This window comes from Nesoenas mayeri, assembly GCF_963082525.1.
Source record: "Nesoenas mayeri genome assembly, chromosome: W".
Lineage (NCBI taxonomy): Eukaryota > Metazoa > Chordata > Aves > Columbiformes > Columbidae > Nesoenas > Nesoenas mayeri.
In genome coordinates this window covers 10716423-10788511 of record NC_137553.1, presented here as the reverse complement: position 1 = coordinate 10788511, position 72089 = coordinate 10716423, and the positions used below count along the sequence as shown (strand labels likewise).

The 72089-nt window shown below is 42.4% G+C and overlaps 1 protein-coding gene across 1 annotated transcript; it reads left to right on the top strand.

Annotated features, from left to right (window-relative positions):
* Positions 1-30142: 30142 nt before the first annotated feature.
* On the top strand, positions 30143-62017 carry LOC308051443 (zinc finger protein 131-like). Its single transcript, XM_080361875.1, is given in 8 exon segments — positions 30143-30236; positions 34238-34376; positions 35848-35949; positions 37131-37275; positions 44997-45682; positions 49531-49661; positions 61037-61668; positions 61670-62017. Coding segments are annotated over 7 exon segments (1845 nt in total). The 5' UTR covers positions 30143-30236; positions 34238-34252; the 3' UTR covers positions 61695-62017.
* Positions 62018-72089: the final 10072 nt, after the last annotated feature.

Here is a 72089-nt window from a genome sequence, read left to right as displayed (position 1 = left end):
CCCCTTGCTACCATTGTTTTAGGCCAGTCTCCACCTTGATTTCGCAACCCAGGCTCGTACTGCGCAGGCTCGAAAGATTCACACTTTCTTTTGCCAACGCTTATGTGTCCAGCATTCAGGGGTCTTTCTCTGGTCCATTGGGTGACCTCAGGACCCTTGGCGAGCTTCTGGGCATGCTCCTTTTCATTGCCCATTGTTTGAGGGAGCAGGTGGGGGACACGTGTGACTGAGGCTGCAGGTGAGAACACATTCTTCTGGACAGCAGCTATTGTCCCTAGGTCAAAGAGACCTTCATAACAATAGCTTTCAGGAGGCTGGGGCTCGTTTGACTGAAGCAGCAGGCAAAGTCCACACAGCAGCCATTGTTAGTAGCAGCCCCCCCGAATCAGAGAAATAGTGCAACACAATGCTTTCTGCTGGAAAAGGTCCATTTCACACTGCAATGAAGTGCACTTAGGGCAAAGAATCATGGAGTACTAACTCCACAACTAAACACCATAATTGTGTCCATATAACACTGTGGCTGAGATACAAGGCTTATTAGTTTGGGGGAGCAAAACTCATCTCCCTACGCTGCATTAGATATGCAGCCTAATATCTCCATTTGGTATACGGTGTTGTATGGCTGCCCAATCCTGCACTATGCCTTCCCTGGGGTACCTCTGAACCTTTCCCTGGTACTGCCCATCTCCCAGTTTTCACTATTTTTTTTGTTAAAGATGGTGAAAACCATTGCTTTGGTTGCTGTGTTGCCTGTCATACTTGGACCAGCCTCTGCCACGGGTGCCCAGAGAATACACTCAGCATCCCAGTGACTCCAGCTGACTAGTGACAAACAGTTGCTCTACAGTCTAACTCCCTCTTATAGCTCCAGACTCACATAGGCAGTGCAATCACACAGATTAGTGTGTCAACAGGTTTGTCACACATTTCTTTAGTATGACAATCACAAGCATTACTCTGTGTACACTGACTGAACAGCATACACTAAGTCCATCAACCCAGCAGCCTGGTTCCAAGCTCCCCTTCCCATACTTTAAATGAGTTTTCTGTATGCTGCCATGAATTTTTATTGAGGGATTTACGACACAGACTCCTGGTGCGGGTGAACCAAGAGATCCTTTATTTAAGCAAGGCACTTACATGTGTAGCTAGTAGCTGTTGTACACACATTTAACTTTCTGTTTTAATTGGCTCATGCTAGCTGTTCACATGCTCAAAGTTATCTTGCGATTGGTCTACTTAATCTTGCATGCGCTCTGGCAGTTTGGCTAACACATTGTAAATATCTTTTCTTGTACAAAAACATTCTGTTTTCTCATTCTATTTTGGTCAAGGTCATTCCAGTAACTCAAGGTGACTGTTAGAAATTCCACAACTCCCCCTTTTTGTTTTTCAACTAGCCATAGACCTTTCATAGATTTTTCTGCTGTACATTGTACACATTGTAAGATACAAGAGACAAGCATTAATATTACTAATATGACCATCAATAGAACTAGACCATTTTTTATTAAATCCTTAATCCATTCTGTAATACCCCAACCATTCAATCATTTGTCTAAACCCCAATCTTCATAAGTTAATTTCTTGGTCATATCATCTAACCTTCTAATTGCTTTGTGAATTGATTCAGAATGATCAGACAAGTTCATACAACACATCTTGTCAAAATCTTCACAACCATGTCCTTGCGCTAACACCAAAAAATCTATGGCAGCAGGATTTTGAAGCGTAGCATGTCTAATTGAATCAACATCTGCTAAAAGCCCAGACAATGCTAAGAAGGTGACGTTGTTAGTCTGTTTTGCTAACCAACATCCTAATTTGTTAAGCATATTTAAAGTGTTTGCTGCTGCAACTCCGGGCGCAAAAATGGAGGCCAATACAGTTTTACTCGTTCCCCAAAATTCTATATTATCCTTACAATCTTTGTCAAAGGTGTGAATACTTCTTTTTCCTCTTTTATGCATTAAAATGGTTGATGTGTTTGGGGATAATAAGGTTAAGCTCCCTAAAGAACAGGGCCCTCCTTTTATGTGGGAAGGAATCCCTTGGCAGGCTCTATCGTCACAAATTAAAAATATTCCCGGGGGCAATTTCAAAGGGGTGTTGGTGGCCTTATGTAGGAGCGAGATAATGACTCAGCAAAACAAGTCGATTCAATGTGAATCACGCTAAGCCATTTATTACAGAAACAAGCCTCCTTATATAGGCAACTATATTCTAATCACGCGTCCACGCTCCAAGCATGGATTCGCTAAATGAGTATCATGGGCTGTCCGTGCGCTGGAGTCTCACTGATGATACGTCCAATGATTCATGCCATGCCAGGACCCCGGAGATTGTGGAACAGCAGCCTTATATTCCTCCCAAGTGGCCAGCCCCTGCTTCCATGACCTGTAAACTCTCCTCTTCTGCTTGAGCATACCCAACAGATCCCTATTCAACCACACAGGCCTCCTGGCTCCCTTCCTTGACCATACCATAAAGAATTTCAAAAGGACTTAAATTTTCCTTGGCCTGAGTTTTGACTCTAATTCTGAGTAGCACTAGAGATAATGCCTGATTCCACTTTAAATTTGTTTCTTGATAAATTTTGCTTAATTGCTGTTTGATCACATGATTCATTTTCTCTACCTGCCCACTTGATTGAGGCCTGTAGGGAGTATGCAATTGCGAATCAGTCCCTAATGCTTCACTGACTTGCTGCACTACTTGTGCAACAAAATGTGGCCCTCTATCAAAGGACATTACAGCAGGCAGCCCAAATCGGAGTATGATTTCATTTAACAAGGCTTTAGTTACTTCTCTGGCTTTACTAGTTCAGCAGAGGGATGCTTCTGCCCAACCTGAGAAAGTGTGGGTTAGTATCAACAAATATCGATACCCCCCTTTTCTAGGGAGTTCAGAGAAATCTATTTGCCAGTGTTGTGCCAATACATTTCCTTTTCCAATTGTTCCTATCTGTACTCTATTCACAGTATTAGGATCATTTTTCAGACATATCTGACATTGCTGGGTCACTTGTTTCACAGAAGTATGCGGCGATTAGGGACGACACATACCAGGATGCAGACAGAGATTCAGGCAGAGGCAGAGATCATGTTCTGGAAAAAAGGCACAGAGCCTGGCCAAGCAGAGAGCTGACCTAGGCCACCTCCTTTATTCACCACTGACAATTTATAGGATTTACAGGTACAGGCCTGGACTAAGATGTTTACAAAAGGTGTTTTTCCACTAATTGTTATTAAGAATACACTAAACTCATGTGATGTTTGTCTCACTTGTTTTTCCACTCATTCACAGACCAGGCCCAAGGACATTCACACATCCCATGCACTTGGGGGTGGTTATCCAGCCCGAGATACCATTCTTGTGAGTCTGGGCTATAACTTTTTACAATTATGAGAAACGTACTTCAAAATAATCTATCCAAGGCCCATTATATATTATTATGTTAGTATTATGTCTTTCACCGTCCAGATGATCATGTTAGTATTGATCTTCCTTTATCATCCTGGTGGCTGGAACCGCACATCTTGCTTTCCCACATTTTACTTTCCAACATTTCCCCCTTTTTTGTTTTAAACATCAGGTTCTCAAGAGCTCAGTAAGGACCCTGGCTTTGTTCTTCTTTGCATTCTGTATCATTCTCCAGATGATTTGGAGGACTACAAAAAAAAACATCACACAAGAATATACAATTCCCACAAAAACCCATATATACAGACTGAGAGCTGAAAATGAAGTTTTAGGTTCTAATCAATTTATGCTATTAGATAATGTTAGCCATTTTGTCTTACAGTCCTAACTCTTACAACTATGTAATTATTTTGCAGGGTGCTGGCTAAATCCTAAATCAGGCCTTGCACATTAGCTAAGGCTGTTATTTTACTTCATATCACTCATAAACACTATAATTCAATTTCAATGGTATTACACATATTTAGCACTCTGATAACAGAAAATACAGGTTCAGATATCAGCTAAGGAGATTATATAAATACAATATCATAAGAATAATGAGGATCCACAAGGTGCATGTAGTCATGCACAAGAAACAAAACTAGAGGCCTTTTACTTCAGGGTACTCACAAGAAACAGTCACTCACTCAAATAAAGAAGTGAGGTGTCATTAATCCCAGGAAGTTTCCATAGATGGTGTTCCTGTCTAAGGAAAGGACTCCAGTTCACAGACCCGCAGCTCCGAGAAGACCACTCAAAGGGGGTCTTCAGTAGGAACCCCGTTTCATTGTTTGCCCAGATGTGGCTGTGGGCATTACAACATGGTCCAGAAGCTTCTCAGCTAGTCTGGGCACCTCCTTTGTGACGGACTCTGTCAATTGACCGAGGGTCCCATGTTGGAGTGAGATAAGGACTCAGCAAAACAAGTCGATTCAATGTGAATCACGCTAAAGCCATTTATTACAGAAACAAGTCTCCTTATATATGCAACTATATTCTAATCACACGTCCACGCTCCAAGCACGGATTCGCTAAATGAGTATCGTGGGCTGTCCGTGCACTGGAGTCTCACTGATGATACGTGCGATGATTCATGCCATGCCAGGACCCCGGTGATTGTGGAACGCCCCTCTTTCTCACAGCAGATTCTGTTCTCAGCTCCTCGAAGCGGCCTTGAGATTCCTTTGAGCCTGACTAATTCAACAACAGATCTTTATCTATTAAAACCCCTCCACACTTCCCCCTTTCTTTTCCTGAATTAGTCAGGCCCCTTAAACCGCACGGTGCATCATTTTTGAAATATACTGCAACATAGAACACGTGATTAACAACATAATTACAATTACATATAATGCAGTTAAACCTTACTTAATAAGATCAAACTACTACCTGCCTATTCTTAAAACCTTAATTCTACTACGACAACCTTATTAACACACTATTTTAATAGATTCAAAATAACCAGACAAGTTAATACAATATATTCTCTTAAATTCCTAAAAGATTTATAACTGCACAGTTTATAGGGTAACATACTTAATATCATCAGCATATACTAATAATTGAATTAATATCTTAAAAGTTATCTTAACCTATTTAAAAGATCAATAGCTTAACCTTAATATCCCTTCTAAAACTTTATCAGTTGCTGAACTTAGATTACTATGGTAGGGATATCTCATAATTTTACCTTACCAATGCATTAACTATCTAATCATAATATCACCCTTTTGGATCTCCTGCTGATTGTTCAAATTGCCATTCTCCACAGAAGGTACACCACCTGCTTGCTAATAGGCTTCTAGACCACCAGGTCTGCGAGCATCTGTAACACTGAATTAGGATCCATGGTTTACATCTGAAACAGTCCTCACAACTTATCTCCCTCCTGTCCATCTGCATCGGTTGAATCTTTGTTGAATCCACTTCAATCCTTGGCCTGTAATGACACAAACATAACCTTTTCCCCAGGTTATCAATTGATGTGGCCTTTTCCAATGACTAGTGATTTGACCATAACTAAAGTAGGTTCTTTCTGATTTAGCATGGTTTTGGGTCATACTTGCAAAGTATTTCATCACATACAATGCTTTTGACAATTGGTTTTGTGGTGCTTCCCCTACTTCCCCCCTTTTTTAAAAAAAAAAAAAAACAACCAACCAACCAAACAAACAAAAAGAGTTCAGAACCAGACACATGTGTTAGATCTTGACTACGTGCTCAAAGTCACAAATCAAATTTAGAGGTTCCTCCTTAAAAAGCTCTAAGTAATTTAAAGCTGTGCCAAGTTCTGCTAATTGGGTTGAACCTTCAATAATTTTTACAGAATGATGCCAATTGTTATCTTCACACCAAACCACTACAGCTTTATGAGACTGCCCAGAACCATCGACAAAAACTTTGCAAGTATGTAGGATCAGACCAAATACAAGTATGGCCTATGACCTGATGTTAAAGACTTGCAGGTTCTGCAGCAATTTACATTTAGGCGTGTCAAAAGCTGTGCTGTTAAGAAAAACAGCTAGTGCAATTTATAGAGACATAGATTACAAATAAAAAAAAAATCAGAATTAAATTTCACAAATGGTACATATATGACAAAAGGATCATGGCCTATTAAGACTTAAATTCATTCCCTGCATTTTCTTGATCAGAGTGACAATTGGTATATAACAGTCAGTATATCAGTTTGCTAGCATTCTCATCATACTGTCCCACAATAGCCACAGGTTGTGTCTATGTTGTAGCTATAGACAAATCTGCAAGTCCAATCCAATGCAGCCAGCCTGTAACGTTGTCATAAATTCATTCCTCAAAGTTTCTAACTCCATTTTGCCTGTCATATTTATTGGATATTGTTTTCCCTTACCGGATCGAAGTCCTGTTTCAGATCTATCAGTGTAGTGTTTGCTTTATCGAAACATTGGCTGTTAATACTAGTGGAAATACAGCATTTGAAATTTCCTTGGAGATTTCTCACTTGCAGCAAGCAGATCTGCACCATCCCAGCAGCTTCTTGTAGGCCATGCAACTAAACAGAATTCTCAGAAAACATTATTTGAGCTTACAATTTACTTAACAAATCTTAACCTAAGAGAGGTATAGGACTTTCTGGCAAGTACAAGAATTCATGTATTAAAACTTTGTTCCAGATTTGGCATTCTATTGGTCTCAAAAATGGCCTTTCTTTCGTTCTCTCCCATGACCTCAAAAACTAGCATGGTGAATTTACTAAGAAGTCTCTTACAACTAATTACCACAGAATAAGTCTATCAACAAATTTTTGGTTTAATTTTCCAGTTTCATTAGAACTATGGTGTAGAGCGAGATAAGGACTCAGCAAAACAAGTCGATTCAATGTGAATCACGCTAAGGCATTTATTACAGAAACAAGTCTCCTTATATACGTAACTATATTCTAATCACGCATCCACGCTCCAAGCATGGATTCGTTAAATGAGTATCGTGGGCTGTCCGTGCGCTGGAGTCTCACTGATGATACGTCCGATGATTCATGCCACGCCAGGACCCCGGTGATTGAGGAACGCCCCTCTTTCTCACAGCAGACTCTGTTCTCGAAGTGGCCTTGAGATACCTTTGAGCCTGACTAATTCAGCAACAGGTCTTAATCTATCAAAACCCATCCACACTATGGGTCTGCTAAGGATGCCTTTAAACTTCACCCTCGGACTGCTCCATTCAGTATTACATCGCTGCAGTGGGGGGAGAGATAACCCCTCCTTTCACTGCTTTAAAAGCGGGCAGCCATGTTTTTCCTTTTTTTTTTTTTTTGTTTGGTTGTTTGGTTGTTTGGTTTTTTTTCTCTTCTTACTGCAGTTCAGATATAACCAAGGTCACGCAGCTGGCATAATGGCTGATACGAAGTGGGAGGCTCTGGGAAACTTCTCAGTTACAATGAGCTGCACACAGGCCTGAGATGTTTTGGTCTTTTGTTTTCCCATTTCATTCTAGCCATAATACACTTTATATGCAATTTCAAGTAGCTCAGCAATAGTTACATTCCTTAGCTCTATTTACCTTTTACAATTTAGAGATGTCAAAAAACAGTATAAACCAGTATAATAAACATCAATCCATTATTCTGTTTTCCTAGATCCAAATCAGTTAATATTCTAGCAACTTTTAAATACAACCTCTTCCAAATTCACATCTATCATAGCATTTTAACAATTTAAATGTTTTTCTAACAATATAAGCAATTACTCTAATGTGTAAGGATGCATCCTAAGGGGGAGCAAGGTGGAATTTTAGCAGTGGAACCGGTTCCTATTTTGTAATTATCTCCCCAAACAAGATTCTTTTGGTACCAAATATGAATATGCAAACTATAATACTGAGCTCAGATTTGAAAACCAAATACCCAGTTCAAATATGCAGATGGATCACAGTCACACTAATTTAAGACAATATCTCAATTTTTGCATTGCAACTTTGGGCCACTTACTGCTCAGCCAGGTGGAGGTACCTCTGGGTCTCCCTGACAAAAAAAGTCAGTGCGTGCTGGAGCCCCATCGGCGCTGCCGCAGCGAGCTGAACTGGGCAAGGCCCCTTTTTGTTTTGTTTTGTTTTGTTTTGTTTTTTTTAGTGTGTCATCTGGTGCGCTACAGCTGTTATTCCAAAACCAGGATTCTTTACATGGTGTGCATACGGAAAAGCCAAATCCAGCATATCGAGAGGAGACACAGCCTTTCACAGAGTTGCGCAAGTCTGAATGCTGGAATAAAGCTAGCATGCTGAAGAGAAAAATAACAGCCACTACACGCAAAATTTTACGATCACATTCACGCAGTAAAGAACTAAATTACTCATGATCTTCTGATTTACCACAAAATGCACATTTTGAGTCAACGAATTCTCATGATTTAACAGACTTTGAACTTATCGTACCATATAGCACAGACCTACCAAAATTGCAACATACTTAAACAGATACCCACAAAGAAAACAGGTTAATAAGGAAAGCATCTTGCAGACTTTAACAAGTTTTCTGTGACCTGTGTGTTATCAGTTAATTCTCTCTCAGCTTGTTGAAGTTCAAAGCACCCCGCCTGTAAAACTGTCTGAAATGATGTAATGATCTCTTGTAGGGATTTATTTTGTCCTGATCTTCTGGCCTCAAAAACAACATTAATCGCAACAAGATGTTATACTTCAAGATTCTATTCCCCGGAGACTATTCCCAATCATTTAAGTTATACCGCAGCCACCATTAATTACAATATTTTACAAGATCTTCCTTCCTTATAATTCCGAGTGCTTTCCTAAGTTTTAAAACACCTCCCAATACTGATTTTTTAGGAACACAACTGAAAACAATTATTCCTGACCCCATCTTGCAAGTAAAAACCTTGAGAAGAGGGAGGGAGGGGGAGAGGGAAGGCACAAGCGGGGAGAAGGTTTTACGGCGCACTTAAAAACAACTAGTAAAACAATTAACTCACATTCCTGACAAGATGCTTGATTTTCAGAGAGGCAATACACAGGAGCACATAATATGTACTGGAAAACTTGCAAATAACATGTTGATAGCAAACATTAGCATTCTCTACTGCTAATCTCAACACTAGCGCTTCCTTAGCTTCTAAGTATTCGACCTGCTTACTGATGGCGTCTTGAAGATGGTCAATAAATTGCATGTAATTCTCATCGGGACCCTGATTAATAGTTGCAAATGATGTGGCTGCTTTGTTGATTTCAGACACCTCTCTCATAGCTCGATATGAAAGATCTGTTGACTGCCTCAGGATTTCAGAAACTTATCGTGTCTGTAGTTGTGGTGTGTCAATTTGTGTCTCTTCCAGGAGTTGTGGGATACCTGCCCCTTTCGACGAATCCCCATTGTTCTGTCCAAATGATCTATAGCTGTTACATTTCACATAGTTCTTTTACCCAGTTTTTATCTGGAGACTCCTTCTTCTCTTTTGTAGGAGTTAGAGGGGTAGAAGGCGGTAAAGGCAGACACGAATCAGTAAAAGGGCTGATATTACACTTATTTACGATTTTAGCGTTCTCAGCTTCCAACAGTTCTTTTAACAAATTATCTGACTCCAGTTCCTTGGACTGCTTGGTCTCTTTAGGGTCGTGTGATGGTATCGGAGGCCATCTGCTGAGTGATTTTACTCCCCCCGCCCCAGACTGCTGTATCAGTGCCGCCAGCACAACAGGGGATGGAGTGGGGAGGGGGTCAAAAGACACGATCCGGTAAACTTCACAGTCATTTTTAGGTTTGTTATCAGGCTGCAACGCTGGAGAAATTCTGGCAATAGTAGCCCGCCCAGCCTTAAATTCTTTTAAGGTGGTAATTATAAGCTTCCATGTAGTCACTAGTGATTTAGTTTCTTTACCATCTCCATTACTGACCCTATTCCATAATTTCTGCCCTTTATCGTCCCAAAGTTAACGTTTAAAAGCCTTCTCGTTTTCTCCCGGGTAGCCATTAATTCTATACCGAATTAATAGTCTACATATGTTACTTTCATCTTATTTAAGTCCTCTCATAGAGAGAATAGGCAGGAGGAGTTTAACTATGGCTTCTTCCTCGAGGATATATTTTGCCCCATACCTTCACTCTTCCCTCCTCCCGCTCCCAGCCGCTCACCATTTATGGTGACTTCTTCAGCAAAATTAATGCGGAACGTCCGTACACCTCCGCTCGGTTCTCAGTCCATCTGATCCGCCTCCGGCTGGGCCGCTCCAGCCTTTTCCCCAACTTCAGTGGTACGCCGTTCAGAGTATCACGTCAGGGTCACCATTTGTTGGAGCGAGATAAGGACTCAGCAAAACAAGTCGATTCAATGTGAATCACGCTAAAGCCATTTATTACAGAAACAAGTCTCCTTATATATGTAACTATATTCTAATCACGCGTCCACGCTCCAAGCACGGATTCGCTAAATGAGTATTGTGGGCTGTCCGTGCACTGGAGTCTCACTGATGATACGTCCGATGATTCACGCCACGCCAGGACCCTGGTGGTTGTGGAACGCCCCTCTTTCTCACAGCAGATTCTGTTCTCAGCTCCTCGAAGCGGCCTTGAGATTCCTTTGAGCCTGACTAATTCAGCAACAGATCTTTATCTATCAAAACCCCTCCACAGTCCCACCCCTCCTGACCCATCAGTTGGTAGAGGTGAAGCTGATTGACAACACCTTGGTACCATTCTAGGTGTATATATGTGGGGACAGGCACAGTGGGGCACAGAAGGTGCTAAAGAGCTGTCAACCTCCTCATTGAAAGCTCCAGATTTCAGGGGAATGTGTACTGCCTCACAATCCAGCCTGTGACCACAGTCATCTGACAAACTATTTTGGAGTTGTGCTACAGTCACCTCTTGCCTCCAAAGTCAAAAGGGGGCATTCTGTTGGTGAGTTTGAATGCCCACTGTGGATCATCATACCTTATGTGTCACTTTCTTGTTGCAAATCATTACAAATCAACCTACAATAGAATAATGCAAATTACAACAATTACGGTTATTAACAAATATTGGAGAAAGCTGGTTAGCCATACTAATAAGGAAAACAAATGCATTGAAAGTTTTTTCACCAGTTTGTCCCCAGTCCAAATAATGTAAATCTGTGTCATTCTGATATGCTAGTGCCTCTTCCTTTGGTCTCTTCTGTTTCTTTGTTGCCCTCTGCTGCAGAGACAGACACTGTATCTCTGGCATTAGGTCCTGTGTTGCGTTTGTCCAGCTCATAGTCAGGTTTAACATATTTTGCAGAAAGCCACTTCAGTCCTGTTGGTATAAGAACACACACATATCCCCTTGCCCAAGTGATTAACTCTACAGGCCCTTGCCATTGACTGTTGTGCAGGGGATCCTGATACAAAACTTTTGGTCTCTGAGATAGTGAATCTGGAACACGGAAGTGTTTTTCCACTGCTTTGATAGAGGAGGGAGGCATAGTACGATTCAAAAATTTTAAAGCATATATTGCATTGTCTAATTGTTCCTGAGGTGTCATATTCTCCCTTTTTTGTTTTAATAACATCCGTTTCAACATGGAATGTGCTCGTTCAATAATAGCCTGTCCAGTGGGAGAATGTGGAATATCTGTGACATGCAAAACACCCCATTGCTGTAAAAAATATTGCGTGCATCTTCCTTTATCATCCAGGTGGCTGGAACTGCACATCTTGCTTTCCCACATTTTACTTTCCAACAGTAGTATACAAATTTACTCCCACAATTCTTTTAATCAAATCTTGGTATAGAGCATCAGCTCCCCAATGAGTTTTGTTGTGTTCTCCTAATACCACTCCCCATAACACATTGCAAGGCACCACTACTCTCCTATCAGCAGTGACAGCTTGTTTGGACCCTGGTTCTAGTTTAGCTTGTAAATCTTGTATTAATTTCTTATCCTCTTTAGTGTAGTTTACTGATGTTGGTTCAAGGAGACAGCCATCCGGGATCAGAGACATCGCTTTCGTATCTATCTCTGTCCTTTTGGCAGCTTGTCTTGCAGTATAATCTGCCAATTTATTTCTAATTTCCTGATCAGTATTTCCCTTTTGATGCCCTTTGCAATGCACGACAGCAACTTTTTCTGGTAACAGCACAGCTTCCAACAATTGGAGTATCTCTCGCACATGTTTAATCTGTTTTCCTTGTGCTGTTAATAAACCTGACTTAAATGGCAGGGAGGTGTGGGAGCACAGCCCCCCATAAAAATGATGCCGCAGCAGGAAAAAGCAGATGGGGCAAGGGCAGATCACGTGTACTCACTCTTCAAAAGAGTTAACAGCATTTTCAGAGATCTCTCAGCAGAAGAGTGGGGAAGGAATACCAACATGGAATTTGCCAACTTGGGATAGTAGAGCTGTGTCTATCCATTATTAGCAGATGAAAAAGATTTATTAAGCCCTATAGGCAATGACGATCAGATAAAACAATATGTTCAGCTGCAAACACTCAGAGGTCCTGACGGGCAAGATATAATTGCACCTATGCTATATGAATGTTTGTGTGCAGCAGTTTTAACAGCATATGCTGAACCTGTTGAATTTGCATTGTTCCTTAGAAATAGGTGCACAATGGAGGAGGGTATTGACAGTGCGGCAGATGGGAGTGGCATATGCATAGATTGGGGGATCCGATCTGGACAGGTTAGCAGTGACAAGAAGTATTAAAATGCAGTTTCTGAGAGGAGCTCCTGCCTCACTACTAGTCGTGATTCTGCCAGCAGTGACAAATGCTACAGATAATGCAGGCACTCTAGCAAATGCCTTGAGGGGAATTTGGGACTTAATTTTAGAACCCTCTGTTTGGGTGGTGCATAAAGGAAAGCCAGCAAAACCGGAAGAAGTTACAGCACAAGTGATGTGAACACAAATGTGGAATGATTTTGTACAAGCTGGTATCCCACGATTAGAAATAGGTGGGATCATACCATCAGAAATGTTTTGCCGCTTGCAAAAGGTAATGCTTATGCAAAAAAGCCAATCGGCACTAGCTCCGCTGCCAACACTGCACCCACCTGCCACCCCGCCTGCCACTTCAATGAAAGACCAGTTTGCCCTTACCTGGCAACAAAAGCAATATACTTGCTGAGTACTGTCTCAGAGATACAAACACAGTCCCTCCGTTTGCCACCAAATGATAGTAGCTGATATAGCACTATAGTTAGGTACTGTTACTGTTCACCATTGTATTGATTATATGCTGATTACGGCAGTGTCACAACAACAAACTGAAGCAGCTGCTGAATTTTTGAAGGTGCAATTACGGATCAAGGCCAGGCAATTAATCTGACTAAAATGCAGTGTCCTAGTGCTACTGTATTATTTTTAGAAATAGTTTGGCACAGACAGCTTAGAGAAATACCAGATAAGGTACAGCACACAGTCCAGCAGTTTTCTGTATTAGCTGCAGTGAAACAATTGCATGACTTTTGGGATTTTTAGGGTATCCCTACATCTTCTGTGAAGGAGGATTCCCCTTGTGAAGGGTTAATAGCAGAGTACAATGAAGTTGATTCATTTGAGTCTCAAAACAGTAAGGAAGCAGATGATACGACCTCTGCCGAGCTGCATGCTCAAGCTCTAAGCGTGCATATAGCTTGTGGACATGGATCAGTTTATACTGCACATGCATGGGACATGAATCACAGAATATTAGGGATTGGAAGGGACCTCGAAAGATCATCTAGTCCAATCCCCCTGCCGGAGCAGGAACACCTAGATGAGGCTACACAGGAAGGCGTTCAGGAAGGACTTGAATGCCTCCAGAGTTAGAGACTCCACAACCCCCCTGGGCAGCCTGTTCCAGTGTTCTGTCACCCTCACTGAGAAGAAGTTTCTTCTCAAATTTAAGTGGAACCCCTTGTGTTCCAGTTTGTACCCATTACCCCTTGTCCTATCATTGGTTGGCACCGAGAAGAGCCTGGCTCCATCCTCATGACACTCACCCTTTATATATCTGTAAGCATTAATGAGGTCACCCCTCAGTCTCCTCTTCTCCAAGCTAATGAGCCCCAGCTCCCTCAGCCTTTCCTCATAAGGGAGATGTTCCACTCCCTTAATCATCTTTGTTGCCCTATGCTGGACTCTCTCCAGCAGTTCCCTGTCCTTCTTGAACTGAGGGGCCCAGAACTGGACACAATATTCCAGATGTGGTCTCACCAGGACAGAGTAGAGGGGAAGGAGAATCTCTCTGGACCTACTAACCACCCCCCTTCTAATACACCCCAGGAGGCCATTGGCCTTCCTGGCCACAAGGGCACAGTGCTGGCTCATGGTCATCCTGTTGTCCACCAGGATCCCCAGGTCCCTTTCCCCTACACTGCTCTCTAATAGGTCATTCCCCAACTTATACTGGAACCTGGGGTTGTTCCTACCCAGATGCAAGACTCTACACTTTCCCTTGTTATATTTCATTAAATTTTTCCCTGCCCAACTCTCCAGCCTGTCCAGGTCTCCCTGGATGGTGGCACAGCCTTCTGGCATGTCAGCCACTCCTCCCAGCTTGGTGTCATGAGCAAACTTGCTGATAGTACATTCTATTCCCTCATTCAAATCACTGATGAATATATTGAATAATACAGGCCCCAGTACTGACCCTTGAGGCACTCCACTAGATACAGGCCTCCAACTAGACTTCGAATCATTGACCATGACTCTCTGGCTTCTTCCCTTCAGCCAGTTCACAGTCCACCTCACTACCTGATCATCCAGACCGCACTCCCTCAATTTAGCTGTGAGGATGCTGTGGGAGACTGTGTCAAATGCCTTACTCAAGTCAAGGTAGACCACGTCCATTGCTCTGCCATCATCCATCCATCTTGTTATGTCCTCATAAAAGTCAATGAGGTTGGTCAAGCATGACTTCCCTTTGGTGAAGCCATGTTGACTGCCCCTAATGACTCTTTTATCCCCAATATGCCTTGAGATGGCACCAAGGATAAGTCGTTCCATCACTTTCCCAGGGATGGAGGTGAGGCTGACTGGTCTATAGTTACCCGGGTCCTCCTTCTTGCCCTTTTTGAAGACTGGAGTGACATTTGCTTTCCTCCAGTCCTCAAGCTCCTCTCCCGTCTCCCAAGACTTGGCAAAGATGATGGAGAGTGGTCCAGCAATGACCTCAGCCAGCTCCCTCAGCACCCGCGGGTGCATCCCATCCGGACCCATGGATTTATGGATGTCCAGATTGCCTAATTGCTCCCTGACCCAGTCCTCATCAACCGAGGCAAACTCCTCCGTTGTCCTGACTTCCTCTGGGGCCTCAGGGGTACGGGGCTCCTCAGGACAGCCTCCAGCAGAGTAGACAGAGACAAAGAAGGCATTCAGTAACTCTGTATCTTCTTCTCTGTATCTTCTGTCACCAGGGCACCCACCTCATTCATCAGTGGGCCTACATTGCCTCTGGTGTTAGTTTTATCTGCCACGTATTGGAAAAAGCTCTTCCTTTTGTCCTTGACCCCTCTCGCCAGGTTTAATTTTAAGGAGGCCTTAGCTTTCCTAGTTGCCTCCCTGCACCCTCTGACAACAGCCTTATATTCTCCCTAAGTGGCCAGCCCCTCCTTCCATGATCTATAAACTCTCCTCTTCCACTTGAGCTTACCCAGCAGCTCCCTGTTTAACCACGCAGGTCTCCTGGCTCCCTTCCTTGACTTCCTACGTGTCGGCATGCTCTGATCTTGAGCGTGGTAGAAACAGTCCCTGAACACTAACCAACTATCTTGGGCCCCTTTACCTTCAAGCTTCCTTGTCCATTGGATTTCCCTTAGCAATTGCCTGAAAAGGCCAAAGTTTGCCTTTGCTGAAATCCAGGGTTGCAATTATGCTTGCTATCCTGCTCCTGCCACATGAGATCTTGTACTCCACCATCTCATGGTCGCTGCAACCAAGGCAGCCCTCAACCTTTACTGCTTCAACCAGACCCTCCTTGTTAGTGAGGATGAGGTCCAGCAATGCACCTCTTCTGGTGAGCTCCTCCACCCTTTTCATCAGAAAGGCACTGGAGGAACCTCCTAGACTGTGGCTGGCTGGCCGAGTAGTCCTTCCAGCAAACATCAGGGAAGTTAAAATCCCCCACCACAACCAGGGTGTTTGATTGTGAGGCTGCTCTCAGCTGTCTGTAGAAGGCCTCATCAACTTCCTCACCCTGATCTGGTGGCCTGTAATAGACGCCCACAGTAGTATCACCCTTGCCAGCCTGCCCCTTAACTTTCACCCACAGACTCTCAACTTGCTCCTCATCCGTGCCTGGACAATACTCAATTCATTGTAGTTGCTCTCTCACCTAAAGAGGAACTCCACCACCACGCCTGGCTGGCCTGTCTTTCCTGAAAAGGACATAGCTGTCTGTCACGGAGGCACCCCAAGCTTAGTTTAAGGGACAACAGGGTCCAAAACAACTTTTATTAAACCGGTGAGAAACAGGGTTTTAGCACTCCAAAAGTGATTTAAATACAGGTTCAGATATCAGTTGAGGAAAATTATTAAGGGGCAGCAACTAATACAACAGGTGGTCCACAGAGTGCATACACATGGCTTCACCCAAAACAATGCTGGAGCCGTCTCTGAGTCCAGGAGGCGTACACACTTGGCTGAACACAGTGTGGGATTATTTTAAAGAGATACACGTACTCGTAGTGAGTACAGAAAGTGTACATGTGCGATTCTGCGAGGGTAAATTTATAATACACTCGCAATCCTGCGAGGTTTGATCCACATGCAAATGTGCACGGAATATTACACATGCTTATGTGGAAGCACGGGAAGAAAATACACTCGCGATTGTGCGAGGAAATAATTTATACATGTGCTCGTATTGAGCGTGGAAAGTTACACGTGCAAATGTGCACAGAAAGTTACATGTGCTGATGTGGAAGCACGGGAGGAAAATACACCTGCGATTATGCGAGGATTAATTTTACACGTGCTCATATTGAGCACGGAAAGTTACACGTGCATATGTGCATGGAAAGTAAATACACTCGCAGTCCTGTGAGGAGAAATTTTACTCACACACGTGGAGGCAAGGCAAGTGGAATCTCCATCCCGGGGAGGGGGGCTCTCCGCGGCAGCATCTCGCTCGTGCTCTGAGAGACCTGCAACAATGGTCGGAGTCTCGATGAGAATCCCGTTTTTTATTGGCTGATCAGATCTGACTGTAGGCATTCCAGAAGCTTCTCTGCACCCCTACCCTGGCTGTGGGGGTGCCTCTGAAGCCTCCAAACATCCTCCACACTGGCCGCGTGCACCTAGCGGCTCCCTGGCGCCTCAGCACTCCCTTTTCCTAATGGCCCTGGCCAGGGTGCTCTGGGGCCAAACAAAAGAAGCTGTAGCAGAGAGAGAGGGAGATGTGTCTACTCCTTCCATGATGAAGGAGGGAGGGAGAGAGACAGGGGTTTGCATCCTGCCACACCATCCATGACCACATTCCAGTCGTGTGCTGTCCCATCATGTCTTCATAATTACCACTAGGTCATAATCTCCTGCACTAACACAGGTTTCTAACTCTTCCTGCTTATTCCCCATGCTGCACGCATTGCTCACAATGAAACCACTTTGCTATTATGTACTTGTAAAACATGCTCACATCATTATGCTACTTGTACACAGCTACATTTAAGAGCATGGGGAAAGGTAAAACGGGGTCAGTGGGCCTTGAATACCTGTCAGGTCAATTATATTGGCCCCCTGGCCCCATCTAGGGGGTGGCAATATGTATACTCTGCTGTGGGTACAGTGTCAGGACTAACTACAGGGGAAATGGAATTATTCACACCAATGGATTGTGAAGTGGGACTGCAGCTTAGTGATCTAGTTGTAAAAATTCATATGACTCCAGAGAATGCTGTGTGGTTTTGTACCCTGACTTCTCCTCTTATGTTACGTCTTTTGCTAATATCAGATTCTCAAGTTCTTGTATTTCAGGTATCTTCAGTGAACACCTGTGTTTTATCTAGAGGAGATGGACTGGAACCATGTTACTGGTGCCACAGACGCAACATCCAACTGAAGTCCAATCTGAAAAAGCTCAGGCCACAACTTCCCAGTCTGTGTGGGCAATTAACCCACACCAGGTTGTTAAACCCAGAGTAATAACAGCTGAAGGAGCTGGAGCAACAGCATATGTATTACTGGAAGATGACAACACTCCTGTTGATTAATTTAGATTTTTTCAGCCTCTACTGCACCCAAATCATTTGCCTTTAATGTTTAGGTGAAATTAACAGCTGCAGATCTCTTAATAGTGTGTTTCACTAGCATGACAACCCTTGTAGCTGTATTACAGAATTGTGCTATGCTGAGGGCTTTTAACATTAATGTTTCTTATTGTTTCCTCTGAGTAGGCAGTGGCTGCAAATCCTGCTTTGATTCTGAAGGCACGTGTTACTTCAAGATAGATGATGAACTAGACGGCATGGAAGACATTTCACATCTTTGGGACTAATGCAGCAAGTGAAACAATCTACTGATAATGCCTGGCTGAATGACTTGTTTAATTCCTTGACAAGATGAATGGGACACCTGATTTAAAGCATTATTGTAGAAATATGTTTTTTCCTTTTTCTGCATGTGTTTATTGTATGCTCCTGTAAATTGCTCTGTGCTACACCTCACAAGCCCAAACGAACAACTCTGGCTTTGTCGGCCCCAACAGAAGCAGTGGCTTGAGTGAGGGGGTGGAATGTATGGGAATTGCGCAAGAATGACAAGGAGGCTAACTGTAAATATGTTCAAGCAACTGCAGATGGGTGTAGAAAAAGCACATACATCACACTAATTGTTTTACTGACCTTGTGTGCTTGATGAGTAGAACCTCTGTAGTAGGTAACACAGGCCTGTGAAAAACTCTAAGGCACCTTATCATTATACCTGAGATTCCTGCTTTGTTGTGAGAAAGAGTGCGAGGCTGCACCTGCTTGAAGCCTTGAAATACAGGAAAACGCAGCAGGCCCAGTGATGTTCTGCCAGGGTTGAACTCAGCAGCGCCTGCATCCCCACGTGTGTCACCTCTGCATGGGAGATTAGGTGCTACTTCGGCGATCCCCCGGTAGTGAGGTAACTAAAATAAAACTTGCTCTTTGCAATTGCATTCGTGGCCTCTGTCTCTTCTTGCAACGTGCCTGCATTGGTTCACACAAACACATTTTCCATAACGTTCTGAAAAGGGTACTCCTTTGATCGATATACCAATTCCTGGTAACTATTCTCGGTTAAAGTTATGGAAAAATACTTCTTTTGATGATCATGGTTGTCACGGAGGCACCCCGAGGTTAGTTTAAGGGACAACAGGGTCCAAAGCAACTTTTATTAAACCAGTGAGAAACAGGGTTTTAGCACTCCAAAAGTGATTTAAATACAGGTTCGGATATCAGTTGAGGAAAATTATTAGGGGGAAGCAACTAATACAACAGGTCGTCCACAGTGTCCATACACATGGTTTCACCAAAAACAATGCCCGAGCCACCCCTGAGTCCGGGAAGAGTACACACTTGCCTGAACATGGTGTGGGATTATTTTAAAGGGATACACGTACTCGTATTGAGTACGGGAAGTGTACACTCGTGATTCTGCGAGGGTAAATTTATAGTACACTCGCAATCCTGTGAGGAGAAATACATGTGCAAATGTGCACAGAATATTACACGTGTTTATGTGGAAGCACGGGAGGAAAATACACTCACGATTCTGTGAGGATTAATTTATACACGTGCTCGTATTGAGCACAGAAAATACTTGTGCAAATGTGCACGGAAAGTATAAATACACGTGCAAATGTGCACGGAAAGGAGATACACTCACAATCCTGCGAGGGTTAATTTTACTTACACACGTTGCAGCAAGGCAAGCGGAGTCTCCATCCGGGGGAGGGGGGGGCCGTGGCTCCTGGTGGCAGTGGCTAAGCTCGTAACTCCAAGAGATCGTGCGTAAGCCGCACATCTCCACGAGAGTCCTGTTTTTTATTGGCTGATCAGATCTGACTGTGGGCATTCCAGAAGCTTCTCTGCACCACCACCCTGGCTGTGGGGGTGCCCCTGAAGCCTCCAAACATCTCCCACACTGGCCATGGGCTCCCAGCGTCTCCCTGGTGCCTCGGCACTCCCTTTTCCTAACGGCCCTGGCCAGGGTGCTCTGGGGCCAAACAAAAGAAGCTGTTAGCCTCAAACAGCAGAGAGAGAAGGAATTGTGTCTACTCCTTCCATATCGAAGGAGGGAGGGGGAGAGAGGGGGGTTTGCATTCTGCCAAAATGGTGAATCACATCAAAGTTGGGATGGAGAAATGGCAACCTTTAATTATTATAGTACTTGTGTCACTTGTGTCCTTATCAGTTGAACAGCCCAAGATTAGGTAATTTTCCAGAATGCCCAAAGAAAACTAAAATAAGTACATTCGGACTGAAAATAAGTGCATCTGGACTGATTAAAGAAGTTGATTGGCTGGTACCAAATGGAAAGGGGTGGAACTGAATTTGTGGAAATACAGAACGGAAAATCTTACCTGCTAATTGGACAGGAACTTGCACTTTAGGTGCTATAATTCCAAACATAACAGTAGTAAGGAAATTGGAAAAAGGTTTTTTGATAGGTTCATACATGAAGATGCACAAGAGGAGTAATCCTCTGATAGAGAGACCTTCATCATTTCACAGTTTTGCTAGATGGTTCTTACTATGTTTAGGATTTAGCAAAATAGAAAAGGCAACAGTAAATATATCTGCAACATTGGAAATAATAGAAAATGCAACAAGAGATGCCATAACAACCCTTCAAGAAGAAGTTTCTCAGTTAAGCACTATAGCACTACAAAAAAGAATGGTTTTAGGTTTATTGTTAGCATCTCAAGGAGGAGTTTGTATGGTAGTTAATACTAGTTGTTGTGTATATGTAGACCAGTCAGGAAGAGTAGCTGCAGATTTATGGTTGATTTGGTAACAAACCAAAGTATTACATGAAGTCATCAAAGATGATACATCTTGGGGTTTGGAGGAAATTTGGCACAAACTCACCTCTGGTTGCCCAATTCGACTTGGCTAAAACATTTAATTGTATCCCTGCTCCTGATACTAGTGTTGATAGTGTTCACTTGTATCATCATGCAGTGTTCATCTTGATCTTGTAATCAAGTAACAAATAACTATGATCTTTGGAAAAGAAATAAACTCAGGTATAAAATAGACAGGGAGATACTTTCATTCAGAAATAAAAGATGATAATTTCTTGCAAGTGCAAAAGAATTTGCGAGATTCAAAAAAAGGGGGGGATTGAAGAGAAACTGCTACATTAATGTATACTGTGATTAAGTTGCAAAGGACATACCCATAATTAATCAATAGGCATGATAAATGCTTTCTAACTATCTGCTAAACAAGGAGATATTTTTCAAATTTTATATCTTCTTGCATGACAAGCTAGAGACAGAAGATTAAGTAATATATTGTTTAGAAGCAGAGTACTTAGCTTATGTTTAACTAGAAATTAATAGGTGTATTGTAAGTAAGAAAATAATAAATTACTTTGTAAGTGAGCACCAATTGAGCTTGTGTGAAGAGCTGCCAACATGCAGAGGTAGATCAGCATGAAAAGACCCCCCAGAAGCCCTCCGAAAGAGACTGTGATGCCGGTTAAAAAAAACGATAGATGGCAGTAAAGACCGTGAAATAACTAAATCCATTCTGATCTTATGTTTATGCAATCATTTCCTAGTACAAATGTATTGTATCTTAAAAATTAAAAAAAAAAATCGTCATGAATATGAAATAATTGTGGAAATATAAGCAATTCTAGAGCATCCAGTCATTGGAGCACTTATGAAGAATAATTCCCAGTGTTCCCCAGAGCTGTCAATAAAGAATGCCTGCTTAACAGTGTAAATGACCTTTACTGTTAAGTTTATTTCTCTTTTTCATACATGCCCTGCATATAAGAATGGTTATGTAATGGAGGAAGATTTGTTCAATGAGGGGAGCTGAAGAGAATCATGTGTAGTGCTTCATGCTGGTGAGGGCTGGGAGTGTAAGAACTCCCAGGCCCTCTGCCAGTCAGACTTCGAGAATATTTTGGCACATCACATTAAGTAACATAGACACTTGCACAAAATACAGCAAAATAACTTTCCAAATAATATCTAGAAGAGGAAACACATGCATTTCCCTTCAGCAATCACAACATCCCCATGTATTTGTTTTGATCCCAGCTGTACAATTTGGTATACTACTTATATAGAAATTGTTTAGCATAACTTGCTTAGCATTAGTAGCTAAATTTGCTACCGGAGCCCGGTACAGCTGATAGAGCAGCCGAGGAGAGCTGCCAAATATCCGGATCCTTGAAAAGACATCACACCAAGAGTTGGTGAGCTACAGGGAACATGGGGGGGAACTTCTCTAAAGAAGAGGGTATTATATTATCTACATGCAAATTGCTTCTGAAGAAGCAGGGTATTAGCCTTCTGGAACTGACTTTATGAAGGATGCTACTATGGGGCGAAGCACTACCCAAAGATCCAAAGAAACAACTGAAGTGTTAACAACATGGCACTTGTTGCTAGAGACTTTGAGAGGATTAAAAGAGCAAAGGCAACAGGCAGAGACAGTGGAGGGGGGTGGCTTTCCTGGACTAGATTTGGAAAAAAAAAAAAAACAAAAACATAAAACACACCATGAAAATGTGCATTGTCATTGTTCCAAATCCCCCGTTACTAATGATTCTCCAGCACTATTCAAGTCTGCGTTATCTGATGACCCGGATTGAGGTGCGGAATTGACCTTACAGCCCTTGAGATTATAAAGAAGGTATATATTTCTGACGCCAGACACACAGGGGATAGCTCTGTCCAAGATGTGTGTAAATTTACAGTAGCTGTGAGCTTTTTGTTTAAATGCAGTAAAGTGTTAGATATTCATGAAAGTTTTAGGAACACCTATACATATTCATAACCTGTCCTCGAGAAGGTGGTTCTTATTATAATGAATTCCGGGAGACCATTTCCATAGTCTCCACCTCCAGCTCCTCCTGGTTGCAGCTGCGCAGTGATTGTGAACCCGGGTCCTCTTTCTGTGTACACGGTCACCTTTGGTCCAGTGTGATGAGTTGATTAGGACTCAGACTGCTGAGTTGGTTAAAACTGGCGTATCTTCTGTCCTGTGCCCAAGTTTCTGTTATCTAGTTCACCCAAGGATGCACCCAAGAATTATTATCTTTGCAAGACATCAGTGAACTCCTGTTTCTCGTACAATAAGTTACACAAAGCTAAGCAAGGCTATGTGGGTTAAAAGGTTAGCTCTCTGTTGGTTCTTTAGTGATGTGGGGTAAGGTTAGTTCTTTAACTGTCAAATGTTAGTTCTTTAAGTGCTGATTAGTTAATTGTCAATTACCTGTATCAGGATGAGGGTTCGCAGCATTTTCTTAAAAAGTTAAAAGGAAAAGGAGTATGTGTACCTGTTGCCCCGAGACCAGATAAAAATCATGAAAGACTCAAGCAAAATTAGATCTACGGAATGTAACAGCTCTAGATCATTTAAGACGGAAGGATCGGGATTCATTGAAAGGTGTGGGTATCCCCCAACTCTTGGAAGAGACACTAATTGGCACACCACAATTACAGGCACAATTAGCTCCTGAAATACTGAGGCAGTCAGCAGACCTTGCATATCTGTGAGTTTTACAGTACATATTACGTGCTTCTGTGTATTGCCTCTCTGAAAATCAAGCAGCTTGTCAGGAATGTGAGTTAATTGTTTTACTAGTTGTTTTTACAGTTGTTTATTTGTGGTATTGATCGTGTAAGTGCGCTATAAAACCTTCTCCCCACTTTTCCAACTCGCGCTGCAAGCAGCTCTGTGCTTCCCCTCCCTCCCTCCCTCCCTCCCTCCTCCTTCTCACGTTTTTTTTACTTATAAGATGGGGTCAGAAATGACTGTTTTCAGTCGTGTTCCTAAGAAATCAGTATTGGGAGGTGTTTTAAAACATAGGAAAGAACTTGGAAATATGAGGAAAGAGGATCTTGTGAAATACTGAAATCAGTGGTGGCTTCTGTACAAGTTAAATGAATGGGGAAACTGGCTGGAGAATAGAACCTTTAAGTATCTTTAAGTATAACACAGCAATCGTAGATGTCTTCCTTGTTAGCCTGTTTTCTTTGTGGGTATCTAAGTGTGTTGCAGTTTTAGTAGGTCCTTATCTGTTGTGTGGTACGGTGATTTCACAGACTGCTAAATAATGAGAACCCATGGACTCAAAATGTGTGTTTTGTGATAATACAGAAGATCATGAGTAATTTAGTTCTTTACTGCGTGAATGTGATGGTGAAATTTTGTGTGTAATAGCTGTTACTTTTCTTTCTAGCATGCTAGCTTTATTCTGGCGTTCAGACTTGCGCAACTCTGTGATAGGCTGTCTCATCACGATGTACTAAATTTGGCTCTTCTGTACGCACATCAGGTAAAAAATCCTGGTTTTGAGATAACAGTTGTAGAGCACCAGATGAGACACTAATAAAAGCCTTGCCCAGTCCAGCTTGCTAGAGCAGCAGGGGGGCAGGTGCTGATTGGGCTCCAGCGCGCACTGACCTATTTTGTCAGGGAGACCCAGCGGTACCTCCACCTGGATGAGCAGTAAGCGGTTCGAAGGCGCAATGCAAAAACTGAGATATTGTCTTGAATTAGTGTAACTGTGATCCATCTGCATATTTGAACTTGGTATTTGGTTTTCATATCTGAGCTCAGTATTTTAGTTTGCATATATATATATTTGGTACCAAAAGAATTTTGTTTGGGGAGATAATTACAAAATGGGAAGCGGTTCCGCTACTATAATACCACCTTGCTCCCCCTTAGGATGCATCCTTACACATTAGAGTAACTTTTGGGGAAATATTCTGATAAAAGAAAACTTGAAACGGTATTGTACTCGAATGTGGCTTAAATGTGGAATTCTGGGTTTTAGTGCTGTATTGCAATTAATGTTGTTCTGCAGAACTTTGGAAAAAAATGGATGAAGTACAGTACTGTGAGCTAATTTGCTAATTTTGAGACCAGAAATGAATTCAAATTTTTAAACTCTGATTCGCATTGAAAAAAAAAAAAACAAAAGCAAAACCAAAAAAACCCAAACAAACAAACAAAAAAACCTAAATGCTATGATGGATGTGAACTTGGTATTGCATGAGGCTGTATTTAAAATTGCTAGAATATGAACTGATTTGGATCTAGGAAAATGGAATAATGGATGGATGTTTAATATGCTGTTTTTTGACATCTGCAAATGGGGCTGAGGAATGTAATGACTGTTGAACTAATTGGAATTGCATATAAAGTGTATTATGTTTCGAATAAAATGGGAATACAAAAAAGCGAAATATCCCAGGCCTGTGCTGTACAACTTTAACGTAAATTTCAGGCCTGTGTCAAGCTGCAAGATAAACTCAGCTCATTGTAACCAAGGAATTGGCCAGAGCCTCCCACTTCGTACCAGCGATTACACCACCTGCGTGGCCTTGGCTATATCTAAACTGCAGCAAGAAGATAAAGAAAAAAAAAAATGGAAAAACCTGTTTGCCTGTTGCTAAGCAGAGAAAGGGGGGCTTTATCCCCCCTGTCTTTATTTTTTTTTTATTTTTTTTTTTTAAAGTGTTGTCATCCATCCTTGTTGTGGCACTGCGTTGCTTCTTGGCTTTGAATCAGGGGTTGTTGGTGCTGTTTCTTTTTGCTTCAGTCTTGTTTCCTAGGTTTTGGCACATCTGGGGAGAGAGCTCATCATTTTACCTCCTTGCTCAAGTCGGTCTTTTTGCGCTGGTCAGCTTTGGGAAGTCAGAGTGCTGAGTGCTTCTCTGGGTCAGACTGGTACTAATCTGGATGTGGAGTGGAGCCAGGCTGGTTTGACGTGGAGTTTGGACTGATTTGTTTTCATGCTGAGCTGGAGATCTTGCCATCTCAGACGGGGGCGAGAGGGAGGCTTTATTTCCCCCCCAACCTCCCCCCCCAGCAATGTTACTGCTAGAGAACTGTAATACTGCATGAAGGAGTCTGAGGGTGAAATTTAAAGGCATCGCCAGTGGATCCATAGCTCTAATGAAGCTGGGAAATTAAACCAAAAACATTTTTTAATAGACTTATTCTGTGGTAACTAGTTGTAAGAGACTTCTTCGTAAATTCACCGTGTTAGTTTTTGAGGTCATGGGAAAGAAAGAAAGAAAGAAAGGCCGTTTTTTGAGACCAATGGAATGCCAAATTTGGAACATAAGTTTTACCATATGAATTCTTGTATTTGCCAGAAAGCCCTATACCCTCTCTTTTGGATCAAGATCTGTTAAGTAAATTGTAAGCTCAAATAATGTTTTCTGAGAATTCTGTTTAGTTGCCAGTCCTCCAAGAAGCTGCTTGGATGGTGCAGATCTGCTTGTTTCAAGCGAGAAATCTCTGAGGAAATTTCAAATGCTGTATTTCCACTAGTACTAACAGCCAATGTTTCGGTAAAGCAAACACTACACTGATAGATCTGAAACAGGACTTCGATCCGGTAAGGGGAAACAATATCCAATAATACGACAACCAAAATGGACTTAGAGATTTTGATGAATAAATTTGTGACAATCTTACAGGCTGCAGGGTTATGGAGCAGATCATCCTGAATGGAATCACACAGCACCTTCAGGATGGACAAGGGATCAGACCCAGCCAGCATGGGTTTAGGAGGGGCAGGTCCTGTCTGACCAACCTGATCTCCTTTTATGATCAGGTGACTCACCTGGTGGATGAGGGGAAAGCCGTGGATGTGGTCTATCTGGACTTCAGCAAGGCCTTTGACACTGTCTCCCATAATATACTCCTGCAAAAGCTGGTAGCCCGTGGCTTGGACAAGTGCACTCTACGCTGGGTTAAGAACTGGCTGGAGGGCCGGGCCCAGAGAGTGCTGGTGAATGGGGCTGCATCTAGCTGGCGGCCAGTCACTAGTGGTGTTCCCCAGGGGTCAGTGTTGGGTCCAGTCCTGTTTAACATCTTTATTGACGATTTAGATGAGGGGATTGAGACCATCATCAGCAAATTTGCTGATGACACCAAGTTGGGAGGGAGTGTCAACCTGCTGGAAGGCAGGTTGGACATGGCACTTAGTGCCATGATCTAGTAAACAGACTAGAGTTGGACCAAGGGTTGAACTCGATGATCTCTGAGGTCTTTTCCAACCCAGTCGATTCTGGGATTCTGTGACTGCATTCAATTGGACTTGCAGATTTGTCTATTTATAGCTACAACATAGAAAAAACCTGTGGCTATTGCGGGACAGTATGATGAGAATGCTAACAGACTGATATACTGATTGTTACTCTGAAATGCAGGGAATGAATTTAAGTCTTAATAGGCCATGATCCTTTTGTCATATATGTACCATTTGTGAAATTTAATTCTGATTTTTTTTTATTTGTAATCTATGTCTTTATAAATTGCACTAGCTGGTTTTCTTAACAGCACAGTTTTTGGCATGAATAAATGTAAATTGCTGCAGAACCTGCAAGTCTTTAACATCAGGCCATAGGCCATACTTGTATTTGGTCTGATCTTACATACTTGCAAAGTTTTTGTTGATGGTTCTGGGAAGTCTCATAAAGCTGTAGTGGTTTGGTGTGAAGATAACAATTGGCATCATTCTGTAAAAATTATTGAAGGTTCAACCCAATTAGCAGAACTTGGCACAGCTTTAAATTACTTAGAGCTTTCTAAGGAGGAACCTCTAAATTTGATTTGTGATTCTGAGTACGTAGTCAAGGTCCAACGCACGTATCTGATTCTGAACTGTGTTTTTGTTTTGGTTTGGTTTTTTTAAAACAAAAAGGGGGGAGAATTAGGGGAAACACCACAAAACCAATTGTCAAAAGCATTGTATGTGATGAATCCCTTGGTGCAGCCCAAATTTGCCCTGTGATGAAACACATTGCAAGTGTGACCCAAAAACATGCTAAATCAGAAAGAACCTACATTAGTTATGGCCAAATCACTAGTTAATGGTCAATGGAAAAGGCCACATCAATTGATAACCTGGGGGAGAGGCTATGCTTGAGTCTTTACAGATCAAGGGCCACAATGGTTGCTGGCACGAAATGTGAAACCTTTGTTATCTTCCTGACAATGACTGCTGCAGCTGCTGCATTTTGAATGCCTGCACAGACAAAGACTAACATGTGGATTACTTTAGCCAGCATGACTGACCAGTACTTCATATGACTAGCTATGGCGTCTCCGGAAAACCCATTCCACAAATCCCCCTTGATGACTACAGTAGCATCACACAATTGTTTCAAAATAGTGGTCGGTGCAGAGGCATTGCAACACACTGTAATAATACCAACATGGCACTTTGGATTAATTGCTTCCCGGAAGCAGATATTGAACCACAGGAACTGGAATTGCTGGCATCTATGCCCATGGATGCTTGTATCCAGCTGTTTTGTAAAAAGTGTCAGAACAATATACAAGAGCATGAATGGATAAAAGTGCAAAATGTTAATGCTGCCCTTGGTGACTATAGAAATGAAACTCAATGGCGTAATGCCTCGCAGAAGAATCCAAGGGGTGTCGTTAACGATGTGGGACAGCGACCCTGAAAACTCCCGTATGGTGTATTCCTGATCTGCAGAGATAGACCCTCACCAGAAATTCCTTCTAATGCTGTTGGAGGACCATGTAGTTTGGGACGATTAACTCTCTTAATGCCCAATGTATCCATGATAGTAGATCACAGAAGAGCAACACGGGAAAAAATGCTTTTTGCATATACGTAAGTCAAAATGTGATGATAATTTAGATCTTTGGGGATCGGGATTAAGGGTTTTAGGATCTCTTGTACCTGGTGTTGGCACAGCTAAAGTTTTAAATACTTTAGAAAAATTAGGATGCTTGCTATCTAAACAAACTAACAGAACTTCTAAGGCTTTAAGTGGACTTTTGTTAGATGTAGATTCTGTAAGATATGCTACACTGCAGAATAGAGCCGCAGTAGACTTTTTGTTAATAGCTCGAGGACGTGGGTGAGAAGATTTTGATGGGATTCATTAAATAAACTGTTTAGTGGTTGGGGGCTTTCAGGGTGGTTGTTATCAGTAGTGAAAACGGGACTGATTGTTTTGATGATTGCTGTAGTTGTGTTACTAATGTTGCCATGCATGATTTCTCTGCTGCAAAGGGCCCTGCAGCAGACAATAAAGGCAATTTTTTTAGCACAAAAACAAAAAGGGGGAATTGTGGGGGACTATGGTGGGTCCCTGGATTCCCTGACGGAGGGCATGGGAACAGAAATTAGCCTTGAAGATATGAAGGCCTACCCATGAGAAAGATGGGAGTAAAGGAGTATCCAGAGATATTAAGGTGTGCCCATGAGAGAGAAGGGAGTAGAAGAGTAACATTGATGATAGCAAAAATAGCCAATGAAATGTTACTGCTGTGACTTGTAACCAATAGTGAAGAGACACATGAATTGGTAAAACTGTATAAAAATGCACTTGTGGCAATAAATGGCATCTACTACTTTCATCCTGGAAGAACTTGGTCTATGTCGTTTGTCCATCTCAACCACGACAGCAACCTTAGAAATAAGAAAAGAAATCACCTGCCTAGAGGCAATGAAAGGACCCAGTGAAGAATGGGAAGACCCCAGACCCTAATATTATTACCCATCTGAACTGTTGAATGAGGGGTGGGGAATTCAGACTGTAAGAGTATAATTGCCCAGGGATTTCTTTGTTTGAGGTCCCTCTTTGGAGGCACCCATCTCAAGCTGTAGTGCTATTAACAAAAATGACTTCGTAGAAGAATCTCCTTTCAGCTTATTGATTCAGCAGAAACCTAGAGTCAAACCCTATTATAGTGGCTGGCATGTGTAATTTCCATTACACAGTAAGGGCAGTCAAATATTGCTAGCACTTTGTTACAACAGTAATTTGCACAGACTTGTTGGTTCATTTATACAACTTGTGAACGCACAGACTTGTGGTCTCGGGAAAAAATACAGTGTTTAATCTTATTTTAATGATGAATTTAATTGCAAATTTCTTTCATGTTCAGAAAGGGCGCGCGCACACCCAGACTACAACTCCCAGAATACACCGAGCAGTCGAACCGCGCCCCCCGCCGCCTGCGCACCGTGTCGTGTGAAAGGTGACTCCACCGTCACTTCCGCCGCGTAGTGCAGGTCGGGAATGCGAGTCGCGATTGGCCGGTGACTGTCCTGCTTTTCAAAGTGCTGGGGAGCAGGAAGCGGTAACGGCGGAGGGAGTGCGGCAGAGTGAGAGGTTCTTCGCGGTGAGTACCTAGCGGAACCACCTCCCCACCCCGCGGAGCACAGCGCTGTCGGAGCGTGACCTGGCCGAGAATTGAAAAGGGGTCGATTTAATGCGCGCTTTGATGACGTAATAACTAATGAGGCAGCGGTGCTGCTAAACACATGGCTTGGGCCAGCACCGGTCTGGTCCCCTTCTCAGGGGCGCCCCCATGGGATACTTGAGCCTGCCGGCGGTCGTCCGTGTCGCTCTCAGAGCGCCCATACCCGGCGAGCACTCGGCGCTAGCTAGGCCTTCCGCCTGCTCCTGGAGCTCGACGGTCGCTCATTGGTTCCTCCGCCTGGGGCGGGCGCTGCTGCTGCCTTATGATTGGCGGGATAGTGGTGACTGCCATCAGCATCCGCCAATGATGTTGCGGCTGAGGTGCGCTGGATGAAGCTTGGAGGCGGTGTGCGCCGCCGCGGGAGGCTTCGGCGGGCCGGGCCGGGCTGGGCTGGGCTGGGCTTCGTTTCCGAAAGTTCCGCGGAGCCTCGGGCCAGCGGAGATACCGACGGCAGATCGTGGTGCTGTCTCGCAGCCGCTATGAGCAGCGAGAGGCCTCTCCTGCCCCTTGGTACTGCGGAGCTGGGCGTGTGCCCTGCTCGGCAGTGTGTGGGTGCTTGGTTCGCCTCAGTGGAAGCAAGGCCTTGTCTGTGGCTGAGAGGGGATAGAGGGGTTGACTTGCATCCTTGCTCTGTGATTGTTATTTTGGAAGAAAAATATATAGGAAAGTGAACAACAAGTTCTTACATCTGTGTTACCTTAAAGCAACCACTGCCGTTACCCACCAAACGCTCCTCATTCTCCTTTTCTGAGATAGCCGCAATGAGATGGCACTGGTTTGGCCAGTGCTTGGTCTGCTGATCTGTGGTGTTTGATTTGCCATAACTCTACTCTGCCTACCTGCATTTGTGTATGATTCATGTAGGCAAAGAAATCAACTGTCTAGTGCCTAAAGTAAGAGATCCTGTTCAAGTCCAGGAGTATGGAAATAAGAATACTTAATTGATGTAGAATCATAAGAACAGATCTGCAAATTGTGTGCATGCCATATAAAATGAATCTGGTGTTAGAAGTTGATACAGTTAAGTCAGTAGTCAATTAGGTCTTCCAAGAAAATCCAGGTAAATAACTGAATTAGTCCAGTTTCCATCTCTCACTTCTGAGCCTGCGTGTGTCAATTTGGATCACTTCTGTCTGCCTTCCTTAGCTTCTTGTTTTTTCTCTGAGGACTGTGGCTTTCACTTCTTGCTCCAAAGTAGTCATGCTCTCATTGAACACATGCTGTTCTGTTGAGCTTTCTTCTGCAATATCACTGAGTTTTGTCACTGTTTATTGCAGGTCAACAATAAACTGTGGCAGATGCTCTCTATTAACCCTGCCCTCCCCACTAAGGAAAGGGAATAGAAGGAAAAGGGAGAGAGACTTACAAGTTGGGAAGTTAAAAGAGCTTTACTAATAATGAGAGAAAATAATGCAAAATATGCAAGATGGCTGCTATAGCAATAGAAGATAAACCAGGGCCTTTTCTACATACCATTCCTACCTTAAACTCAGTAAAACTGTAAATATTGGGCATTATCAGCTCTGGAGTGAACATTGTCCAAAAACCATGCAGCCAACTTCAGAAAAATAGTTATTTAGAAGAACATAGCTGAAAGGAAAATTCTGTAACAGAGCATTGGTCTCTTTTTTAACCAAAACCAGGACAGTTTAAAATGAAAATATGCAATGACTGCTGCAACTGTACTTAGATATGTGATAAATTCACATTTTTTTTACTGGTTTTGTGTTAATTCAGGACAATAAATTGCTTATCGTAATTTGTTGTTTTCTTATTCATGATTTTCAGTGTTCTGAGAAAGACTGGAACTTTATAAAATGTCTTAGATTGGGGGGGCTTGCTTTGTTATTTTGAGGAAGGTTTTTTTTGTAATGTCTTCCTACAAACATGCAATTTGAAAGTAAATTTTGGATAGGTGGAAATAATGAGATTTGGGGGTCGAAATTTTGTTTAGTTTAATTTTTAGGGAATTGCACTTAACAGCAAGTCATCTATCCTTGTACAATGTATCAAATATGGGCAAGACGAATAAAACAGTGAATTAAATGGCTGACAACTTACCACACGAGACTTTATGTGGAATATCAGATGACAGAAGAAAAGCAGAAGCTGCTGGTCATCTGTGTTAGACCCATCATTACAGATGAGGTGAAATGAAGGCAACAGCAGCATTCTTTCCCTTCAAACTCACCTTCACCCTTGCCCTCACAAGATCCTGATATGTAATTCAGCATCTGCTTGGCAAAACAGTGATAGCAGATAGAACTAGACTTAAATAAGCAGTTGCTTCTGCTCTTCTTTTTTCATGCTCTTGGCAAAATGACTTCTCTATGGGACAGTTTTTCTGAGATGCAAGAAAGAGTATGTTTTGTGCTAAAAATAGGAATTCCACAATTTCTTTAACTTGATGTCTGTTAGTCATAAGAAAATAACTTTGCTTTTATCAAAACGAGGTAATTCTTCTCCTTTCTACTTCTATTGAACCCTGTATACCAGCATGTGTTTTTGTTGGAAGTGAGGTAGAGTTTACACAGCTACACAGGGGAGTTATCAGGCATGGTGGCATCAGCTCAGATATGGTTAGTACATGTAAGGAACAGGTTTGTGCTCAGGACTTTCCAATTCCAATCACACAAAAAAATCTGCACCAGAAGTTAGGGAGCACCTGCTATCTAGTTTCTTCTAGCACTTTGAAGAATTAACTGCTTCTTTGCCATGCTAGAATTTTCCATTCAGTGTTTGGTTTGATACTAGCTGTTCTCCTGACTTTCTTCCTTTTGTCTATATTAAGTATAACAATATAGTGAAGAGTATGTCTCAAATTCCTTTAAGACTCATTCAAGCCTAATCACCATTTTCTCTCAGAAACCATATGTTCTTCCAAATGAGATAGGCTGTGAAAAAGAAACAAAGTTTCTGCATTCATATGACTTTGAAATATCTTGGCTTTTCCTGTGGTGTTCTCAGTGTGAGAGCCATGTGAATGTGGGAGTTGAAGATGAGTGCTGCTGCACAGATCTGAAGTCATTTTGCCTGGAGTTAATTTGTGAAATGCTTTTATTGAAGCACTTGGACTCTTTCCAGATATTCTTTTGCATAAGCAGCATACTAACATCTGTGTCTCATCCACAGGCACAGAGTTCTGCCAAACCTCTTCAGGTTTGAGAACCTCTGCAACTCCCATCCCCAGCTATGTTTGTTGCATAAGTAAGGGAGGAAGAGCCATCAGATTACAAGCCTATATGTCTCTTTCAAAAGGTTGGCAAAGAATATTTCACCTTGCAGGGGGAGAAGTCTAAGAAGGCTGGGTGAATAAGAAGCTCTTTGCTCATGGGTGTGACAACACATCAAATCCCTGGCAATTCCTATGTACTCAGAAGCTGAAAAGTGCTGCTTTATTACATTCTTATTTAAAGGAAGTAAACATCTTGTGTGCACTAGATACAAAATATGACTTAAGTATGAAAATTTTCAGAACCATTCTTCCATCAAGTGGATTGGTAGAATTGCAAGAAGTAACTGTGTATTATGACATTATGCTGCCAAGATGCTGTAGAATAGTTAGCTGTGATGTTACATCCCTGCAGTATTTGCTTTGAGGGAGGTGGGGGCCCCTGCTGAATCTGTAGAAGAAATGCATTTACTCACTTTGATCGTGTTGGTTTTTTTGGTTTTGTGGTTTGTTTGTTTGGGTTTTTTTCTCTCATGTATAAATAAGGCCATATTCCACTTCATTAACTCTGAAGTGTCCTACCTGTCAGCTAAAATCAGATAAAACTGTTACTGAAACAGTTTGGTGTTTCTGTTGGTTTTATAGTCCCTGAAAAGTGCTAGTTAGTTCATGTTTGTATACTAACTTGACAGTACATAGTATTTATTGAGTGGCCAGTATTCTTACTGTCCTACTACATCTTTTGCAGACTAGTCCTTTTGCCATGGAAGCTGAAGAAATGATGGAATGTATCCAGGAATTTCCTGAGCACTATAAAGTTATTTTGGATAGACTGAATGAACAACGTGAGCAGGACCAGTTTACAGATATCACCCTGATTGTTGATGGTATGTATGTACAGGCCTGAGAAACAGTTGGTATACAGATAATTCTGAAAGCTGTGCTGGGAAGCTGTTGGGTTTGTCACAGGTCAGCTGTCAAACTGGGCAGCTAACAAATTCTTGATTCTGTATTGTGTGTGACTTGCTTGCAGAGTTTCATTTAAAATCTTGGGCTGAACAGAGTTTCCAGCAGTGATAAATAATTTTGCTTCTGCTTTTCCAAACAAGGGGCTAAATATTTTTAGATAGAAGCCCACTTTGAAACTGCTGTGCTATATTTAACATGTTGTCTAAGGATTTCCAAAACATTGTAAAAATATTTCTCCCTAACTGGACCTGACTGTCTGTATGTAGAGAACTTATACAAATATTGGGTTGTTTAAAAACACAAACAAAACCCCAAACAAACAAACAAAAAACCAGCTTGAAATAAGATTGCCTTTTTGCTTCTCTGGTATCTGCTTACTATTTTAATATATTGATAAAATAGGGTAGAACAACTCACTTTTCTTTTTCTACGTGTTCTAAAGACATAAGTATTAGTTTAAACAGAAGACAGAGATATAAGTGCTTATTATCTCATTAGAAAAGGTGGTGTCTGATAGATCACCTAAGATTGCTTCTTATCCCAAAGCAGTTCAAGGAAGATAGGCAGTATCTACTAGGACAGATCTGGCTAAAGGAATACCACCTGATCCTTAGAAGGATATAAAGAACTCACTTGAAGGAAAAGGGTCCTACAGAGCCTGGATAAGAAAAAAGTAAACAAATGAAGAAAAAAATTACTCTCCTGGAATCACCATAGTTTCACTGACAATGCTTGCACAAAACTTATCCTGAATGTTTGTTCCTGCTCTAGTATTACCAAATCCATGTGTTGAGCTCAAAACTGTTTTATTGTGTAGCTGTGTAGTATTAATCCATGTTGCTTCTCTTACCTCTGTCCCACGGAGCCTTATGAATGTTCATGCCTGTACCAGGGAGAAGGCAACACAGTGATGAGGAATACACAGTCTGGAAAACAGGAAGAACAGAACAGAACTACTTCTGTTCTGCAGGGCTCTTTATGCTGGCAGAAGTGATGATAAAAATACATCTGTATGTAAGAGCAGCAAAAAACAAGGAGAGCCTGGATAAAACCTGAGAACTGAGCCCAAGACATACAGGAAAAAGTTTGCACAGGAATTTCCCATAACTTAAATATCTGAAAGGAGAAACACTCTGGAGTGAGTCCTCCAGCTGATTGAGTTGCAGAGCTTCAACAAGGTCAGTGATGTCAGCAAGGGCCTGCATGAGATGGGACAGACTTACTGCAGTGGTATCCCATGTTACAAGGAGACATACAAAGTAATTATAGGCTGCTGGAATAGATTTGTAGGCTGGGTGGTTCTGCAGCCATTCTCTGCATCTGCACTTATTCTGCAATATGAGTAAGGAAGGTGTTAGCCTAAACCAAAATTTTTGTCTCTCTTTGTAGGTCACCGTTTCAAAGCTCATAAAGCTGTTCTTGCTGCCTGTAGCCAGTTCTTCTACAAATTCTTCCAAGATTTCACCCAGGAGCCCTTGGTGGAGATTGAAGGTAGTCTGATTCATGCAAATAAAAACCTTCAGAGTTATATGCCCAAGCTCAAAATGAATGTAGTATCCTTGGTATGGGCTGAAATGCATGCTTGGTCATATTGATTAACTTTCTAGATCTCAGCTCTTGAGTTGTTCTGAGGTACTGTTATGGTTTAACCCTGGCTGACAACTAAGCACCATGCAGCCAGGCTCACTCATTCCCCCCAGGTGGGATGGGGGGAAGAATTGGAAGGGTAAAAGTGAGAAAGAAACTTGTGGGTTGAGATAAAAAAAGTTGAGTAATTAAAAATAAATATATATTTTTTTAAAATGGCAAGGAAAAATAACAGAGAGAGGAAAATAAAACCTAAGAAAGTAATGCAAATGAGAACAATTGCTTGCTACCAACTGACTGATGCCCAGCCAGTCCATGAGCAGTGGCTCTTCTGCCCACCTAGCCCCCAGTTTTATTGCTGAGCACAACATCATATGGCATGGAATATCCCTTTGGACAGTTGGGGTCAACTGTCCCAGCTGTGTCCCCTCCCAACTTTTTGTGCACCTCCAACCTACTTGCTGGTGGAGCAGTGTGAGGAATAGAAAATGCCTTGACTGTGTAAGCACTGCTCAGCAGTAACTAAAACATCAGCGTGTTATCAACACTATTTTCAGCACAAATCTAAAACATAGCCCCATACAAGCTACTATGAAGAAATTTATCCCAGCCAAAACCAGTACAGGTAGCTATTGCCACTGGAAAAAACTTCCCCTGAAGAAAAACTAAAAAGAAGAAAATGCCTTGGCTCAGGTGCAAGAATAGGATAGATGTGGAGCAATACTTACCTGGTAGGCAAAGAGCAATTTCCTGGAGCAATACTTCAGCTTCCAGTAACTTGCTGCTTATAGGTTTCTTCAGAGAGCAGTCATATTTTTATGTTTTAAATTTATACTTTTTATTATTCTATGCAAACAGCTTTTTGTCCATCTTCTCCTTTTATCTTTGTCGTGGCATGACTCTGTAGTTGTTCCAGATTCACATGTTTCTAAAGTAGACTTTTTATTCCAACATGAGTCTTTCAAGGGTGGCATCTTCATGAAACTGGCTATCAAAGTACTGTGAGCAAGCAAGTGTGCAAGATTCATCAGATAGATGAGACTGAGGAAATGCTGAAAGAGGCTGTTTTTCTTGCTTGTAAACAGGTGTAAGTAACATGGCATTTCGTCACCTAATTGAGTTCACCTATACAGCAAAATTAATGGTCCAAGGTGAGGAAGAAGCAAATGATGTTTGGAAAGCAGCTGAGTATCTACAGATGTTAGAAGCGATCAAAGCACTTGAAATCAGGTAAACACATAAGCCTCTTTTTCTTCCCAACACTGAAATGTAGAGTCTTAAGAATCCTTTTACGAGAGCTGGCTACCAGTTGTTAAGGAAGTTTCTTCACCCTAGGTTTCCCGAAGCAGAGTCTCAGGCATGAATTCCAGAAATTACTCTTAAGTAATTTATTTGAAATGTACAGTGATAGAGAGCAGCTTGAACTGGGTGCCTCTACAGAGGGACCCTGAACAAAGAAATCCCTGGGCAATTATACCCTTACAATCCAAGTTTCCCCACCCCTCGCACACCAATCCGAGCCAATTGTAGAATTAGGGTCTAGAGTCTCCCTGTTCTTCATTGGATCCCTTCATTTTCATCAGGCGGGCCATTTCTTATCTTTGTGGGCAGTTGTTTGTCTTTCACTGACCAGTCTGGATGGCAATCTAGGTGCTGTCCTGTCAGCTGCTATTTGCACTTGCAGCTGGAAAGTTGAAAAAGTCCTTGGTCTCCTTGGCAATAGCCAAAACATCAGTAAGCTCTCACATTCTGCTGTTTCTTGTCTCTAGATGTGCCGTTCCTTTTCTTATCTCTAGGGATGGATGCAGCTTCTGCTGATGATCATAGCTCCCTTACCTTCTGGCTTGAACCAACTCTGGGGGCCCTCCTTTCCTTAACTAGATAAAAAGTTTGACATATCTAGGTGAAAGTTCACAGTTTGCAGCCTAAGGTTACAGCACATTTAGTTACTTAGCCTAAGCAAGTTCTATAAGAAGCAGTATACTAACTCGCACAATAGTCTTGCCCTATTATGCTTATGCAAGCCTCTTGATTGTACAAACACAATAGTTCAGTAAGCTAACACCTGGACATAGGCTAAAGCAATCTATATTTCATAACACAGTATTTTGCAGTGCTGTTCTTTATCCTGGAACCTTCTAAACTTGTGTGGGACCATATACTCTTCTACTATAAGATATGGGTCAGAATTATAAAGGCTAAAAAATTAACATCACATTCTTTGGACTGAACTGAATGACAAGTGACATGGCTGTTAAATATTGGAGACATTGTAGGGCTGTGACTTTCTGGTAACTAATACCAGGTCTCTGTGCTATCTGACTGCCCACACCTGATTGAGAGCTGAGTGTACAGTAGTGATGTCTCTTAGGTAATTAGGCCACCTTAACAACTTTGTGCTGGTGTTTTGATTTCATGCAGCTTTCTCCTTTCAAGAGAATAGGCTGTGATTTTAAAACTTCTTGGTGCAAAATTAATCTCTCGAACTTCTCGAACAAATGTAATTGTTATAATCAGTTTTATACAGGATCAGTACTTAATCAAATGTTGCCATGGCACCTTTTATCCAGTATGAGGAACTGTACTGCATTACCCAACTCCAACCTGAGAAAAGCAGGTACCATTCCCATCATGCTGTTTTTCTTCCCCTTCCTTCCTGTCAAGGTTTTGATTGCAGAGTGACAATAAAACCATGGCAGATCTATTGTTAACCTCCTCTCTCCCCCCACTTACCCCTTTTTAGCCTCTCCCTCTCCCCCCTTCCCACTGAGGACAGGCGATCGGGAGGAAAAGGAGGACAGAGAGAAGAGAGTTGGAAAAATTAACAATGTTTGACTAATGCTACTAATAAGAATAGAGAAAATAATACAAAATATACAAAACCAATCTTGAAAGTCCCAGCAACTGCAGAGCTGGCACCTGAAGTCCTGGATTGGACTCTGCAGCCAACCGGAGCTGGATTCAGTCTGTCACTAGGCCTCAGTTTGCAGGGATGACTAGCAAGGTCCTCTCCTAAGGTTGGCCATAAGGAAAAGGGACGAGATCCTCGTGATGTCCCACTTTTATCTGAAGTATTCACATGAATGGAATGTTATACACAGTTGGTCAGTTTCTTGGTCACCTGTTTCTCATTGCCCCTCTCGCGTGAGGTGCATCCATGCTTATCAATAACTTTGCATTCCATTGCTATGTTTACCAAAACGTGTATCTGGTTTTCCAGGAAAATGCAGCTAATATGAAAGCTTTAGCTGACAGGCAAATTCAGTAAAAGAGAAACTTGTTTTTAACAAAACCAGGACACTTCCTTTTCACAAAGTGCTGTCATGTTCTTATTCCTTCTGTATGCTGCACTGTTATTCTGTCATGAAGCAGAAGGAGGGGCAATAAATGTCTCTCAGCATTATGGTTATCCTTGCTTTCTCTTCTAGACCTGCTGGAAGCTCATGGAGTCATAGAATGGTTTGGGTTGGAAGGGACCTTAAAGATCATCTAATTTCACCCCCCTGCCATGGGCAGGGACACCTTCCACTAGACCAGGTTGCCCAAAGCCCCATCCAACCTGGCCTTGAACACTTCTAGGAATGGGGCATCCACAACTTCTTTGGGCAGCCTGTTCCAGTGCCTCACCACCCTCATGGTGAATAATTTCTTCCTTATATCTAATCTAAATCTACCTTCTTTCAGTTTAAAGCCATTATCCCTTGTCCTATCACTACATGCCCTTGTAAAAAGTCCCTCTCTAGCTTTCTTATAGGTCCCCTTTAAGTACTGAAAGGCTGCTATAAGGTCTTCCTGCAGCCTTCTCTTCTCCAGGCTGAACAACCTCAACTCTCTCAGCCTGTCTTCATAGGAGAGGTGCTCCAGCCCTCTGATTGTCTTTGTGGCCCCCTCTGGACTTGCTCCAATGGGTCCATGTCCATCTCATGTTGGGGGCCCCAGAGCTGAAAGCAGTACTCAAGGTGGGGTCTCACCAGAGCAGAGTAGAGGGGGAGAATCACCTCCTTTGACCTGCTGATCATGCTTCTTTTGATGCAGCCCAGGATATGGTTAGCTTTCTGGGCTGCAAGCACACATTGCTGGGTCTTGTTGAGCTTCTCATCAACCAACACCCCCAAGTCTTTCTCCTAAGGGCTGCTCTCAATCCATTCTCTGCCCAGCCTGTATTTGTTCTTGGGATTGCCCTGACCTATGTGCAGGACCTTGCACTTGGCTTTGTTGAACTTCATGAGATTTGCACAGGCCCAACTCTCAAGCCTGTCCAGGTCCCTCTGAATGGCATCCCTTCCCTCCAGCATGTTGACTTTATCACACAGCTTGGTGTCATCGACAAACTTGCTGAAGGTGCACTCAGTCCCACTGTCCATGTCACTGATAAAGATGTTAAACAGCGCCAGTCCCAATACCAACCCCTGAGGAATGCCACTCGTCACTGGTCTCCACGTGGACATCGAGCCATTGACAGCAATTCTTTGAGTGCAACCATCCAGCCAATTCCTTGTTCACTGAGTGGTCCACCCGTTGAATCCATGTCTCTCAAATTTAGAGACAAGGATGTTGTGTGGTCCAGTGTCAAATGCTTTCCACAAGTCCAGTTAGATGACATCAGTTGCTCTTCCCTTATCCATCAATGCTGTAACTCTGTCATAGAAAGCCACTGAATTTGTCAGGCACGATTTGCCGTTAGTGAAGCCATGTTGGCTGTCATGAATCACCTCTCTTTTTCCATGTGCTTTTGCATAGTTCCCAGGAAAATCTGCTCCATGATCTTGCTGGGCACAGAGGTGAGACTGCCCAGCCTATAGTTCCTATAGTTCCTTGGATCTTCCTTCCCCCCCCCCCCCCCTTTTTGAAAATGGGGGTTATGTTTCCCTTTTTCCAGTCAGTGGGAACTCCATCAGACTGCCACGACTTCTGTCACGGTTTCTCTTATCTCATCCTTGTACACTCTCTCTCTCTCTCTGTACAGTCTCGTTTCCCTGTACAGGCCACCAATTAAAATCTGTTAAGGCTTAAGGCAAGGCAGTAATAAACCATGGCAGATGCTCCCTGTTACCCTCTTACCTCCTGCCACCCCTTCCCTTTAGATCGGGAAGATAAGAGAGAAGGAAGAGAGACTTAGACTTCAAGTTGAAAGGTTTTAAAAGCTTTTACTAATGCTGCTAATAAATAGAGAATATATATAAAATAAACAAAACCAATCTTGAGTGCTCGATGTGGAGCTGGCATCACTCCAGCAGCAGTGGAGCTGGGTGTGCAGAGCTGGCTTGGCTCCAGCAGGTGCAGGTCAAGCCCCCGGAAGTCATGGGCAGGACTTCACAGCAAAACGGAAACTGGTTGCAGGGATTACAGGGCCTGAGGCCTATAGATCACACGCAGACAAATAAGGTCCTCTCTAGATGCCGGCCATGGTCAAAGAGAGCTTGACCCTTGTGATCACCCTTTTATATAGGGGGTATGACGATTATGAGATGGAATACTCATTTGGTCAATTTAAGTCACCTGTTCCATCCACCCCTCCTCAAACACGCCCCTCTCATGATGGAATGTGGGAAAACTTCTCAGTCTTTCTTGGCTACCATAGTAATAAATCTAAACATGAGCTTCTTCAGCATTCCATTGGTCTCTTATCAGCACTGAGTACAGCATCTGAGGAAAAATATGCAGGCTAAAACTCAGAAAAGTACAGCCACCGAGAATAACTTAGCTGAAAGAAAAATCACTAAAAGAGAGCTGGTCTTGTTTTTGGCAAAACCAGGACAACTTTTCAAAAATGATGAATAATGGTTTAGCAACTTCATCTGCCAGTTCCCTCAGGACCCTCGGATGCATCTCATCAAGGTCCCATGGTCTTGTGCACCTTCAGGTTCCTTAGACGATCTCACACCTGATCTTCTCCTGCAGTGGGTGGTTCCTCATTCTCCCAGTCCCTGTCTTTGGATTCTGTGAGTTTGGTGGTGTGGCTAGAGCACTTGCCGGTGAAGACCAAGGCAAAAAAGTCATTGAGTACTTCAGCCTTCTCCATATCCCAGGTAACCAGCTCTCTTATTTCCTTCCTTTTTCCCTAGTCTTCCTTTTATCATTGATGTACCTAGAAAAGCTTTTCTTGCTGCTCTTGATGTCCCTGGTCAGATTTAATTCTGTCAGGGCTTTAGCTTTTCTAACCTGATCCCTGGCTATTCAGGCAATTTTTCTGTATTCCTCCCAGGCTACTTGTCCTTGTTTCTACCATCTCTAGACTTCCTTTCTGTGTTTGAGTTTGTCCAGGAGCTCCTTGTTCATTTGTGCAGGCCTCCTGGTGTTTTTACCTGACTTCCTCTTTGTTGGGATGCACCACTCCTGAGCTCGGAGGAGGTGATCTCTGAATATTAACCAGCTTCCTTGGTCCCCTCTTCCCTCCAGGGCTTTATCCCATGGTACTCTACCAAGCAGATCCCTGGAGAGGCCAAAGTCTGCTCTCCTGAAATCCAGGGTAGCAAGCTTGCTGTGTGCCCTCTTCTCTGCCTTAAGGATCTTGAACTCCACCATCTCCACCATTTCATGGTCACTGCAGCCAAGGCTGCCCTTGAGCTTCACATTACCTACCAGTCCCTCCTTGTTGGTGAGAACAAGATCCAGCATAGCACCTCTCCTCATTGGCTCCTCTGTCACTTGGAGAAGGAAGTTATCATCAATGCAAACCTCCTGGATTGCTTATGCCCTGCTGTACTATCCCTCCAACAGATATCGGGGTGGTTGAAGTCCCCCATGAGGACCAGGGCTTGTGAACATGAGGCTGCTTCTATCTGTATATAGAGGGCCTCATCTGCTTGGTCTTCCTGTTGGGTGGCCTGTAGCAGACCCCCACTATAATGTCACCTGTCCCTGTCTTCCCTTTAATCCTGACCTATGAGCTCTCGGTTGGTTCCTCATCCATCCCCAGGCAGAGCTCCCTGTACTCCAGCTGGTCATTGACAGAGGGCAACACCCCCTGCCTGTCTTTCCTAAAGAGCCTGTATCCTTCCATTCCAACGCTCCAGTCATAGGAGCCATCCCACCATGTCTCTGTGATGCCAATAAGATCATAGCCCTGCACGTGTGCACACATCTCTAACTCCTCTTGTTATTCCCCAAGCTATGTACATTTGCATAGAGATCTTTGTGTTCAGGCAAAGGGAAGACTGTTGCTTCCTTTTTATCTCCCCATAGATGTACTAGCTAAGGAGAGTGGCATTGACCCTGAGTTCCTCTAGTAGCCAGCTTTTTTTTTAAAAAAAAAAAAAAACAATCAATAAAACGAATAAACAAAAAAACCCAAACACCTTCATGACGTGGTACACTGGAAACTTGGTTTTCAACATCAGTGTTGAGTTTTTTGAGTCACCTTATTCTGTGGAGTGGTAGCAGAGCTGAATAAGTATGTATTTTTTTTCTTTTAATAGGAAAGATGGGATTGTGCTTTCTAGTCCTACCCTCCAACCCCACCAACACCCTTTTTTGACATTAAGATTAAGCATATTATCACCAAAATAACTTTTTTTTTTTCATTCAGGAAAAAAGCGAAGCTTTGCTCTCTGCTTGAGAAATTTAAATGACACTTGAAACTGAAAAAGTATATTCTATTTCGTATCACTTTGAGTCTGTGTACACTGGTAGAGCTGTTGAACCAAGATTCAGATCAGTCCATCAAGCTAAACTCTCCAGCCTGCAATTATTTTCAACTGCTGTATAAAAGCTTTCCACTTCCAACATTTTTCTACAAGATGACAGGATCCATCTGTGAACAGTGCATAACACTTTTCATTCTCTGATAGTTTATTATACAGTGGGGCTTCTTCAGCGCGTGTCACCACTTCTTCATCTGGTGGCATTCCAAAGTCTACCTTCTGGCCAACCTGTAATCACTTCTAAGATCCCTAGGCAATAGGGACTTTCTGTTCAAGCTTGTTGTGTGATCAGTGCAATCCACTCCATGTAGCATCAGTTGCATGATGCGTAGAGGGAACCTTCCCTTTGAACATCCAGCCCAGTACTGGCAGTAGAGGTGCCAGGAGAAGCTGTGCTTCAGTACCAATCACTTCTGAAGCAGCTCAGACCCCTTCATATGCTGCTAGTATTTCTTTTTCAATTGGAGTATACTTGGCCTCAGATCCTTTGTATCCTTGGTTCCAAAAACCTAATGGTCGACCTCGAGTTGCTCCTGATGCTTTCTGCCGGAGACTCCAGGTGGGACCATTATGAGGGGAAGATAGCCACTCATATTTGAGACTGATAATCAGTAGTAAAATCTCCAGCATGTAAGTGCTGTGGATAATCATGAGGGTATGATTTGAAAGCATTGACCCACTCGGCTCTGTCTGTGTTTTAGATGGGATGCTATCCCTGACATCTTGGAGGAAGGGGGTTGTGTGTTTATGGTGCAAGGAGAAGAGCTATTAGCTGTGTGCTTTCCTGAAGTACAAGATGTTATCATAATCATTGTGTGAAGTCATAGCTGTAGTGTTTTCTAACAAGCTATAAGCACTGCTGGCAGTTGCATGCACTCCAGAGCTTAAGAGGTGAATAGCATAGGAAGGACTTAAATCTTATTTCTGCATAGGCAGGCTGCAGAACTCCTTCCTTTTGGGAAGTTTTCTTTCCAAGTACAGAATTTCACAAGTTTCTTAGATAAACTTATGTCATTAGGCTAACTAGCCTTTGTTCTTGATAGGTGGTGTGTATCGTTCAAGCAGAGCTTGAACTTTAGTAACTTTATGTCAAAGGCTCCATAGCTTTAACCATGCTATCCTAGAGCTCTAAGGAATATAGATTAGGACAAATTAGCTTCTGAAATGCATACAGGTTATGTGGTTGTTCATTGTTCAGCTTCTTTGAGAAATGGCTAGCGACTGTTTAATGCAGAAGTTCAGTATCAGACAGAAACTGTTATGTAAGTGCTTATGGGTCTTAACTATCTTTATCCAAATTCTTTGCAGGAACAAAGAAAATTCATCACCCTTAGAATCAAATCAAATGCAAGGTAAAAATAAACCGAAAAAGAGAAAGATAGCCGAAACCTCTAATGTTATCACAGAAACACTGCCATCTGCAGAATCGGAACCTGTTGAAATTGAAGTTGAGATTGCTGAGGGGACAACTGAAGTGGAAGATGACAGCATAGAAACACTTGAAGTAGCTTCTGCAGAGCAATCTATAAAGTACATACAGACAACGGGTACATCAGATGAATCTGCTTTGGCTCTTTTGGCAGATATCACTAGTAAGTATCGTCAGGGAGAGACAAAATGTCAGATCCAAGAAGAAGGTGGTAGTGCAACTGATCCTTCGTGCAAACAGGTAGAAGGTATTGAAATTGTGGAACTTCAGCTGTCACACGTGAAGAATTTATTCCACTGTGAGAAATGTAACCGTTCATTTAAATTATTTTACCATTTTAAGGAACACATGAAAACACACTCTACTGAGAGTTACAAGTGTGACACATGCAATAAAAGGTACCTACGAGAGAGTGCTTTGAAACAGCACCTCACCTGTTACCATCTTGATGAAGGTGGTGCCAGCAAGAAGCAAAGACCTGGCAAAAAAATACATATATGCCAGTACTGTGATAAGCAGTTTGACCACTTTGGACATTTTAAAGAGCACCTCCGGAAGCACACAGGTAAGAGCCCTGCTATTGTCCTATACTTGTGGCTTTGGCTCTAGTATTTTGAATTTTTGTATGTTTTGGGGAAATTGAGAATATGCTCAAGAGAACATGTGAGTCCTGAGTGCTAGAAATACTTGGCTTATATTTTACAACTAAAATTATTTCATTTTTTTTGTTTTCCACTGATATAAACTTTGAGGGATTGAGGTGGTTAAAAACAGGCACCTAAAAGCAGAAAGCGCTAATGAAGCTTCTCTCTCAAGTCTATTAAATCTTAAAGACTTTTCAAAATAATTTCTTAAAGCATGTTTTCTTCTTCAAAAGTACCAAACTGAGGAGGTACTCTTACTTTCACAATTCTACTAGTAAATGTTTATGTTGAAATATGATCTGAACTGTGAACTTCTCAGTGGAATACACAGTTTAAAGGGTTTCTTTAAGTAACAGAACTTCTGAGCAAATGCCTATTAATGCATCAGGCATAAAATACCCCCCTAACAACTCTCTCTTGTACCATCTTGTTTGAAAGTTTCATCCTTGCTCTTGACATCTCACCTATGATTTAATTTTCTTTGTTAATTAACACAGCAAAACATTTTTAGTGACTATACTAGACTTTTGTTAGTGTAAAATCTGCCTCTTTGAAATCTGGATAGCATCTTTTGAGTCCAAAATGACTTGTACTCCTGTATAATATGGGAGGTTAAGATGCTATTTCTTTATCTCACTGAAAAGTCTGTACAATCCGAATAGGTACTGAGCATTATATAGATAGCCCTTTGAATGTAAAATAAATGTTGTCCTGATCTTTCAGATGCTTTTGTTTAATGTGTCAGTCATGAGTCGTCAGTAAGAATTTAGTAGAGGGTAGCAGCCCTATTTCTTTTGCAGCTTATTGTTGTTGCTAAAGCCTTTTTACTGGAACTTCTTTGCATCTGTGTATGGGACTGCTGAGTATTATATGACACTGCATCCAGTCTACTCCCAATAGCCCCTTAAAAGTTGCATTTATAAAAAGTGTTTGGCACATCCTTATCCCCTATGAAGTAGGAAGTGTTTCTCCATTATGACCAAGGCAAATATAAGCTACTTAACAGAAGTCTTTTCAGAGAAAAGTTTGTGGTTGATTAACAGAGTAACCCAAATATCATGGTATGTTGGTTGCTGTTGTGACAAAGGATTTTGGGGATGAAGCAACTTAGCATATGACAGGAGATGCAGAGTACTTTCTAAATATTTATTGATACAAGTATAACACATGGAATCTAATTACTTCCAGTTCAGCATTTTGAAAGCCTTAAGCTTAAAATTAAACCAGATACTACCATTTAACTGTGGTCTCCTAAGATCAGTGGAAATACTCCCATTGAGCCAAAGGCTTTCTAGTTTCTTAATTCTGTATAGTACTGGTTGAATATGAAAACAAAATTAAAAGACCAGGGAGAAAATGTCCTACAAAGTATTTGATCCTGTTACTGTTTAATCACAACACCAGCAATAACACACAAGTAGCAATTGGAACAGAAATAGACACCTTATAAGGGTTGGTAATTCTTTTTGATGTAGGAATTTGACATTGCCAATGGCTATTATCTTTGTCTCAGTAAAAGAAAGGAAAGAGAACTATGGAGTTAGTTTCTTGCACATGCATACAATGCCTTAAGCAGCTTCTGAATCTCTGGAAAAAAACCCTCAAAATTGTCTTGTATGTCATGTAACTGAAGGTACAAAGTCATCTCCAGAACATATAAAGAGGGAAGTTTTTTTTCCTGATCTAATGATTCTCTTTTTTTTTTTTTTTTTCCCTTTATGAGAATGAATGAGATTTCGCTTGCTAGTCATAAGTAACTCATAGGACAGAAATTCTGCAAGGCTGCACTTGAATAATGAAGCTACTGCTCTCAACATGCTTGTCTAATCCTGGTGTTTTGCAAAGCTTATATCCCCTAGCAGAAAGAGACACTAAACAGCTTGATTCCCTCTGATTTTACTGGGAATTTTGACTGCTGAATATTTCTCAGAGTTAGGCCTTCTTGATTTTTTTTTTTTCCCTCTTTTTTTTTTTCCTTTTATAGAGAGTGTGCGTGTGTGCGCTCATATGATTAAGGTGGAAAGTGAAGGAGATGTGATGTGCTTCAAGAAACCAAATTAATCAGTCCTTGTCTGAAACCCCTGTAAACTGAAGTAATTTGTATACAGATTATACAAACTTCTTAGTAGGCAAATAAAAGTCACTGTGGTGTTATGAATGTCTTTGGGTTAAAAAATATTTATTTTGGACAATCTCCTTCCTGTGGCTGTAGGATTATAAAGGACCAGTCCAATATCAGACTATCTAAGGTCAGAATTTCTGTCCTATGAGTTACTTATGATTGGCAAGTGAAATTTCACATGTTCTTATAAATAGAAAAAAAAAATTGGATATCACCACTGTTCTCTTTGAATTGTCACTTTCAAATACTTTCAGCAGAATATGTTGAAGATAATTGAAGAATTTGAGTAAGAATAGAATAGATCTGCCCTTGACTGAGCGGTGCCGTGCTCCAAGTAACTCTTTAAATGTGACCAGATCGCAGGGCAGGTGAAGGTCTGTGGTGTGAGTTTTGTTCTGTAGTATCCTCTTGGCTCAACAATGTATTTGGTTGTTCATGGGAAGTCCATGATTTTTGATCTACAAGGTGTTTCAAAAAGATGGACACATCCAGAGGAGGATAGTGATTTCAAATTGGGTCCATCTTTTTGAAACACTCTGTACAAGAGTGATAGCAGTTCAGCATCTTCTGCATTACCTGTACAATGGTCTCCAAAAACATAGCCTTTTATAACCATTAAGGGGAATATTCCCATCATTTAACACTTTTTTGTGACCTTTAGGTGTTTAAGCAAGAATTATAGGCTAGTTGCAGATTTCTTTTGAAAAGCTAGTTAAGCATTTCTGAATATCTTTATTTCTGAAAATACAGGTTTGTTGGCTTTTCATCTCAGTAGTCGATAGCTACTGCATTCCTGAAAATGTAGGCTTTTAAGCTTAATCTAGCTAGAATAGATTCTTATGTTACTCACTGAAATGTCTCAGCCTCTTTTGGAGTCCATTAAATAGTTTGTTTCAGTAGTTGTGTTGGTATCAGTACCTCCACAGATTAATTATCAGACTTTCAGAATAAACATGCTGTTCCTAATTTTTTGTACTTGAATTTCCTTGAATTTCATTGTGTTTGTGCATAATAAAATTGCTAAACAGAGACACCAGTTGTTCTTTATTACTACTTGATGATGGTAATAACAATATACTACTTTGAATGAAAGTTTTGGGGTTTATTTTGTTTGTTTTCATACTGATGCATTGTTACTTCATGGTCATTCTGTGCCAACGTTTTTTCTGAAGCTCAGTTTCAGCTCTCAAGCATAAGCTTTTACTGTTCTTGAAAGTAAAATTTTGTATTATTTAAATACTTCCTTCTTTAATGTGTCACTTTATATACATTAATCTTGAGTCTTTAACTGTTAATATTATCAGGTGAAAAGAGAGAAATAGCTGTTATTTCTTTAAGATATTTCATCAGAATAGTAATCGAACTTTCATAAAAGCCTAAATGTACCTTAAATGGCACTGGTAATTATGTTACATTGTTGTTTGGGGTTTTTTTATATAAATGAGAGTTATGACTCCTCATTAGGTTTTTGCCCTTTTATTTATATAAATAAATTTACATAGAATGTCTTCTCTTCTGTAGAATAATTCAATTAGCCACATCTTTACAGCATATTTATCAACCTACACAAAAGGGAGAGGGAAAGAAGGGGGAGCTGACTGAAAACTGGTTTTATATGCTTACAAATCCCTATGTCTGTCTTAACAGGTGAAAAGCCATTCGAATGTCCAAACTGCCATGAACGTTTTGCTAGGAATAGCACACTCAAATGTCACCTGACGGCCTGTCAGTCTGGAACTGGAGCTAAAAAGGGAAGAAAAAAGCTATACGAATGTCAGGTGGGTAATGGAAGTAGCAGAGTCTGAAGCTAGATCCTTCCTTCCTGTGCTGAGGGAGCGTGGGAGTACTGAGCAGGAAAGGCAAGAGTGAGCTTATTTCTCCAAGAACTACTTTTAGTAAAATAAATTATAAAGATTGCATTCAACCACAACATGAGGGTAAATTCTTATATCTAAGTAGTTCCATTTAAAATATGGAATTACTGATATGGAGCTTCATAATACTTTGTTAATCAGATTCTTGCAGGTGTTCATCTCCATCTTGCAGATCTTTCTGCTTCCTTTTCAAGGTTCTTGATGCGCTGACCTAGGCCTTTCCTGCTTGTGATCATGCTTCATTAAAGTCCAAAATACAAAGTACTATTTTATTTCCTATTTTATTATTCTTCTGTTTAATACCAGGATATTGATTTTTCTCTGGAAAGTCATTCCAACTTATGATGACAATCTGTAATGTCTTTAAAGCAAATATAAATGCTGTAGATGGATAGCTAGGGTACTTGGTCTATATATGTAGCTGACATTTGAAAAGCTGTTCAGAAGAATGTTACTTAGCTTTTAAAAGCTGATTTTGAAAAGCTAGAAAATATGACAAATGAGGTTGGTTGTAGCATTTTTATTTGCCATTTTGCTGCTCCACTGCTGTGACAGTTTCAAATAAGAATATATTCCCCGGCAGTGGTGGCCGGCAGCAGAGCTGGCGAAGCTCCAGTGGCTTCAGGGCAGGCAACCATAAGTCCTGGGCTGGACTCTGGAGTAAACTGGGACTGGATTCAGGGATGCGGGGCCTGGAACTTGGCCTAGGATCACAGGCAGAACAGGCAGGGTCCTCTTCAGATGCTGGCTGGGATGAAGAGAGCAAGACCCTTGTGATCTCCCACTTTTAAATGGTGTATGACGTGGATGGCATGGAATACCTAGTTGGTCAATTTTGGTCACCTGTTCTGTCCACCCCTCCTTGCAAATACATCCCTCTCACTTATGGGACATATAAAATTTATCAGTGACCTTGGGTGCCATAGCAATACCATTCCTACCATTATCAGCTCTGGAGCAAACATTGTCCAAAAAGCATGCAGCCAACTTCAGAAAAATACAGTTAGAAGAACTTACCTGAACGGAAAATTCACTAAAAGAGAACTGGTCTTATATTAAACAAAACTAGGACACTTGTCAACACTGAAATGCATGTTCTTTGCTTTTTTCTGCAGCCAAGAATACTTGCGTGGACAAAGACCCCTGAGCCTTTTTCTTTATTCCAAGCCTGACTCTACCCCACTCTTCTCTCTCTTCTACCCTGGCACCTCATTAATTTCTGCAGTCTCTTCTATGTTGTTTTCAGGCTTCTTACCTCAGTGCCAGCTGAAGGGAAGTGTGCTCAAGTGCTTTGTGAAAATAGTATGTCTGCAATCAAAGCAGTCCTTTTAGCTGGAAGAGATTTAAAGGGATGGAGTTTTAAGAGATTTTTATCTGCTGAAATTACTCATTTTCTTGACATGGCAAAATGTGAAAGTTTAGTCTAGCCAGATAAATCTTAAAATGCCATGAACAAATGAAAGCTGATAAGGAAAAGTAGGCTAGTACTACTGTATCTAGAACTGAAGTAAATGACAGTTTGTGTTACACTTGCATTACATAAATAGTTTTCCACCCAAAATTCTAGCACAAGACATATATTGGAATGTGTCGAGGGTTTTGATTACGGGGTGACAATAAAACCGTGGCAGATGTATTGTTAACCTCCCCTCCCCCACCATTTACCCCTTTTTAGCCCCTCCCTCTCCCCCCTTCCCACTGAGGACAGGCGATTGGGAGGAAAAGGAGGACAGAGAGAAGAGAGTTGGAAAAATTAACAATGTTTTACTAATGCTACTAATAAGAATAGAGAAGATAATACAAAATATACAGAACCAATCTTGATAGTCTCAGCAACTGCAGAGCCGGCAGCCGAAGTCCTGGATTGGACTCTGCAGCTAACCGGAGCTGGATTCAGTCTGTCACTAGGCCTCAGTTTGCAGGGACGACTAGCAAGGTCCTCTCCTAATGTCAGCCAGAAGCAAAAGGGAAAAAAGGGATGAGATCCTCGTGATGTCCCACTTTTATCTGAAGTATTCACATGAATGGAATGTTATATACAGTTGGTCAGTTTCTTGGTTACCTGTTTATTGTTGCCCTTCTTGTGAGGTGTCACAGAATCATAGAATGTTAGGGATTGGAAGGGACCTCGAAAGATCATTTAGTCCAATCCCTCTGCCGGAGCAGGAACACCTAGATGAGGTTACAGAGGAAGGCGTCCAGGCAGGTCTTGAATGCCTCCAGAGTAGGACTCCACAACCTCCCTGGGCATCCTGTTCCAGTGTTCTGTCACCCTCACTGAGAAGTTTCTTCTGAAATTGAAGTGGAACCTTTTGTGTTCCAGTTTGTACGCATTACCCCTTGTCCTATCATTGGTTGTCACCAAAAAGAGCCTGGCTCCATCCTTGTGACACTCACCCATTATATATACCTGTAAACATTAATGAGGTTACCCCTCAGTCTCCACTTCGCCAAGCTAAAGAGCCCCAGCTCCCTCAGCCTTTCCTCGTAAGGGAGATGCTCCACTCCCTTAATCATAATTGTGGCTCTGCGCTGGACTCTCTCTAGCAGTTCCCTGTCCTTCTTGAACTGAGGGGCCCAGAACTGGACACAATATTCCAGATGTGGTCTCACCAGGGCAGAGTAGAGGAGAAGGAGAACCTCTCTGGACCTACTAACCACCCCCCTTGTAATACACCCCAGGATGCCATTGGCCTTCCTGGCCACAAGGGCACAGTGCTGGCTCATGGTCATCCTGCTGTCCACCAGGACCCCCAGGTCCCTTTCCCCTACACTGCTCTCTAATAGGTCATTCCCCAACTTATACTGGAACCTGGGGTTGTTCCTGCCCAGATGCAAGACTCTACACTTTCCCTTGTTATATTTCATTAAATTTTTCCCTGCCCAACTCTCCAGCCTGTCCAGATCTCGCTGAATGCTGGCACAGCCTTCTGGTGTGTCAGCCACTCCTCCCAGTTTGGTGTCATCAGCAAAGTTGCTGATAGTACACTCTGTTCCTTCGTCCAAAACATTGATGAATATATTGAATAATACCAGCCCCAGTACTGACCCTTGAGGCACTCCATTAGATACAGACCTCGAACTAGACTCCACCCCACTGACCATGACTCTCTGGCTTCTTTCCTTAAGCCAGTTCACAGTCCACCTCACTACCTGTTCATCCAGACTGCACTCCCTCAATTTAGCTGTGAGGATGCTGTGGGAGACTGTGTCAAATGCTTTGCTCAAGTCAAGGTAGACCACGTCCACTGCTCTGCCATAATCCATCCATCTTGTTATGTCCTCATAAAAGTCAATGAGGTTGGTCAAGCATGACTTCCCTTTGGTGAAGCCATGTTGACTGCCCCTAATGACCCTCCCTTCTTGCCCTTTTTGAAGACTGGAATGACATTTGCTTTCTTCCAGTCCTCAGGCACCTCTCCCATTTCCCAAGACTTGGAAAAGATGATGGAGGGTGGTCCAGCAATGACTTCAGCCAGCTCCCTCAGCACCTGCAGGTGCATCCTATCCGGACCCATGGATTTATGGATGTCCAGACCGCCTAATGCCCAATGTCATTACACCATTGAGTTTCATTTCTATAGTAACCAAGGGTAGCATTAATATTTTGCAGTTTATCCATTCATGTTCTCGTATATTGTTCTGACACTTTTCACAAACCAGGTTGATACAAGTGTCCATGGGCATAGATGCCAGCAGTTCCAGTTCTTGTGGTTCGATGTCTGCTTCCAGGAGGCAATTAATCCGAAGTGCCATGTTAGTATTATTACATTTCGTTGCAATGCCTCTGCATCGACCACTATTTTGAAACAGTCGTGTGATGCTGCTGTAGTCATCAAGGAAGACACCAACCAAGCATGTGTGGAACGGGTTTTCCGGAGACATCGTAGTTAGGCATATAGAGTCCTGGTCATTCATATTGGCTAAAGTAATCCACATGTCAGTCTTTGTCTGTGTGGGCATCCAAAACACAGCAGCTGCAACAATCATTGTCAGGAAGATAACACAGGTTTCACGTTTCGTGCCAGCAACCATTGCGGCCCTTGATCTGTAAAGACACAAGCATAGCCTCTCCCCTAGGTTATCAATTGATGTGGCCTTTTCCATTGACCATTAACTAGTGATTTGGCCATAACTAATGTAGATTCTTTCTGATTTAGCATGTTTTTGGGTCACACTTGCCAAGTGTTTCATCACAGGGCAAATTTGGGCTGCACCACTTAGATATAAGTGATTCATCACATACAATGCTTTTGACAATTGGTTTTGTGGTGTTTCCCCTAATGCCCCCCTTTTTTTTAAAAAAAAACAAACAAAAACACAGTTCAGAATTAGATACGTGCGTTGGACCTTGACTATGTACTCAGAATCACAAATCAAATTTAGAGGTTCCTCCTTAAAAAGCTCTAAGTAATTTAAAGCTGTGCCAAGTTCTGCTAATTGGGTTGAACCTTCAATAATTTTTACAGAATGATGCCAATTGTTATCTTCACACCAAACCACTACAGCTTTATGAGACTTCCCAGAACCATCAACAAAAACTTTGCAAGTATGTGGGATCAGACCAAATACAAGTATGGCCTATGGCCTGATATTAAAGACTTGCAGGTTCTGCAGCAATTTACATTTAGGCATGCCAAAAGCTGTGCTGTTAAGAAAACCAGGTAGTGCAATTTATAGAGACATAGATTACAAATTAAAAAAAAATCAGAATTAAATTTCACAAATGGTACATATATGACAAAAGGATCATGGCCTATTAAGACTTAAATTCATTCCCTGCATTTTCTTGATCAGAGTGACAACTGGTATATAAGTCGGTATATCAGTTTGCTAGCAATCTCATTATACTGACCCGCAATAGCCACAGGTTGTTTCTATGTTGTAGCTATAAATAGACAAATCTGCAAGTCCAATCGAATGCAGTCAGCCTGTAAGGTTGTCATAAATTTATTCTTCAAAGTTTCCAACTCCATTTTGGCTGTCATATTTATTGGATATTGTTTTCCCTTACCGGATCCAAGTCCTGTTTCAGATGTATCAGTGTAGTATTTGCTTTATCAAAACATTGGCTGTTAATACTAGTGGAAATACAGCATTTGAAATTTCCTTGGAGATTTCTCACTTGCAGCAAGCAGATCTGTGCCATCCAAGCAGCTTCTTGTAGGCCATGGAACTAAACAGAATTCTCAGAAAATGTTATTTGAGCTTACAATTTACTTAAATCTTAACCTAAGAGAGGTATAGGACTTTCTGTCAAGTACAAGAATTCATGTAGTAAAACGTTGTTCCAGATTTGGCATTCTATTGGTCTCAAAAAATGGCCTTTCTTTCGTTCTCTCCCATGACCTCAAAAACTAGCATGGTGAATTTACTAAGAAGTCTCTTAAAACTAGTTACCACAGAATAAGTCTATTAACAAATTTTTGGTTTAATTTTCCAGTTTCATTAGAACTATGGGTCTGCTAAGGATGCCTTTAAACTTCACCCTCTGACTGCTCCATTCAGTATTACATCGCTGCAGTGGGGGGGAGAGAAAACCCCCTTTTCACCGCTTTAAAAGTGGGCAGCCAGGTTTTTCCTTTTTTTTTTTTTTCTCTTCTTGCTGAAGTTTAGATATAACCAAGGCCACGCAGCTGGTATAATGGCTGGTACGAAGTAGGAGGCTCTGGGAAACTCCTCAGTTATAATGAGCTGCACACAGGTCTGGGATATTTTGCTCTTTTGTTTTCCCATTTCATTCCAACCATAATACACTTTATATGCAATTCCAAGTAGCTCAGCAATAGTTACATTCCTTAGCTCCATTTACCTTTTACAATTTAGAAATGTCAAAAAACAGTATAAACCAGTATAATAAACATAAATCCATTATTCTATTTTCCTAGATCCAAATCAGTTAATATTGTAGCAACTTTTAAATACAACCTCTTCCAAATTCTCATCTATCATAGCATTTTAACAATTTAAATGCTTTTCTAACAATATAAGCAATTACTCTAACGTGTAAGGATGCATCCTAAGGGGGAGCAAGGTGGAATTTTAGCAGTGGAACCGGTTCCCATTTTGTAATTATCTCCCCAAACAAGATTTTTTTGGTACAAAATATGAATATGCAAACTAAAATACTGAGCTCAGATGTGAAAACCAAATACCCAGTTCAAATATGCAGATGGATCACAGTCACACATACAGTGCCCATCGGCACCCGCCCCCCCAGCGAGCTGGACTGGGCAAGGCCTTTTTTTTTTTTTTCTTTTAATCACAGAGTTGCACAAGTCTGAATGCTGGAATAAAGGTAGCATGCTAGAAAGAAAAATAACAGCTACTACACACAAAATTTACCATCACATTCACGCAGTAAAGAACTAAATTACTTATGATCTTCTGTATTATCACAAGAAGCACATTTTGAGTCAATGGATTCTCATGATTTAACAGACTGTGAACTTATCGTACCATATAACAAAGACCTACCAAAACTGCAACATGCGTAAACCGATACTCACAAAGAAAACAGGTTAATGAGGAAAGCATCTTGCAGACTTTAGCAAGTTTACTGTGACCTGTGTGTTATCAGTTAACTCTCTCTCAGCTTGTTGATGTTCAAACCGTTCCAGCTGTAAAACTGTCTGTAATGATCTAATGATCTCTTGTAGAGATTTATTTTGTCCTGCTCTTCTCACCTTAAAAACAACATTAATTGCAACAAAATTCTATTCTCCGGACACTTTTACCAATCATTTAACTTATACAGCAGCCAACACTGATTTCAATATTTAACAAGATCTTCCTTCCTTATAATTCCGAGTGCTTTCCTAAGTTTTAAAACACCTCCCAATACTGATTTTTTTTAGGAACACAACTGAAAACAATTATTCCTGACCCCATCTTGCAAGTAAAAACCTTGAGAAGAGGGAGGGAGGGAGGGGGAGAAAGGCACAGGGCTCCTTGCAGCGTGAATGGGAAAAGCGGGGAGAAGGTTTTACGGCGCACTTAAAAACAACTAGTAAAACAATTAACTCGCATTCCTCACAAGCTGCTTGATTTTCAGAGAGGCAATAAACAGGAGCACATAATATAAATATAAACATATATATAATAAAAGCATATATATATATAATATAAACATAATATAATATAAACTCGCAAATAACATGTTTATAGCAAACATTAGCATTCTTTACTGCTAATCTCAACACTAGTGCTTCCTTAGCTTCTAAGTTTTCGACCTGCTTACTGATGGCCTCTTGAAGGTGGTCAATAAATTGCATGTAATTCTCATTGGGACCCTGATTAACAGTTGCAAATGATTTGGCTGCTTTGTCAGTTTCAGGCACCTTTATCATAGCTTGATATGCGAGGTCTGTTGACTGCCTCAGGATTTCAGAAAGTTATCGTGTCTGTAGTTGTGGTGTGTCAATTAGTGTCTCTTCCAAGAGTTGTGGGATACCTGCCACTGTCAACAAATCCCCATCGTTCCGTCCTAAATGATCTATAGCTGTTACATTGTATAGGTCTAATTTTGCTTGAGTCTTTCATAGTTTTTATCTGATCTCGGGGCAACATGTACACATACTGTTTTTCCTGTTAACTTTAAAAAAAAAAAAAACGCTGCAGACCCTTATCCTCATCTGAGTCATCAGATAACGTGGACTTGAACGGTGCTGGAGAATCACCGGCAACTGGGGGGTTGGGGGTTTGGAACAGTTTGGCCCAGAGAAGCCACCCCCCTCCGCTGTGTCTGCATGTTCCCATTGCTCTTTTAATCCTCTCAAAGTCTCTAGCAACAAGTGCCATGTTGTTAACAGTTCATTTGTTTCTTTGCATCTTTCAGTAGTGCTTTGCCCCATAGTAACATAGTCCTTTTTAAATTCAATTCCAGAGGGCTAATACCCTGCTTCTTCAGAAGCAACTTCCATGCAGATAATACAATACCCTCTTCTTTAGATAAGTTTCCCCCCATGTTCCCAGTAGCTCACCTACTCCTTAGCGAGGTGTCTTTTCAACGATCCGGATCTTCGGCAGCTCTCCTCGGCTGCTCTATCAGCTGTACCGGGCTCCGTCTCCACAGCTCTTCTTCGGCTGTTCACAGCTTCTCTCTGTCTCCTTGTCATGCGAGATCCTCTTCAGGCAGGATCACGTCGGGGTCACCAGATGTCGTGGTTGAGACGGACAAACGACATAGACCAAGTTCTTCCAGGATGAAAGTAGTAGATGCCATTTATTGCCACAAGTGCATTTTTATACAATTCTACCAGTTCATGTGTCTCTTCACTATTGGTTACAAGTTACAGCAGTAACATGTCATTGGCTATTTTTGCTATCATCAATATTACTTTTCTACTCCCTTCTCTCTCACGGGTACATCCTTAAAATCTCCGGATACTCCTTTACTCCCATCTTTCTCACAGGTAGGCCTTCGTATCTTCAAGGCTTATTTCTGGTCCCATGCCCTCCATCAGGGAATCCACGGACTCACCGTAGTCCCCCACAGATTTCCCCTAGCAATTGCCTGAAAAGGCTAAAGTCTGCCTTGCTGAAATCCAGGGTTGCAATTCTGCTTGCTATCCTGCTCCAACCGCATGAGATCCTGAACTCCACCATCTCATGGTTGCTGCAACCAAGGCAGCCCTCAACCTTTACTGCTTCAACCAGACCCTCCTTGTTAGTGAGGATGAGGTCCAGCACTGCACCTCTCCTAGTCAGCTCCTCCACCCTTTTCATCAGAAAGTTATCATCAGTGCACTGGAGGAACCTCCTAGACTGTGGCTGGCCGGCCGAGTAGTCCTTCCAGCAAACATCAGGGAAGTTAAAATCCCCCACCACAACCAGGGTGTGTGACTGTGAGGCTGCTCTCAGCTGCCTGTAGAAGACCTCATCAACTTCCTCACCCTGATCTGGTGGCCTGTAATAGACGCCCACAATAGTATCACCCTTGCCAGCCTGCCCCTTAACACAGACTCTCAACTCGCTCCTCATCCGTGCCTGGACAATACTCAGTACATTGTAGTTGCTCCCTCACATAAAGAGCAACTCTACCACCACACCTGGCTGGCCTGTCTTTCCTGAAAAGGACATAGCCATCCATGACCACATTCCAGTCATGTGTGCTGTCCCACCATGTCTCTGTAATTGCCACCAGGTCATAGTCTCCTGCCCTAACACAGGTTTCTAACTCCTCCTGCTTATTCCCCATGCTGCATGCATTGGTGTACAGGCATTTCAGAGAGCAAGCTGAGCACTCCGATTTCACCTCAGGGGTATGGGAGGCCTCCCAGCCCTCATGAACTCTAGAGTGCTGCCCTACTGATGCAAGCCCAGCTACCACCCCATCCCCCTTTGAGTCTAGTTTAAAGCTCTCCAAATGAGCCCTGCTAATTCCTGTCCCAGCATCCTTTTGCCCCTGCGAGATAAACCTTTCCCACGTACCACTGTTTGGACTGGTGTCTTGTAAAACCAGCTGTTTTCAAAGTACCCAAAGCCCTGCCTGTAGCCAGTTGTTTAGGGACTGGATTTTTCTGTTCCCTCCCACATCATCACCCAAAACTGGAAGGAGGGAAGAGAAAATCACTTGAGCCCCAGACTCTTTTACCATCCGTTTCAAGGCCTTGAAATCTTTTTTCATTCCTGTCAGACTGCAGGATGCAGCTTCCTCCCCATCTTTCTGAAAGATCAGCAGTGGGTAGTAGTCCATCGGGTGTACCAGGTTGGGGAGCGTTCTGTTGATGTCCCTGATCCGGGCTCCAAGTAGACTGCACACTTCCCGATGTTGAGGGTTAACTCTGCAGATTGGGCCCTCGATCCCTCTCAGAAGGGAATTGCTTAGTACAATTACCCTTCTTTCTTTCTTATCTGAGGCGGTCTTGAGGTGTGGGGTCAACTGCCTCTTTCTATGTGACCTCGTAAGTGGGCCTTGCACCACATCCTCACCTACCTCCTCTTCAAGATCCAGGAGCTTAAACCTATTACGGAGGGGCACCTGGGGAAACAATCAGGTAGAGAGGGGGGTTGCCCATGGCCCCAAACTGGAACTCGCTTCCAACCCTCATCATCTTTTCTGTCCTCTACCTCTGCCTGACAGCGACAGGGAAGGGGCTGTCTCAGGTCTTCTCCCTCTGCCTGAAAGGGCAAGGGGTTCATCACCTTTTGGAGAGTATCCCCCTGGAGCCTGGGAGTTACTCCACCAGTCAGTTTCTTTTTCACACTTCCTGATTGACCTCAGTGTCTCGACCTCCTCCTTAAGTTTTGCAACCATGTAGAGTAGATCTTGCACCTACTCACACCTCACACAGGTGGGATGCTGGCCATCCTCCCCCAGCAGCAGCAGGCTCTGGCACTCCCTGCAGCCAGAAACCTGAATAGCCACGTTTTGGGGCAGATAGTCTGTCTGAGTTCCTACAGTCTTCTTCAGACAACCTCTCTTCCTGGTCAAGACCATGGTCAGCAACAGTATGAAACACTGGCAATAAGGGAGAGTCTAACTAGTAAAAGGTGACAACCTCTACACCCTAGTGCATGAGTTACCACACCCGCTGCTGCAGTACAGCGTGGGTGCTACTTACCCATATCACAAGCCAATTGCCCCTTCCAGCACCTGGTGGGCCCTCCCCGAGACTTTTTCAAGACGAGGGGCGGGGGAGTGATCCCCCTCGCCGTGGTAACGCCCACTCCACGTCAACTGCTCTCGCAAGGGCTGCCGGGTCTCTAGAGAACGAAAGTGCCTGATTGAGAGAAAAAAGAACCAAAAAAAAGGCTTCTCTGTACCTCAAAGATTTCGCTTAATCGGGACCCGCCGAGCTGCCTCCGATCAGCTGATATCAGGATCCATGCTTATCAATAACTTAGCATTCCATTGCTATGTTTACCATAACATGTATCTGGTTCTCCAGGAAAGTACAGCTAATATGAAGGCTTTAGCTGACAGGCAAATTCACTAAAAGAGAAACTTGTTTTTTAACAAAACCAGGACAGGGTGTGAATCTGTATGTGAATTTTACATAAGGTTAAAATAAGAAAACATTAAAATGCGGTACTGATTCATAAATTTTGTAGGTGTCCTGTGTATGCACAACTCAAAATGGCACACTGTTTCTTAAAAATAAATAAATACCAGGTCTTCTGTTCATCCAAAGCTTACTTCTCAGCTTTTACCTCTAACGTACATGGGGGTTTTTTATCCAAGTAGCAAGAAGCTATGATGCTATGATCTGAAATAGGCACTATACTTTGTCGTATTTCTGTTGGCACTGTTTAACATACTGTATCTTTTGTTTCAGGTTTGTAACAGTGTGTTTAACAGCTGGGATCAGTTTAAAGATCACTTGGTAATACACACCGGTGACAAACCCAACCATTGTACCTTATGTGATTTGTGGTTTACTCAAGGCAGTGAGCTGAGAAGGCATCTCAAAGACATGCACAATATTTCAGAACAAATAGTGACAGAAGAGGTTCTTCCAGCGGAAGCTGTGGAAGCTGAAGCAGTTACATCAATGACTATAATAGAACAAGTGGGGCAAGTCCATGTCCTACCAGTAATTCAGGTACAAGTGGATCCTGCACAGGTAACTGTGGAACAGATGCACCAGGATCTCATACAGGACAGTCAAGTGAAAGGCACACAGATGGAGGAACTGCAACAAGTGCAAATTAGTTACTTGGAAGTTGAACACATTCAGACTGAACAAGGTGCTGAAGTTCATGTGGAGCAGTTACATGTCGAGCATGTAAATCAAATACAGATGGAAGAAGTACAGGCGGAACTTATAGATGGAACAAACCTGGAACAAGTACAATATGGAAGTGTTAATCAAGGAGGAGCAGAAGCAAAGGAAACTAGTCAAGTAGATGATATAGATAAGGAAGATCATGAACAAGCTGAAGACTTAAAAACTCAACAATTAGTGGACACAGAATGAAAAGGTAGATGACTAGGACAAATAATCACACTGTGCAGGTTTAGGAATTAAATACCCAATTATTTTTGTTAGCTTTTATATTGGTTTTTGAACCATCAGTCATAATCTTTCCAATATGCTGTCCATAGGAAGATGGACAAGTGGACCAAAGTTAGCTTTCTTCATGTGCAACTAAACTTTTCTCATATGTGAAAAATAACTTTCCCATTCATGTAATACCATGGAACAGAAACTACCACAGAGATAGACAGCTTTGTGAGGATTTTAATAATGAATAGCTTGTATCACTGTGACAACGTCCCTGGGTATTTGTAAGAGTAACTTTACCTCTTTTCCTCTTGCCATAGAAGTAAACTCTTGTTATGGATTTACAAGGTGTCTGTAGCAGAACAGTCAGTGAAATCTGGTGGGTTCTAATGTAAGTGACCGATCGGGTACCTGTGAATTTTCTGTTCAGGCTATTTGCTGTTTCCTAACAGTGGTCTGTAACTTTCAGGCTAGGGAAAAAACAATGTTGCTGGAGGTCTCAGAGCACAAAAATCCTGTGCCTTTTCAACAATGGTTAAATTTCCACAAACCTAGAGTGTTCAGTAACCTAGTTCAGTAAAAGGCAATGTAGGTAATGTTATAGTGCTTTCTAGTTTTGCTTAAAATTATCAGCTACTGATTTTTTTTTTTTTTCATTAAGTTGGGGGGCAGATTCCATGTGGAGGCAGCAGGACATTCTAAAAGGGATGCTTTAAATTAGGAAAAGCTCGGTAGAATCTGTGGTAAACATGAACTAGAAGAAAGCTACCAGCAGACTCTTCTATTATAAATCATCATTTTGAAAATTACTATTTGTAAACATAAATATAGAGAAGACTTGTCTCTGTGGTATCAGGTTCCTGGTTTTGTCTTTTGTTTTTTGTTTGTTTGTGGGTTTTTTTGTGTGTTTCTTTTAAATTAAATTCTGACACTTGACACAAATATGTTGTACTAAAAGTAAAATCCATAGGTATAAGTGCTAAAATGTGGATTGAAAAGTAGGAGTGTAAATATTTTAATTAATATTAGACAATAAAACAATACCAGCTGTGAAATATTGCATTATTTGCTTCATCCAATAAATTAGGAACAACTGAGTGACTGGTAATCACAGTGCCAGATCCCAGTGGCAAGAATCAATCTCATTTTAATAAGAGTAATAGCTCATTACTGTAAAGTTAAGTTTGTTTAGAAAATACTTATCTAGCTCTAAGGATGCTAAGGACTTCTAATTCTCAATCATTGCCTTGAGATTAAAGGTGCCTCTATACTTCTGAAAAACTTTCTTTTCAAAGCCTTAACTAAAGGGAGGAATTTTTGCAAGGACGTTCCCTAATGCCCTTTGTAATCCTGTAGACCTTAGTTAAAATCAGGCCTTTCTATTCAATCTTCTCCAAATGCAGAATTATTTCCTGAGATTTGTGCTTTTATTTAGTCTCATTCAAATGATTCTTGTGTTTCATCGTAGCATAGCCTTTGAGAAACTGTTGTAAAACAAACATGAATCTCAATTAAAATTTCAAACAATTTGATTAACATAACTTGCATTCTTTTTTTATGATGTTTTGTGTTTTCGGAGATGCAAGTAATACATGATGAACATGAATAATAAACTCCAAATCAATCTGGAACTTCTACAGGATTTGCTACTCCAGCTCGATCCCTACAAGTCGATGGGACCTGATGGGATTCATCCAAGGGTGCTGAAAGAGCTGGCTATGTCATAGTGAGACCTCTCTCCATGATTTTTCAGTGCTCCTGGGAATCTGGAGAGGTCCCAGATAACTGAAAGCTGGCAAATGTTGTCCCAGTCTACAAGAAGGGCAACAGAGATGACCCTGGCAACTACAGGCCTGTCAGCCTCACTTCTGTGCCTAGCAAAATCATGGAGAAGATGGTTCTGGGAGTTATCAAAAAACATCTGAACGACAACGCAGTCAATGGTCCCAGCCAGCACGGGTTCATGAGGGGAAGGTCCTGTTGAACAAATTTAATTTCATTCTACGACAAGGTTACCCACCTAATTGACCAAGGGAAGCCTGTCGATGTGATCTTTTTGGATTTCAGAGAAGTCTTTGATACTGTCTCTCACAGTATCCTCCTGGACAAGATGTCCAGCACACAGCTAGATAAACTCATAATACAGTGGCTGATGGGCCAGGCCCAAAGGGTTCTAGTCAGGTTGGTGACCAGTCACTAGTGGGGTTCCACAGGGATCCATCTTAGGGCCAGCACTCTTCAGTGTCTTTGTAAATGACTTAGACTCAGGACTTGAGAGAATACTTAGTAAGTTTGCCGATGACACAAAATTGGGAGGAGCTGTTGACACTCTCAAGGGCAGAGAGGCCTTGCAGAGGGATCTGGACAAATTGGAGAACTGGGCAATCACCAACCTCATGAAGTTCAACAAGGGCAAGTGCCAGATTTTGTACCTGGGACACAGCAACCCTGGCTGTACGTACAGACTGGGGGATGAGATGCTGGAAAGCAGCTCCTTCAGGTGCATTCACCTGCTCTGGCATGGGGTCCTCCATGGACTGCAGGTGGATATCACCTCCATTGTGCACCTCCATGAGCTGCAGGGGGACAACCTGCCTTACCTGCCTTACCATAATCTTCATCATGGCCACAGGGAAATCTTTGCTCCAGCACCTGGAGCACCTCATTCCCCTCCTTCTTGACTGACCTTGGTGTCTGCAGAGTTGTTTTTCTCACATATTCTCACTCCTCTCTCCCTGCTGCTGTCCCCCCTCTTCTTAAATATGTTATCACAGAGGCACTACCACCATAGCTGATTGGCTCAGCCTAGGCTAGCTGTGGGTCTGTCTTGGAGCCAGTTGGCACTGGCTCTATTAGACACTGGGGCAGCTTCTGGCATATTCCTCACAGAAGCCACCCCTATAGCCCCCCTGCTACCAAAACCTTGCCATGCAAACCAAATATACAAGTAACCTAAACTTGAATTCCTGTAGCATTGACAAGGCTGTAGGAAGACTCCCACTGATGTTAACAAGCCTTGCCTTGAGCCTGTGCTTATGCCACTGAAGGAGTTTTAATAATTTTGATAATATTTTGTTGCTGCTGTTTTAATTTCTGTGTTAATTTGCCTAGAGAAAGTATATTGGCTAGAAGGAATTATTTTCCTCGGTGAAGTTACTGATATAAGATCCCACATTTTTGTAATGCTGACTTTTTAAAAAATATTCTAAACAAAATAGAGTGTTTCCAATTGCTCCCTCCAGCTGAAGGTGTAACTCTGAGTATGATATCCTTTGTTGGGACTGTAATCCAATTCATGAAAACACTGTTATATCCTGGTGCCTTGCTCTGCAAAAGGAACAGAAAAACTCACCTGCTGCAAAAGTGGTGCTTCATGGGTAGACTCACCTTGGGGGCTCACGGATTAATTACACAGAAATGAGGGGAGAAGAGGGGGTTTTGCTGTTAGAAATTGAGTAAACAAGAGACAGTGCCAATGTGGGTGTTTTTTTTGTTATTTAAATGCAGATTATTTGAAAGAAACTTGTGTTTTATTTGACATCCTCTTATGCTAGGGCTAATTGGAGCCTAAAGCCAAAATATTTTCATTCTAAGAAATACCATGCTGTTGATAGAGGGAACTAACATTTTAAGGGTTAACTAAACATATAATGGGTGCCTACTAACGAACTAACACTTTAAGGCTTAGCCACACAATAAGTGCTTAGTTTAGAGCTTTATGTAAACTTACGTTAAGAAAAACAGAACCCCATCGAATGCCAAGATAAGAAGTTTTACTGCACCTAGCTGTAAACTTGAGGAGACAAGATAACGAAGATTTACAGCAAAAGGGGGCGCCAGTCTGGTTTCAATCGACTTGGCAGCTTGGGTTCCAGTCAATTCAACACAATGAGCCAAAGGTAAAAAGTTCACTGTGACGAAGCTGAAGGAGCCTTCATCCAAAGACCCCTCCTCAAGACCACCAGATGGCACTGCACAGGCGCAACAGGGCGGGGTCAAGGAGGAGACTATGGAAATGATTACCTGGGACTCATTTTAATCAGAAGTGGGGAAAGGTTATGAATATGTATAGGCGTTCCTGGGGTCATTATGAATGTGTAACACCTTACTGTATTTAAACACACCTCATATTGTTAGAAGTTGTGCATGAATGGTGGAACGATCCCCCTTGCGCCTGACGTCGAAATAAACATACCTGCTTTATAACTTTGTGAGTTGTAAAGTCTTATGACTTTATAGGTTGTAAAGTTGTTTCCACGCATCACTGTGTTCAACATAAACATATGAACAGTTCCATGAAAGAAGCCAGGACATGTGTGCTAGGTCGGTTGAGATAGGGTTAATTTCTACATTGCCAGGATGGCTGACCCAGAACTTGGCCAAAGGGGTATTGGATACCATATAAGGTCATGCTCAGTTACAAAGAGGACAAGTCAGGGAGGCAGTCTCTCTCCTTCTTGCTCTCACTGCCAGGAGCAGGGCTGTCCAGGATGCTCGGTTCTCTCTCAACCACGCGGTTTGGTGCTTTTGTATTTTAGGCGTGAGCCGCGGTTTGGGGCTGAGGGGGTGTGTTTTTGGCGCAAGTGGTGGCTGGGGTAGTGGGGGAGTTCGGCGTGAGCTGCGGCTGGGAGGCCACTGCTTCGGAGAGGGGCAGGCTGCTGTTCTGGGGCCACCACTTGGTGAGACTGCCACGTGGTCGGGTTGCGGAGTGTGTCTATTGCTTTGTAGGTTCTTTCATTATTGTTGTTACTGTTTGGTTTTTTTTCTTCACTGTTCGTTAAACTGTTCTTATCCCAACCCACAAATATTGCCTTTGTTTTCTGATTCTCTTCCCTCTCCCTTCTGGGGGTGGGCAAGGGGTAAGCGAGTTGCGAGTTTTAGCTGCTGGCTGGAGGGGGAATGGGGCTAAACTACGATAGTCCTTTTTTTCGCGAGCCAGGCAGGAGGAACTAAGGGTTCAGACAAAGACAGAGCTGACCAGAGTGTGTTAAAATTTACTAGTTAAGTAGTCACGATGTTTCTTTGTTTGTCCATGTGGCTGTTTTATCTGAATTTCTACATGCCCTATGTGTTCTCTGCGGTGCTGTTTATTATATCTGGGAAAAGGCTTGAGTTTATTATATTGCTGTCCTACTTGTATGTCTCTGTTGGTATTTTTATACGGTATTGTTGATATTTCCATACCTCGGGTGCCATCTCAGAATTTAATAGTAATCACACCCAGTCTATAGGGAAGACAGAGGGAGGGAATTTTCCCCAGCTTTTTCACCTCCCTTTTCTCCTCTGGCCTAGGTACAACAGTTTTTGAAAATTTTGAACACCCTGGGGATATTCAAGCTGGCACACTTTTGTTGCTATGACTCCTGAATGTGTCTCAGGTCATACACAGGGTGAAATAAATAACTTATGCTTTTTCTATGGATAAACAACATTTAATCCAATTCCTTGTATTCCTTAAACACGTGTTCATTAGAGCATAAGCAAAACAGCGCTGGGTGCGTGGGGGATTCACTCCGCCCAACACATACACCTTTAAACAATAAGAAGTGTGCTTAAATACAGTAAGGTATTACATATTCATAATGACCCCAGGAATGTCTATACATATTCATAACCTTTCCCCGCTTCTGATTAAAATGAGTCTCAGATAACCATTTCCATAGACCCTCCCCTGTTGCGCCTGCGTAGTGCCACTTGGTGAATTTGAGGAGGGGTCTTTGGGGGTCTTTGGATGAAGGCTCCTTCAGCTTCGTCACAGTGAACTTTTTACCTGTGGCTCATTATGTTGAATTGACTGGGACCCAAGCTGCCAAGTCGATTGAAACCAGACTGGCGCCCCCTTTTGCTGTAAATCTTCGTTATCTTGTCTCCTCAAGTTTACAGCTAGGTGCAGTAAAACTTCTTATCTTGGCATTCGATGGGGTTCTGTTCTGCTTAACATAAAGCTCTAAACTAAGCGTTTATTGTGTGGCTAAGCCTTAAAGTGTTAGTTCGTTAGTAGGCACCCATTCTAAGTTATAGTTAACCCTTAAAATGTTAGTTCCCTCTGTCAATATAACTTCATATACGAGTTTCATGGAGCTTAACCACCTTTTCCTTTTTCCAGGTTCAGAGTCCGTGCCTCATTTGGTTATATCTGTAAACATTAAACATCTTAGAACGAATCACAAAAGGATGACTTAAAAATATCACTCATAGATTTGCCCCAAGGTTGGACGGTCATGGGTGGAACAGCATATGGGAAAACATGGGCAGGTATCTAGAGAATTTCTTGCCTCCAATGGTTTGGAGTTTCACTCCTGAACAACTGCAGGACCCTGATGAGGTGACAGAATATTTAAAAGGAAAATGCTCTGGTTATTCCAAAGAAGCACAATTTACTGCACTAACGTGAGGAATAAACTCTACAACTAGAGATGAGTTATAAAGCAGGTATGATTATTCTGGCACCAGGGTGCAAGGGGATCGCTCCTCAAAGCTTGCACACCTTTCACTTCAAAAGGTAGCTATTTTATGTTAACACATCATACATATTCAGAATAGGGGTTGAATTAGTTCCAGGAATAGGAGTGGTTATTATAATAATTTCTCCAAACTCATTATCATAGGGCTCCTCCTCCTTTTGGATGAAGGCTCGCAGTCTTCTTCACTGTGCATTTTTAACCTTTGGTCTGGTATGCTGAGTTGGCTGAAGCCCAAACTGCAGACCTGGTTGCAACTGGATTGTCTTCTCCTTGCATGCTGGAGGCTCCTGTTATCTCACCTGCCAAGGATGCAGGCTCCTGTTATCTCTGTTAAGCTGACCCCATTGTATACATTCTTAACTGTTGTCGAGTTACACAATACATTGCTGTCTACACAGTAACTTTCTACTAAACTGTATATCAGCACTGTGCTGGGCCCTGGCCAGTATTTATCAAACACTGCTCAACACCATGCAGTACCTCAAGGGGGAAGAGAGAGATAAACCAGCAGGCACTGCAGCTACTCCCACCCTTGTGCCAAGCACTGCAGCTGCTCAAACCCCAGCAACAGGCACTGTGGCTACCCAGACTCAGGCAGCAGGTGCTCATTATGAAACAGAGAACCAATCCACATCTGTATCAGTTGCCCCTATACAGAAAAAGAAATACACAAAGATATCAGTTTGCTTAGTGAGGGAAGATGATGACCCAGCCTCATCACGAGTACAGGAGGAGGAGGCAGAACCAGAGATAATCATCCAATCTCTATCCCCAGGTGAGCTGCGGGATATGCAAAAGGATTTCAGCCACCAGGATGGCGAGCACATTGTTGCTTGGCTGTTCTGATGCTGGGACAATGGGGCCGGTAGCTTGGAATTAGAGGGTGGGAAGCCAAGCAGCTGGGATCCCTGTCTAGGGAAGGGGGCATTGACAAGGTGATTTGGAAAAAGACACAAACCCTCAGCCTTTGGAGGCAACTTCTGTCAGGTGTGAAGGAAAGGTATCCCTTCAAGGAAGATGTTACCTGTCACCTGGGCAAGTGGACCACCATGGAGAAAGGTATCCAATACTTGATAGTATTAGCTGTGCTGGAGGTGATTTATAATGACCCCAATAACAAGGATTTACCCATACATCCCGATGAAGTCCAATGCTCACAACCAATGTGGCAGAGGTTCCTGCAGAGTGCACCATTGTCCTATGCCAGCTCATTGGTAGTAATGTCCTGAAAAGAAGGCAAGGAACAAATGGTGGATGAATTAGCTGGCTATCCTGGTTTTGTTAAAAACAAGTTTTTCTTTTAGTGAATTTTCCTTTCAGCTAAAGTCTTCTTAGTAACTGCACTTTTCTAAAGGATACACGTTTTGGTAGACATAGCAATGGAATGCAAGGTTGCTAATAAGGATGCACATCCTGTAAGTGAGAGGGGTAAGGAGAAGTGAACTGAAACAGGTGACTAAAATTGACCAAGTATTCCATCCCATTCACGTGATACTTCATATAAAAGTGGGAGATCATGAGGATCTCGTCCCTTTTTTTCCCTCTTGGACTATGACCAACATTAGGAGAGGACCTTGCGAGTCTTCCCTGTGAACCGAGGCCTAGTGACAGACTGAATCCACTTCCAGTTTGCTGCAGAGTCCAGTCCAGGACTTCTGAGTGCAGGCTCTGCTGCTGCTGGAGCAGTGCTGATCTTTGCCAGGACTTTCAAGATTGGTTTTGTATATTTTGTATTATTTTCTCTACTTTATTAGTAGCATGAGTAAAACATTTCTAATTTTTTCCAACTCTCTCTCTCTCTCTCTGTCCTTCTTTGCTTTCCAGTTGCCTGTACTTAGTGGGGAGGGGGGGCCAAAGGGGGGCTGGGGGAGAGAGGGAGTTAACAAAGCATCTGCCACGGTTTATTGTCACCTTGCAATCAAACCTTGACAGATTGATTGGCGTCCAACGTGGGGCAGAGAAAGGGTTAAAATTTTACAGTATCACAGTATGTTTGGGATTGGAAGGGACCTCAAAAGATCATCTAGTCCAATCCCCCTGCTAGAGCAGGAACGCCTAGGTGACGTCGCACAGAAACATGTCCAGGCGGGTTTTGAATGTCTCCAGAGAAGGAGACTCCACAACTCCCCTGGGCAGCCTGTTCCAGTGCTCTGTCACCCTTACTGAGAAGTTTCTTCTCAAATTTAAGTGGAACCTCTTGTGTTCCAGCTTGATCCCATTACTCCTTGTCCTATCATTGTTTGCCACTGAGAAGAGCCTGGCTCCATCCTCGTGGCACTCACCCTTTATATATTTATAAACATTAATAAAGGTCACCCCTCAGTCTCCTCTTCTCCAAACTAAAGAGACCCAGCTCCCTCAGCCTTTCCTCATAAGGGAGGTGCTCCACTCCCTTAATCATCTTTGTTGCCCTACGCTGGACCCTCTCCAGTAGTTCCCTGTCCTTCTTGAACTGAGGGGCCCAGAACTGGACACAATATTCCAGATGTGGTTTCAACAGGGCGGAGTAGAGGGGAAGGAGGACCTCTCTCGATCTACTAACCACCCCCCTTCTAATACATCCCAGGATGCCATTGGCCTTCCTGGCCACAAGGGCACAGTGCTGGCTCATGGTCATCTTGTTGTCCACCAGGACCCCCAGGTCCCTTTCCCCTACACTGCTCTCTAATATGTAATTTCCCAACCTATACTGGAACCTGGGGTTGTTCCTGCCCAGATGCAGGACTCTACACTTTCCCTTGTTAAATTTCATTAGGTTATTCCCCGCCCAACTCTCCAGCCTGTCTAGGTCTCGCTGGATGGCAGCACAGCCTTCTGGCGTGTCAGCCACTCCTCCCAGCTTAGTGTCATCAGCAAACTTGCTGATAGTACACTCTATTCCCTCGTCTAAATCGTTAATGAATATATTGAATAATATTGGCCCCAGTACTGACCCCTGAGGCACTCCACTAGATACTGGCCTCCAACTAGACTCCGCACCATTGACTACCACTCTCTGGCTTCTCTCCTTAAGCCAGTTTGTAACCTACCTCACTACTCTATTCTCTAGACCACACCTCCTCAACTTAGCTGTGAGGATGTTGTGGGAGACTGTGTCAAACGCTTTACTGAAGTCAAGGTAGACCACATCCACCGCTCTGCCATCATCCATCCACCTTGTTACATTCTCATAAAAGGCTATGAGGTTGGTCAAGCATGACTTACCCTTGGTAAAGACATGCTGACTGCCCCTAATAACCCTCTCATCCTTGATATGCCTTGAGATGGCACCAAGGATAAGTTGTTTCATTACTTTCCCAGGGACGGAGGTGAGGCTGACCGGTCTATAATTACCTGGGTCCTCCTTCTTGCCCTTTTTGAAGACTGGAGTGACATTTGCTTTCCTCCAATCCTCAGGCACCTCTCCCGTTTCCCAAGACTTGGCAAAGATGATGGAGAGCGGTCCAGCAATGACTTCAGCCAGCTCCCTCAGCACCCGCAGATGCATCCCATCTGGACCCATAGATTTATGGATGTCCAGACTATTTAATTGCTCCCTAACCCAGTCCTCATCAACTAAAGCAAACTCCTCCATTGACCTGGCTTCATCTGGGGTCTCAGGGGTACAGGGCTCCCCAGGACAGCCTCCAACAGAGCAGACAGCGACAAAGAAGGCTGTGGGAAACTGCAGCGGGTCTGTGGAATCCTTGACAGAAAATATGAGAGTAGAGATCAGCCTTGAGATATTAAGATTTACCCTTGAGAAGGATGGGAGTAAAGGAGTATCTGGAGAGAGGAGAGATGTACCTGTGAGAGAGAAGGGGATAGAAGAATAACATGGATGATAGCAAGTTTAACCAATGAGATGTTAGTGCTGTAACTTGTAACCAATAGTGAAAAGACACATGAACTGGCAGAATTGTATAAAAATGCACTTGTAG